Source organism: Rhinoraja longicauda, chromosome 7 (genome assembly GCF_053455715.1).
Source record: "Rhinoraja longicauda isolate Sanriku21f chromosome 7, sRhiLon1.1, whole genome shotgun sequence".
Classification (NCBI taxonomy): Eukaryota; Metazoa; Chordata; class Chondrichthyes; order Rajiformes; family Arhynchobatidae; genus Rhinoraja; species Rhinoraja longicauda.
Window position 1 is genome coordinate 36122318 of NC_135959.1, and position 72089 is coordinate 36194406.

Here is a 72089-nt window from a genome sequence, read left to right on the forward strand (position 1 = left end):
CCATTCAGGTAATACTCTGCTTTCCTGTTCTTGCCGCCAAAGTGGATAACCTCACATTTATCCACATTGTATTGCATCTGCCATGCATTTGCCCACTCGCCTAATCTATCCAAGTCACTCTGCAGCCTCCTAGCATTCTCCTCGCAGCTAACACTGCCACCCAGCTTCGTGTCATCTGCAAACTTAGAGATGTTGCATTCAATTCCCTTGTCCAAATCATTAATATACACTGTAAATAACTGGGGTCCCATATTTGAGCCATGCGGTACCCCACTAGTCACTGCCTGCCTGCCATTCCGAAAAGGACCCGTTTATTCCTAATCTTTGCTTCCTGTCCGCCAACCAATTTTCTATCCACCTCAACACTGAATCCTCAATACCGTGTGCTTTAAGTTTGTACACCAATCTCCTATGTGGGACCTTGTCGAAGGCCTTCTGAAAGTGCAGATATAACACATCGACTGGTTCTCCCTTATCCACTCTACTAGTTACATCCTCGAAAAATTCTATAAGATTCGTCAGACATGATTTGCCTTTTGTAAATCCATGCTGACTTTGTCCGATGATTTCACCACTTTCCAAATGTGATGCTATCACATCTTTAATAACTGACTCTAGTATTTTCCCCACTACCGATGTTAGGCTAACTGGTCTATAATTCCCCGTTTTCTCTCTCCCTCCCGAAAGATGAGAAGGAGTGAAATGTAAAGCTGGCGGGAGAGATATCAGTGGAAGAGTATAGGATGGAGAGGAATGAAGGGGAAAGGAAAGGAAATGTGGTGCTCGGGGATGGGAGATGAGTGAACGAAGCAGGAAAAAGGAGCAGGGTGACTGGGGAAGTGGAATTATGGCGGAAGAAATGTGTGTGCAATGGGTGTGGGAGTGAGACAGTAGAAAAGGAAATATTTTAATAGAACCTCATTCTGCTTGGTCAGATTTGAATAGCAATGAACCTCGGGGAAGGGCATGATCTGTTTCAAAGGCTTTCTGAAAGTCTAGATACACCACATCCACTGGCTCTCCTTCATCTATTTTACTTGTCATATCCTCAAAAAATTCCAGAAGATTAGTCAAGCAGGATTCCCCCTTCATAAATCCTTGCTGACTTGGACCAATCCTTTTACTGCTATCCAGATGCGCCATTATTCCCTCTTTAATAATTGACTCCAGCATCTTCCCCACCACTGATGTCAGGCTAACTGGTCTGTAATTCACCGTTTTCTCTCTCGTTACTTTCTTAAAAAGTGAGATAACATTAGCTATCCTCCAATCCACAGAACTGATCCTGAATCTAGTGAACATTGGAAAATGATCACCAATGTGTCCACGATTTCTAGAGCCACCTCCTTGAATACCCTGGGATGCAGACCATCAGGCCCTGGGGATTTATCAGCCTTCAGTCCCATCAGTCTACCCAATACTATTTCACAGCTGTGGTTTTTGTCTCCCGGATCTACTCCCGTTAATTTTTATTGTTAGATCCTTTTTTTTTTTTTTTTTTAACCCTCTTACTCTCTCTTCCCAAGTTTATAGTTTTATATTTTTATTTTTACTTTCTCTCTTCAAAAATTTAAAAATTGAAGCTATGTAAGAACTTTGTAACAAATGTGTTTTTTTTAAATTTCGATTTGTACATATGCTTTTTAAAAAATAAAAAAAAATTAAAATTTCTTTCAGTTCCTCTGTCTCCCTTGATCCTCTGTCCTCTAGTACATCTGGGAGATTGTTTGTGTCTTCCTTAGTGAAGACTGATCCGAAGTACATGTTCAACTCTTCCGCCATTTCCTTGTTACCCATAATAATTTCACCCTTTTCTGCCCACATTTGTCTTTACTAATCTTTTTCTCTTAACATACCTAAAGAAGCTTTTACTTTCCTTCTTTAAATTAGCTTAAAACCGCTTCGCACCTCATCTTTTCAGCCCGTATTGCCCTTTTTGCTATCTTGTTCGTTGAAAATTTCGCAAACCTCTGGCTTCCTGCTACTCTTTGCTATGTTATACATTTTTTCTTTTAGTTTTATTCCATCTTTAAGATTTTTTTTAGATTTAGATTTTTTTAGATTTAGAGATACAGCGCGGAAACAGGCCCTTCGGCCCACCGTGTCCGCGCCGCCCAGCGATCCCCGCACATTAACACTATCCTACACACACTAGGGACAATTTTTACATTTACCCAGTCAATTAACCTACAAACCTGTACGTCTTTGGAGTGTGGGAGGAAACCGAAGATCTCGGAGAAAACCTACGCAGGTCACGGGGAGAACATACAAACTCCGTACAGACGGCGCCCGTAGTCAGGATCGAACCTGAGTCTCTGGCTCTGCATTCGCTGTAAGGCAGCAACTCTACCGCTGCGCCACCATGCCGCCCGTTAACTTCCCTTGGCAGCCACGGTTGCCTCTTACTCATCTTAGAATCTTTCTTCCTCTTTGGAATGAAATGATCCTGCATCTTCTGGATTATGCCCAGGAATTCCTGCCATTGCTGTTCCACCGTCATTCCTGCTAGGATCCTTTTCTATTCGACTTTGGCTAGCTCCTCTTCCATGCCTTCATAGTCCCCTTTGTTCAACTGCAACACTGACATTCGTGGTTTAACCTTCACCCTCTCAATTTGCAGATTAAAACTAATCATATTATGGTCACTACCTCCAAGCGGTTCCTTTACCTTGAGTTCCCTTATTAAATCTGGTTCATTGGACAACACTAAATCCAGAATTGCCTTCTCTCTGGTAGGCTCCATTGCAAGCTGCGCAAAGAATCCATCTCAGAGGCACTCTACAAACTCCCTTTCTTGGGGTCCAGAACCAACCTGATTTTCCCAGTCTACATGCACTCCTGCATTGGTCCCTTCAGCCACAAGCGACGCTGCTCTAGCCGAGGTGTGGAGCAAGCAGCCAACTAGGATGCATCTCCCATGGTCAGCCATGACCGAGGGGGCCAAAGAAGACATGCATATTGAAATCCCCCATAACCACAGTGTCATTACCTTTGTTACATGCTAATTTTAACTCCTGCTGCAACTTTCACGCTATATCCAGGCTACTGTTTGGAGGTCTGTAGATCACTCCCATTAGTGTCTTCTTACTTTTACAATTCCTCAACTCTATTCAGTGACTCTACATCGTCAGTCCCTATGTCACCCCTCGCAAGGGACTGTATTCCATCCCTCACCAACAGAGCTACCCCACCTCCTCTGCCCAACTGCCTGTCCTTTCTATAGGACATATAACTCTGAAAATTCAGTTCCCAGTCCTGATCCTTCTGCAGCCACATCTGTAATCCCCACAATGTCATACCTACAAATCTCTAACTGAGCATCAAGCTCATCCACTTTACTTCTTATACTTTGCGCATTCATGTATAGTACTTTTAATCCTTTGCTCATCTCAGCTTTCACATCGATTCCTATTAGATGGCCTTTCTTCCATATTCCTTTGTGAGCTTTCTGTCCCATTAATTCTGGGTTGTTTCTTACTTCCTTCCAGAGATGCTGCTCGATCCTCCAGCAGTTTGTTTTTCTTTGGAACAAACACTGTGGCACGTTGACAAAGTGGCCAGTGACCATCAGGCAATTGAAGATCTGCCCTTTATGTCTGATCCCATACTTATGTAAGCCAAAGTAGACAGTATAAAATCCAACAGATCTCTAAGCAAAATGTGCAAATTTTTCCTTTGTAGTTTAAATATGATCTTATGTACACTATTTGTTTTAGATTCGGAATAAAAATACTCAGGGTCTGCAGAACTGGATGTCTCCCAATGCACAGTAATACTGACAACATAATGGCATTACTGGTGGCTGTGATCCTGACTGAGATTTGAAGTAATTGACTAAAGACCAGGATACCTTATTATTTGCCAAAATCCACTTACATGTCTTTAAGAGATTATGGTAATATTAATGTAACAGCTGACACGGGGATACACTTCCCTTTCTCTCTAAGAATATATTCTACAAGCATGTATACCCATAACAATCCAGGACTCTATCATTGACAATCTATTGACATCTTTCCTCTCGATTGCCGAACCATCAGAGCTGAGAGGTCATATCATCCAGGTAAACCATGCCTATGACAAACAATTCTAATTGGAATTTATTCATGGGTTTAACATTATGTTTCACAATACTCTCTCTCCTGCCTAGTATCAGTGTCAGTTTAATACATTTTTAAAAGTGTTACAAAGCCAGAATTCTCAATTATATGACGTGGTCAAGTGCAAATTCCATTGTTACAATGGGATTACACTTTCCACTTTAATAGAATTTCAAGAGGGAAAACAATTTAAGTAGAATTACACATGTTCAATGGGGCTGCATATCAGGTGGGAAAAATAACAATATTATAAACTTCGAATAGTCGAAGAATTGGAGCGTTTGACACCCTCTCCAACATCAATTTACAGTTCCAAGAAAATAAGATTAAGGACAAGGAAAGGCTGCATTGCCAATGGGATATGAGAGAATGCTGTGTACTTTATTTCACAGAGACATGGCTCACTTTCTGCTCCCCAGACTCAGCCCTCCAGCCCAAAGGTTTCTCGATCTATCGCATGGCATTCGAAAAGAAAGTGGTGATGGCATCTGCTTCATCTTAAACTCTTTGTGGTGCTCAGCTGTAAAGGTCTTGTCCAACCCCTGCTCCCTGCACCTTGAGCATCTAGCAGTGAAGTGTTTTCCTTCTATCTCCCAAGGAAACTCACCTCCATTATCATGACTGTGATCTACATCCCACCCGAGGCAGACGTTTGGTTAGCATTGAAGAAGCTTCCTACCGTGGTCAGCAAACACCAGACCACATATCCTGATGCCTTCCTCATCATATCCAGGTACAATACAATGGTGGAGAAAGTCAAAAGCTTCAAGTTGAAGATCTGATCTGGAGGAAGCACAATGATTCCTTAACAAAGGAAGCTCATCAACGCCTCTACTTCTAAAGAAATAGAGGAGTTGATGAGCTTCCTTTGTTATTACATTTTGAGGAGATTTGGCATGTTACCAAATACTCTATTGAACTTCTATAGATGCATAGTAGAGAGCATATTGACTGGTTACATCATGGCCTGGTTTGGTAACTTGAGCATCCAGAAATAACTGGAGAAAGTGATAGACATTGCCTGATCTACCATGGGTACTCATCTCCCCATCATTGGATTTACAAGAGGCACTGCTTCATAAAGGCAGCTAATATCATCAAAGACCCACACTAGCCTGACAATGGTCTCATTATATTACCATCGAAAAGAAGGGACATGAGCCTAAAAACTGTGACCTTCAGGTTCAATAACAGTTTCTTCCCAGGAACCTTTCGGGCTCTTGAATACTGCACAATGCTAACCACTACCTCGGCAAATATGATCTCCTATGGTCAGGGGTCTCTCCATCTCCCTACAAATAAAGGTGATAATCTGTAAACTGAAAAGGAACAATGTTTGAATGCCACCGAAAGAATTCATCAGACAAGAGATGATACCATTTCCACTTAATATTTAACACTGACTGATAGTCTACTAATATATGAGGTAAATTTAATATGAGGATATTATCAAGCCATATAGGAAAACTTGAAATTGAAAGAAGGTTTGGAATATGGTGAAAACCAAACAAAAAATGCTGCCATTTTATAAATTTTAAAAGGCTGAATAATTTGTAGTGCACCGTGAGGAAAATAGAAAGGTAATTGATGTTTAACTGCATTGTGGTAGAATGTGCTTCAATTCCCTTACTCTCCACACAATGAGTTTGGTTAATTGACAATTTGTTCAGTCTAACAATGATCAAATTAATTGTAATGTGCAGTGACTCAGAGAAAAAGTTAATGGAGATGCTACTTGGCATTAAGATAACTCTTAATATTGCACAATTTGATCAAAACATAGGGATTTTTTGAGCTCTGGGCTAATGAAAGGCAAATCATTAAATTTTGCATGAGTGATGAAAACAGAAAATGCTGACAATATTCAACAAGTCAGGCAGCATCTTTAAAGAGACAATCAGAATGAATATTTCACATAAATGACCTGCCATTATTCTACTGGTGATAATGCAATGGAATATTTCAAATTGATCCCAATAAAATAATATGTTGGTTAAAATCAAAGTATTGCAGTTATCACACATATCTTAATTATTGAAATGTAAAATATCAATGTTAAAATGAACTCTACTTAAATAAGTCTTTTTTAAACCATTGCTGTGTGGTTGGAACTCTTCTGCACATTTGTTGCCAACTTTCTATTTTTAGATAAAAACCAATAAGCTAAAAGTTATTTTTGCTGGCTGTTATTAGGATTCTGTAAAATGAGTTTGTCTTCCATTACAATGAGTTCCTAATCTTGGTTTGATTTGAAAAAGAGATATCTGTTCGAAGCAGGAATAAACATAGTTACATCGTGGCAGATGAGTGTTTTGTAGACATTCAGTAGGAAAGCAATGGCATTAAAACGTTATCCAATTCTTCATAATACATAACACCTTATCCATTTGTTCAAAGTAAGACTTGAGGTTGGCCTAATTATGGAGTGCCACACAGTTAATGAACTCCTTTCATGGAGTATTTTGATCAGCCTATTATTCATTTGTATCAGAAGGAAGTACTGTCTATAAATAGAACCTCTTATGCAAAATAAAGAAGAACTGGTAATAAGATCAACTTTGATAACTGAACACAGACACAGTGAAGTATATTCATTTCAGTTTACAGTTAGTTGCAGGTACATTTCCATCATTTCATTGTTGAGCAGAGATTAATTTGTGCAACTAGACAGGGAGCAGTTTATTGTAGAAAACTGTTTTTTAATTGATTGTCCTTTAATGGATTTTTATAAATCTATTACAAATTTAACAGATGGTACATTTTATTTCTCATTACATGATCAAAAATAAACAGAAGTTTGTTAAAAATGCAAAAGATATTTGGTTTTATTGATGAACAAAACTGTCAGTAATAAATCATTGTAAGTTACACAGGGTTTCACACCATTCAGTCATTGGCAAATAGTATAATCATGTCAGGTTCATGAAATACATTGGTTTGCTCTCTCATCGCCACCAACTACTCCCACACCTTTGGCACCTTCTCAAGTAATGCAGGAGATGCAGCACTCATTCTGACGTAAGTTAATCCACCTCTCTCCACATATGCATCTTGATCCTCAGGGGATTTCCTGGATTTTTGCACCAAATTTCATAAGATCATGCGATGGGAGCAGAATTAGGCCATTCAGCCCATCAAGTCTACTCCAATCATGGCTGATCTATCTCTCCCTCCTAACCCCATTCTCCTGCCTTCTCCCCATAACCTCTGACTCCTCTGAATTTCTGCATCTGACAGTTCCAGCATCTTTATATTTCTTTCTATATGTCTCTAAGTGATCTCATTCATCAATTAATTACAGTAAATGGGTCTAAAAGCATTGTAACACCTGAACAACCTTAGTCCTCACCTTATCACAGACATGCCCTGTGCTCTCTCCATCTCTCCTCTCTGCAACTCAGAATACACTTGCTTTCTCATCCAGTTCTGATGAAGAGTCATTGATCTATAATGGTAAATCTGTTTCTCTCCCCATCAAATGTTGCCTGATCTGCTGCATTTTCCAGCACTTTCTGTTTTTTATTTCAAGAAATGCGCTGGTGGTTCTGTCATTCACATTATGCCATTTAGTAACTATTGGCTCACATGTCCAGTAGTTCACAGGAGCAAATATTTTAAACCTGAAGGATGCAGAAAGTATTTTAATAATTGGACAAACCTTAAAATAACCTGCACCTGAAAGCCTGAACCTGAATATAATTCCAGTAACAGACTTGATTTGCAGTCTGAATATTGCACCACAGAAGAGAGGCCAAAAAACATGGAAAGGGTAATCAAACAGTTTACATAGAATTAAGCCAAATGTCAGCTTAGAAAATTGTATTCCTAACATCTACTATTTGATAACCTATCTCCATTATAATACATGAAAGAAAGTGTTTTCCTCATTGGAGGAATTTGAGGATTTTGCTTTTTGCTGACTTTCTATCTTCTGATAAATAGTACACTAATCTGTAAAATAAATCTAAGAGTATGATCCAGGGTTCAAAGATTCCAGATCATTTTGTAGTAATCCTTAACATGTAGTGATCTTTAATGTTTAAAATGATTACTTAGACATTATACCAATGGAGATAATTAATTTAAATTCTACGATAGACACAAAATGCCAGAGTAACGCAGCAAGACAGGCAACATCTCTGGAGAGAAGGAATGGGTGACATTTCAGGTCGAGACCCTTTTTCAGTCTGAAGAAGGGTCTCAACCCAAAATGTCACCCATTCCTTCTCTCCAGAGATGCAGCCTGTCCCGCTGAGCTCCTCCAGCATTTTGTGTCTATCTTCGATTTAAACCAGCATCTGCAGTTCTTTCCGACATAATTTAAATTCTAAGTGCTTGTAAGGCTACATTTGAATACTTATTGACAATTGGCAAAGTGACAGCAAATGATTAAGGTTGCATCGGACCTTTGACTGCAATCACAGAGGCTCTTATCTAAAAAGTAAATGTGGAAGGAATGCACATGCGGAAGATTCATCAGTTTGGCTTTTTTTGGATGGTGGAAGTGCTGTCTGGAAAGAGATTGAGTAGACAAGATTTGTATTGTCTAGAGCTAAGAAGAATGAGAGATTACCTCGTTACGATGTACCTTATTCTGAAAACAGATACCTTTGGATATTTCTCATGTTAGAGGAGTCCTAAACTCAGTTAGACGATTTTGATGATTTTTCAGCAAACCTGAAGGGCCTGATGGTGACTGCTACCATTTTGTTTTGATGCAAATATTAAAAGCCAATAGAACACTCTGCATTGATTTCCTTTCCTTTCAAGTTATTGGAAAGAAAAAATGTTCAGTGTGTTTGCTTGCCTGCCAATTCCACCACTAGCACCACCACCACCACCATCATTAATCATTTTGAGCAGTTCCTCAGAGTTAAGAACAACCAGCCTCTAATGAGTCAACAGACTCTGTGGCATGAATTTTCTTTATTCCATTGTGAATTACCATCCTTCTGTTGGTAGTTTGTGGCAATTAGTGACAAGAGATATTATCTTGCTGACAATGCTCCCTATCAGGCTGAAAGCCAGTAATTAAAAGGTTCTACTTTTTTACTGCTTTGTAAGCATTAATGAAGACTGAGAAAAAACGATTGGGGCCTATTTGCAGATTTGGTAGAAGCAGAAAAATCACAGATCATCTTAAAAACAGAAATGAAACAATTATTTTTAATATCTGTGGAATCTTACAGCAATTATTCCAAGTGAATTGGATTAGACAGTCATAAAATTACTTTTTCAGTGCTAGAGAGATTAGTCAGAAGTAACTATGGATCAGTGTATTATTCAAAACTCAGTTACACCACATTCAACATGGCACAATATCAATAGCTTTATAACAATAATAATTCATAAAATTGAAGTTCATCAAATCACTGATTCAGTGGCGTATTGCCTGAAATGACAAACCCAAAGAAGGAGCAGGATGTCAATGCATTAAGTTTCTGATTTTCTGTATTCAACTATGTTTGCTGCTGTCGTTTTCACAGAATAATGCAGTCAAATATCATCGATTACAAAAGCAACTTCCAAGCTACAGTGATTGAAATCAACATATGCATACTTAATGCACTTTTAGTTGTTGAAATATTGGCACTTGTTCCGCCATCATGGCAGCAGACACCATTCGTGTGACACAAGTTATTCCATTCCTAAAAATGTTGACTGAGGAACAACTTCAACAAGAATTTTAGCAAAATCCCTCGCAGCCTTGAATTATGCAAAGAGATTTGGACTTTTAATACATAAACCATGAAGCTGGAGCCAAGATGATGGGAATTTGATGTATGGCAGCTACTACAGCACCTCCAGAAAAGGCATAATTCTTGGAGTTGTCAAACAATGCCTCTCCTTGCAAATTGCTTTCAGCACTTCACTGTCAAAGGTATTCCAGTGCTTGGCATTGGGATCATTGGAAGTAACAAACAAGAGAATATAATGTTAACTCCAAACATAACACAAAGTGCTGGAGTAACTCAAGGGGTCAGGCAGTACCTATGGAGGGAATGGATAGGCAATGTTTCGGGTTGGAACCTTTCACTAGACTGATTGTAGTAGGAGGGAGATATCTGGAGCAAGGGAGGTGGGCATACGACAATGCTTGTCAAGTGATAGATAGATGGATTCAAGTGAGGGGTGATGAAAGTTGCAGAATGGTAAAGTAAATGACAGAGGCTAGAGGTGAAAAAGAGACAAAAGGGTGTCAGATAAGGAAAGAAGATATGTGAAATATAAAGCCAAGGACAGGATATAGGTGGAAGGGAACAAGGAGAGGGTGGGGAAAGACAGGTGGGATAGTGGAGGAAATGGGTGTGCACTGGGGTGGAGAGCAAAGGAAGGGGAGACAGTGTAGGAAGGGTGTTACTTAGGGTGTGGATAATTCAATGTTCATACTGTTGGATTGTAAGCTGCCCGTGTAGAATATGTGATGCAGCTCCTCTAGTTTGTGTGTGGTTTCACTCTGGCAATGGAGTAGGTCGAGGATGGAAGGGACGGTATGAGAATTGGAAGGAGAGTTAAAATGGTTGGCAACCAGGAGATCCATTGGGCTTTGGGGGACCCAACACGTGTTCAGCGCAATGGTCGCCTAGGTTACGTTTAATCGCACTAATGTAAAGGAGTCCAAATCAAGAGCACGGAATGCAGTAGTTGAGTTTGGAAGGTGCGTGTGAACCTTTGTCACAATTATTAAACAGCTACGTATGCGGATGTAAAGTTGAGTACAAATACCCTAATTAAGGTTGAAATCCAATGTCAGGGTGATAGACCTAAATCTTCTTAGTGAGCAAGAAATGGGAAGAGAACAAGGTTTTAGAATATATGGTTGTTGAAGCATTTTGTAGCGGCTAGCTTCTCGTCTATCTCAATTAGCTCCCAAGCTGCCACTTGCATAGACCGGGTCAGCGATAAGCGTAATAACTCGAACAACTAATAACAGAGATCCTCCCAGACGTTTAATAGTTAGTCTTCTTTATTTGAAGGTGCAATAAACATATTGGCATATCTCTTGTCATCGACTGGTTATTAATTGCTAGGTAAAATTCTATATCTTACCACAGTGTATGCGATCATTACGAATTGCCAGATATAACTTCGACACAGTTTGTATTAATCTTCTAGTTAATAAAACTTACAGGCGATTACATCATGGCTGATAAATCTTTTGGCAGAGCTTCTAGCTGACCCTCTGTCAGTACCTCCCAGCTCACCCACTGTTACATATGCTACATATTCATTGTAGCAGTCCCAACCTCCTGCACTACTTTGTATCAGGCACACTCACCACACACACACACACACTGTGATTAGGTATGTAAGCACTTTTCAGTATCACTACGCCACACAGGCAAGGAGCTGAATAAAGGAGTAAATTAAGGCAACTGAAACAACCTGAATTGTGTCGTTATTATCAGGACATCAAACCCGAAGACACAACATGGTGGCAGCGGTGACTTTCGAGTAAAAACCCGCGCTATTGTGAATCGCTATTGTGAATTAGGAACAGCGGCTGCAGAGAAATTGATTTTTTTTGTGCACCCGCCTAACAACACAAGATGGCGGCCTCCACAGCAGCAATGAGCCTCCACCCTACGATGAACTGGGACGCCGATGATGTGGTGGAGGCGTTCAAGAAATTCAAACAAAAGAGCCAGCTGGCATTTAAAAGCTTCCTGAAAGGAACTGCAGATGAAGAGAAGGTCAGTTATATTTTACTATGGCTCGGGGAGAAGGGTCTAGACATTTTTAACAGTTGGAGCTTAACAGAGCCTGACTGCAATAATCCGGGAATAGTCCTTGAAAGGTTTGCGAACCATATGGAGCCCAAATCAAACCACAGAATCCATCGGTATGAGTTCCAAGGGCTAAGACAAGACCCACAAGAAACAACCGACACTTTCCTTTCGAGACTAAGGAACGTGGCCAAGAAATGCAGATTTGGTGATGAAGATGACAGAATTGTCGACCAGCTAATATGGGGGTGCGCCCACCAAGAGGTCCAAAAGTCCCTAATAGGGAAAGACACCCTCAACCTAAAAGACGCCGTAGATGCTGCCAGAGCTTTCGAAGCCACAAGGAAACAAATGTCCTCCCTCTGCCTTCAAGTTGGCTCATCTCAGAGCAGCACCAGAGTGAATATAGACGCTCTCTCAAAACGTGACCCTGGCTCCACCTTAAAGGCTCCAAAGCAGACATTTTCTAGGCATGCAAACAAACAAGCAAGCCAAAGAAGCTGCTGGAACTGCGGTACAGAGCATGCATTTGATGATCGCAGGGCGTGCCCAGCATACGGGACTACCTGCAACTCATGTGGGAGGCCTAACCACTGGAAGAAAATGTGTAGGTCAACAAAATCATACAGCACCAAGCCAAAGCAGCAATGGTCAAAGAACGATAGAAATACGAGAAGGAAACAAATACACGCACACGTCCAACAGGAAGAGGAGATAACCTCAGATACCTCTGAGGAAGAATTCCTTTCCGTTGGGACCATTGACGTCCACGAAATGGGAAACAGCAAAACACATAGCAACAGAGAGGAAGCATATACTATAATACAACTACAGAAAAAAGTGGGAAAGAAAAGAACAACGATTAATCTAAGGCTCAAAATTGATACTGGAGCCCAGAGCAATATCTTACCAGTCAATCTTTACGGAAAGATATTCCCTGAACACATGACAAAAGATGGCAGCGTCAGGAAAGGAATCCTTGGAAGTAGCGATGTAGTCCTAGCTGCATACGGAGGTTCCATAATCCCACAGCTAGGCAAAATAATCATAGCAGGAACATACAAAGGGAAAGAAGTGAAATGCCCCTTCTTCATCACTAAATCGAAAGGACCTGCTATTCTCGGCCTGAACACGTGCCAAAGACTGAAGATTGTGTCAATCAACTATGAAATCAAGACAAACTCCTGCAGAATTGACAGAAACATACCCATCAAAAACCGGCCGCCCATCAGGAACAAAGAAGAATTGATGGACATGTACCCAGAGTGTTTTGACGATACCGTTGGTTGTTTTGAGGAATACGAATACCATATCACAGTAGACCCCAGTGTGAAGCCAGTGATCCACCCACCCCGCCGTGTTCCCCTTGAACTGAAAGAGAGGCTAAGGGAACAACTAAACGAAATGGAAGAAAAGGGCATCATCACAGCAATAACTAAACCAACTGATTGGGTAAATTCAATTGTTATCAAAGAAAAGCCAAACGGAAAACTAAGGATATGCCTTGATCCCAGGGATCTGAACAATGCATTGAAGCGCGACCATTATCCAACTCCAACCCTTGAAGAGATCACACCCGCACTAGCCGGTTCCAAGGTGTTCAGCAAGCTGGATGCTAGCAATGGATATTGGAACGTCAAAATAGACCGGAAGTCATCAATGCTCACCACTTTCAACACGCCATTTGGCAGATTCAGATTCAACAGGCTCCCATTCGGGCTGAAGGTGAGTCAAGATGTCTTCCAGCGGAAAATAGATGAAACATACAAAGGCTGTAAAGGGGCAATCGGGATAGCAGATGATATCCAAGTATACGGCAGAGATGAAAACACGCATGATTACAACCTCCATGAGGCTATGGAAAAAACTCGAAGAGCCGGCATAAAGCTCAATGCAGACAAATGCATAATCAAAGAAAGGGAGTGCAAATTCTTTGGACTGATTTACTCTGCAGAAGGAGTGAAACCGGACCCTACAAAAGTGGATGCTATCAACCACATGGAGGAACCCAAAGACAAGAAACAGTTAAGAAGTTTCCTAGGGCTCATACAATACATGGGAGTCTTCATACCTAAGCTTGCTAATCATACAGCAAATCTCCGTGAATTGATGAAAGACGACGCTGAATTTGATTGGTGTGCTTCACATAGCCAAGATTTTGGGAAATTAAAACAACTCATCAGCAAAGAAACGATCCTGCAGTACTATGACAGACAGAAACCTGTAACACTCCAAGTTGATGCCTCCATGAGAGGAGTTGGAGCAGTACTGATACAAAATGGCCGACCTATTGCGTATGCATCCAAAGCACTCACTCCTACAGAATCAAGGTACGCAAACATAGAGAGAGAACTCTTAGCAGTAGTCTATGGCTGCGAGAAATTTCACACTTACCTATATGGAAGGTATTTCGACATCGAAACAGACCACCGCCCTCTAGAACAAATCGGAAAAAAAAACCTCACCAAAGCACCAGCCAGACTACAGAGACTATTACTGAGGCTACAGAGCTACGACTACAACATCAGATACAAGCCAGGAAAAGACCTGCTGCTAGCTGACGCCCTATCCAGACTATCAACACATGACAAACAAGAGATGGAAGGGCTGAGCATAAAGATCCACCACATTGTGAGTGTGACAAGCGTGAAGCTGGAACAGATTAAAGAGGAAACAGCCAGAGATGAAGAACTCCAGCTCCTCACCCAAATGGTAATACAGGGGTGGCCAGAAAAGAGACAACAAGTTCAGCCTATCCTCCGCGAATACTGGACCATCCGTGATGATATTTCGGTAGAGAATGGAGTCCTGCTGGCCGGATCACGAATCATCATACCCAAGTCCATGAAAAAAGAAATCCTCGAAAAGATCCACCAAGGACACTTAGGAATGGAAAAGTGCAGACTCCGTGCTAAATCCGCTGTGTACTGGATAGGCATGTACAAGGACATAGAAAAGCTGGTATCTACATGCCACATATGCCAAAAATACAGGAATTCACAACAGAAGGAGGAAATGACACCCAGTGATATCCCAAGCCGGCCATGGCAAACCATCGGAGCAGACCTGTTCACAGAGAACCAGCAATGGTATTTGATTATGGCCTGCTACTACTCCAAATTCCCATTTGTGAGAAACATAAAGGACTTGAAAGCTAAAACAATTGTGTCAATTGTTAGAGGGTTGTTTGCAGAGCAAGGAATACCTGAGCAGATCGTATGTGACAATGGAACCCAATTCACATCTCGGGAATTCAGAGAGCTGGCCACCGAATACGGGTTCAAAATCACAACATCTTCACCACATTACCCAAAGGGCCATGGGTTTATTGAAAGGCAAGTACAGACAGCCAAGAAAATACTAATAAAATGCCGAGAGGCAAAGGAGGATCCAAACCTGGCACTATTATCCTTACGGGCAACTCCACTAAAGGCTGACATGAAGTCTCCTGCAGAAATGCTAAATGGCAGGAAATACAAAACCACCCTGCCAAGCAAAATCCAACCCCCTATCGACCAAGAAGAAACAAGGGCAAAATTGGCAGCTGCCCAGGAGGAGGGGCTGAAACAATACAACAAAAATGCACAGTACTTGCCTGAACTATTTCAAGGCCAAAACGTACATGCTCAGGATCCAATAACAAAGAAATGGACCCCAGCACAAATCACCAGTAGGGCTGGAACCCCAAAATCATATATCATAGAGACAGAACCGGGCAGGCAGTTGAGACGAAACAGAATTCACATCCGCCCGACACCTGAAATGTCAACACCTGCAACTTCAAAGACAACACCAGCAACTCCTAGGACACCACCCACAGCAACAGCAACACCTGCCATTGATGACAACACATTCTCACAAACTGCTACCAGTGAGTTATATAGTCAACCAGCACCAACCAATGGCCAGGAAACGACTCAACAAGTCACCAATACATCGAGTGCAACACTGCAGGCAACAACCAGATCTACTAGATCCAGGAGCAACATCTTACCCCCAGCGCGTTATCGCTAGCACTGGAAGGGACAAGTCACAAGTCACGCCAAGACATGACTCTTGACTGGCTACGCACTACCTGAAAGAAAACAAGCTGCCATTATATATTTTGTTGTGTAGTATAGTAGAAAGCAGAATGCCATGAATGTGGGCAGAATAATCCCACGGTATCTGCTACAGGATTGCCACCCTCGCTCTGGAAATCCTCTAGTGTCACTAACTTTTATTCTTTTCTTTTGAGAAGGGGGGATGTTACATATGCTACATATTCATTGTAGCAGTCCCAACCTCCTGCACTACTTTGTATCAGGCACACTCACCACACACACACACACACTGTGATTAGGTATGTAAGCACTTTTCAGTATCACTACGCCACACAGGCAAGGAGCTGAATAAAGGAGTAAATTAAGGCAACTGAAACAACCTGAATTGTGTCGTTATTATCAGGACATCAAACCCGAAGACACAACACCCACTATGCCCGCACATACCCAACTGCCCGTACTCTGGCTCCGCCCAGCCCCTACGTAAGCATTGCATTAACTCTACAGTGTCCAAACTACAGCAGAATACAAGGTAGTGATATTAATAAGCAAAAATAACTAATAACTGCAAAATGGCTCCTACACATTTGTTGATAAGAAAAAAATGGAATTTGATGGCAGCACATTTTTACTGCTGTCTTTCCCAGATTTATCCAGATTGGCGGGATATGTGGATATTAGTTCAGAAACCCAGCAGTGACATGTTTAACATAGGTGGGGGTTTGGGAAGAGTATATGCAGAGGAAATCAGCTAACACAAAATACACAGTTGTAAGAACATGAAATAGGTAGGCTGGAAGAAAGCATGCTTGCTCCCCATCTTTCCTAAAAACAGAATGAGATTATGCAATCTACTCGCAAAGCATCATCAGTGTAATTTTGACCACAAAGTTCAGTGAGTAAAGTCTGCAGATTACAGTTTTGAATTATTCTTAATATACTGCATTTTCCATGGTAATATTTAATTCTTGCCATTTCTTCATGAGAATGATGAGATTTTACATTTTAACAACCTCTATTAATGCTCTTTAGCTGAGATGTTATATGCTACTAATTAATTATGAATAATCTGAAAATTACCTTCTTCAGCCAGTCATGCAACAAAGGAGAGATACTTTACAATAGCTGTCTGTAGAAAATTGGAAATGACAAAACTTTCATTTGACAGCATTTTTCTCCCACCTTACAGTTGATATTAATCCTTTGTTTATGGCAGTGTGAAACTACGGGTATTTTTAAATCCATTAAGCAACATTGTCTCTATAATAAATCAATCTTTATTTTATCACAAGAATCTTTAAAATCTCTCTCCTTATCCATGCTGGAATAAATCAGAAAACTCCGTTTATGTCTGTGCTGAAGATTTAGGATTTGTCATTCTTAGAAGACATGAAACTTTGATTTGCTTCAGTCCATACAGTGAGAGTTCTCATTCTATGCTAGAAATCCTCCTGCCATATCACTTATAATGAGGTGAAAATTTTAAAACAACAATCAAATTAGATTAGACATAATAGTTCCATTGGTTCAGAGAGAATGCTGAGTGAGACCAGTCGTTCACATTTGTTCTATGTTATCCCACATTTGTATCTACTTCCTACACATTGGAGGCAATTCACAGAGGCCAATTAACCTACAAACCTGCATGCCTTTGGGTTGTTGAACGAAACCAGAGCACCTGGAGGAAATCTATGTTGTCACAGGGAAAAAGTTCAATGTCCACACAGACAACACCCAAGGTCAGGATCAAACCCGAGTCTTTGTGATATGAGAAAACTGGAATAAGTTTTATAACTTTTTTAAAAATCTGTTGATTTCATATTAGTCTCTCACATGACTTACAGGAGTGGGTGAGTGGGGGGGGAGAGAGGAGGGGGGTTAAGGGGAATTGAGTGGGGGGGTGCGCAGTTGGAGGAGGGTTTAAAATGTATCTGCAACTGTAACAATAGAGGACAAATAACTTGCTCTGGTTGACATCAATAGAAACCTACCAAAAGAAGTAAGAACCTAGCTGGTGATAAACCAAGTTGAATTCATCTTCAACATTCTACTGGTGGAAACGAAACCATTCTTGATAATAATCAATCTTTATTTTGTTTTTTTCTGACAAGAAAGAAACCAAAGGTGTTGTTGTTAATCTCAGATGTGGTAAGTGTTGGATTTGTCGGAAATAAACCTTTCAGAATACAACATGAAGTTTGCTTTGTGACATGTGATTTTTGTTTTCCCAAGTAAGAAAGAGATGGGTATCAAGTAATGGCAACAGCCACATGCAAGAGTCAGTGCAGTGGTCATCTCAGTTTCCAGGTCACCCCTCTAACAATCTTTGTGCTACATTGGTTCATTAAATGTTAAACATGTTCTTGCTGCAGGTTTAATTATTTTGTCAGAGTGAGGCCAAGCCCAAATTAGAGGAACAGCACCTCATATTTTGCTTGGGTAGTTTACACCCCAGCGGTATGAACATTGACTTCTCTAACTTCAGATAGTCCCTGCTTTCCCTCTCTATCTCCTTTCCCCTTCCCAGTTCTCCCACTAGTCTTCCTGTCTCCAACTACATCCTATCTTTGTCCTGCCTTCTCCCCTGACATCAGTCTGAAGAAGAGTCTCGACCTGAAATGTCACCCATTCCTTCTCTCCAGAGATGCTGCCTGACCCGCTGAGTTACTCCAGCATTTTGTGTCTACCTTCGATTTAAACCAGCATCTGCAGGGTTTTTTCCCCTATTAATATTTAGGATGCTTATATAATGGAAATTGAATATTAGGCAGTCTCTCATGGGAAGATTGCAATTGGGCTCTCGAGACCTGCTAACATTTAATCCTGTGGTGAACCCCATGCAATAGAATTTATAAACAACTGTATAAATTTTAGTTCTTCATCCTCTTTTTTATGTATGATCTAGGTGCGGTGCATGGATAAGTTCTGTGGCTGGGGGTGACAAATAAAATGAGGCTATTTCTACAAGCTAAGGTCTGTTTGAGATCTATGTGAACAGAAAGGTTTCTATAGTAACTGCAATATTAATAGAATTGAACATGAGTTTTTACCTTTGGTGTTTACTTTTGGCTGAGAGATATGTCAGACACGACTGTAAGTGCAGGAGGGTACCGAATATTAAAGTAGTATTCTCTTCAGTATTCTACTATTGAAGATACTTCCTGCAGGCAGCGCAGCGGTGGCTCACTTTTTCCAACCTTGTTGGAATCTGTCATCCAAAATGTGTTTCTCATTATTTTAAAATTCTTCATCCATGGGTTCCATATTTTGTTTCCATTACTGAGTAAAGCTATCCAACGTACAACAACATGCTTTCATCTGGAAAATCATTGGTGGGATGTTTTTGCTGGAAGCTATGAGGTCAGTTTTATCAATTGAATCCATACAAATCAACACTTTCAATAATGTAGTAACATAGGCAAGCTCTGATAATGGCCTCCAATTCTGTCCACTTGAAATTCAGAGTTTTGATCATTCAACATTAATGTTCATGATATTAACTGCCAAGACACCAAATTCTGTAATTATATCCCTAGACTTGTTTATGGCTCTATCCCTTTTTCCTCCTTAAAGCTTACCTCTTGGATGGCGCTATTCTGAATCTCTGCCAGCATCTCTTTATGTGACGTTGCACCAAATTTGATTTGATAACTTCCCATAGATAGTTTATTTAGCCCATTGTAAACATTGTTCAATACAATTTTCACCACAGTGCTGTCTGATGTCTAACTTAACAAAGAATATGGAATCAACCTTAGATACATGACTGATGGTGCTGTTTTTAACCAAAGGAAACTCTCAGCCAAAACCAAAGTATCAGAAACCATCTTATGCTAATTATGGTGCACTCAATACAAGCTCAGTGCTGATATGCAGGAACACTTCGACTCATTTCCCAATGCCTGTGGCCGCGCAATTTAGGACAGAGAAAACAAACAAAAAATGTACCAACATGCACTAAATACCACATACACAGAACCACACATCCTTGTGAATGACCAGAGGCTTTCAGGAATGAAGTTCACATATCTTGGTAACACTTCCTCAAAATCAGTCAATATTGAATAACAAAGTCACAAATGTGATATCAAAAGCCAGCTCTGCTTTGGAAGACTGAGAAGTGTAATGTGGGGATGAAGAGGTATCAGTCTAAAGACCAAATTGGAAGTGCATTATGCTATTCACATACCTACCTTACTCTTATAAGACAGGGGCAGTGTACAGCAGGCATGCCACACATTGCTTAGCCACTTCCACATGACCTGTCTGTACAGAATACTTCACATCCGGGAGACCAGGAGGAGGGAGCAGGTAACAACAACGACAGGCGAGGAGCAAGCCTGGTAGGAGAGGAGAGGGAACTGGGGTCTGGCCTAGCGTGCCCTCATGGGCAGCAGCGAGAGGATCCTCCAGGGAAGAAAGCTGGACGGGTGAGGAGAGGGACATGGCATCCAAGGAAGGGGATGGCCGGAGACCGGCAACAGCCTGGAACAGGCACCACTCATAAGAACTGGAGCGTAGACTTTGAAAGTGGTGCCAAAACATGGTGCCTGTTGCAGGCAGGCTCAGTAGACTATTTCTGTACAATTGCTCATTGAGGATGGGGGTGTAACAATAATCTACTGGAGTGTTTGTAAGAAAAATAATTTCACCATGTTAGCAGTTCGCACACGTGACAATAAAAGCACCATTGAACCACTGAACCATCAAGTGGCAAGACAAGATTCCAGACACACACATTTTGTCCCAGACAAACGTCTCCAGCGTCGACACATTTCTGAAAGAATCACAGATCAGGCGGGCAGAACCTATCAGAAGAATGTCTGATGACAGAATACCAAAGCAACTACTTTATGGAGAGCTGACAGATCACATGAAAGGCAGAGAAGTGTTTAAAAGACTCTTTTAGGCATCTCTTTTCACATTGTAACACCGTAGCATAGAAGTCATAGTCTAAATTGTGAACAAGCGACAAACAACAACATGTATGCTGTTGGGCAACTGACTTGTCTGTAGAGCTCTGCCCCATAGCAAGCTGCAATCATCAGCACATTTCAGTCATCCATGCCTGTGGATTGCAGAACAAAATAAGAAACACGTTGTAGGTTCATCCAAGATCAACACTGATTATGCACTCACTGTTGAATACAGAGGTCATACTATAATGAACTGAGCTGAGGCTCTGGATACACCTTTTACCTGGAACTAGGCCCAAAACCCAGTTGAGTCAGCAGCCCCGGCCTGCTGGTAGCTGGTTGAGAGATGAGGATTGGCGGAGTCAGTGGCCCCAGCTTGTGGGAGGTCGGAGTGCAGGTGTGAGTTGGTGGTGGCATCGGTAGGCCCAGCCTGAGGGTGACTGAAGAAGTCGTCCAGACCAGCAGTGGTGTCGGCGTCAATGGTCCAAGCCTGGCAGCAGCCAGCAGGATGGTGAAGTTCGGAGTGGTGGCCAGGGAGGTCTTCCACATCTGGGTCTTCTGGTGGCGATGGGTCTCAGCCTCGTTACAGTCGGATGCGCAGCGCAATCCAGCGGTGAAGCCTCCAGCCAGTGGGCAGTCGGTAGCATAGCTGGGCCGAGTTGAGTCGGTAGAGGGGCTGATCTGAAGGCAGTCAAGCTTGTGATGCTTAGTGGAGGTTAGGTAAGTGAGGAAGCATCTATTGAAGGTGTGGATTCGGCAGAGAATAAAGTAAAGTTGAGGTCCATTGCTGGTCTGGGGATGTGAGGCCGGGAGCTGTGAGAGAGAGGTTCTGGCGCATGGTAGAGAGTGTAAATTGCAGAACAAAGAAGGAGAACTGTTGTGAGAAGCAGTGGATGGAGTGTAGGTACCTGAAATCCTGATTGGGTCCAAACTGGGAGGCCTGGAACCGGAGGTGGAATTTATGTGGCACAATATGGTGGCACAGGCAAATCTTGAGGAAAGGTATGTGGCTGGTGGCAGCAAGTCCTGGTCAGAACATGGTCATAGAGCAGGAGAGCAGCAGGAATCACAGAATCGTGTCATTTCAGACATTTGGTTAGTCTAATCGTAGACCACAGACTGACTGTTTAGAACGGAGATGAGGAAGAACTTTTTCAGTCAGAGAGTGGTGAAGGTGTGGAATTCTCTGCCTCAGAAGGCAGTGGAGGCCAGTTCGTTGGATGCTTTCAAGAGAGAGCTGGATAGAGCTCTTAAGGATAGCGGAGTGAGCGGGTATGGGGAGAAGGCAGGAACGGGGTACTGATTGAGAGTGATCAGCCATGATCGCATTGAATGGCGGTGCTGGCTCGAAGGGCTGAATGGCCTACTCCTGCACCTATTGTCTATTGTCTATTGTCTATTGACTGATATTGTTAGGATTCCCTGTGTGAGTCTGGAATTAAGTTACCATATTTTAGGACTAAAAAACTTTAGCTGCGACAAACGGTGCTGCATTTCGTAAGGCGATACAGCTCTTTAATGAGGACAAGGTACATGACTGTTATATTCTGCTTTTGAAAATAGAGCACTTTAAGTAATTCCCCTGGAGAACTGAAAATGTATTGGTCTAGATTGAGCCTGATCTGACCAGGCGCTGATGTTTGGTCCGGTGAAGTCTCCGAAGACACACTGAACTTTTGCAGCCTTGGATGAGAAATTGATAACTTAGCTTCGGTGTTATTATTATCACAATGATCCAAGTGGACCGTAAGTGTGATAAATCCTCCAGCACTGCAGCCTGTTGTGTTTGTTGTGTTGTTGCGTTTAATGTGCCCGTAAAGCTGCGGCAAGTAAGAATTTCATTGTTCCAGTCCTGGTGCATTTGACAGTTAAATACTTTTGAACTCTTGAACTCTTGAATTCTCCAACCTTAGATTGCCCTAAATATCATTGCAGCTATTTTTTTTTTAAATGTGCAATGAATTTACATACTATTTAAAAAATATTTAAACATATAAAGAATTGGAAATTAATAAGTCAAAAAATACATTGAACTGAAATATTAATTAATAAGCATTGAAATGAAAATAAACAAATGCTTCTGTGAACTAGATTAAGGATTCCTTTTAAATAATGGGTTCTTACCACACATTATGGTGTGGTCAAAAGAGCTACTTGGAGTCCAGAGTTGTGGATGAAACAGGTCGTTTAATGCATTCAAGACATGCAAGGAAGATAGTGGTAGAATCTCTTGAAACTCTAAATGCTTCGAGCTTTTATACATTTTAAGTACAAAGGCAGTAAAGGCAAAATACAGTTTCAATAGTAATAAGGCATACCCTACCACAATAGTTTGGTAAATGTATCCCTAAAATTATCATATCATATCATATATATACAGCCGGAAACAGGCCTTTTTCGGCCCACCAAGTCCGTGCCGCCCAGTGATCCCCGCACATTAACACTATCCTACACCCACTAGGGACAATTTTTACATTTACCCAGCCAATTAACCTACATACCTGTACGTCTTTGGAGTGTGGGAGGAAACCGAAGATCTCGGAGAAAACCCACGCAGGTCACGGGGAGAACGTACAAACTCCTTACAGTGCAGCACCCGTAGTCAGGATCGAACCTGAGTCTCCAGCGCTGCATTCGCTACAACAGGAGCACATTTTTCAAACATCGGGTAGTTCATATATCTATTTGCCAACCAGGAGTTGCCTGACCTGCTCAGTTGCTCCAGCACATTTTTTTTACTCAAGATGCGAGTATCTTCAGTCTCTTGTGGAACCAAGTAATTTGTGTCAAATTTCTTAAAGCTTCTGAGCCAAAAGAAAACATAGATATCTAAATGTTTTGATTTTTCAGCAATGTGAAGGATAGTTCTCGAGAATCACACACACACACACACACACACACACACACACACACACACACACACACCAACACACGCACACACACACACACACACACACACACACACACACACACAGGTATTGGTTAATAGAACAAATATGATTAAAACCATGTCTGATGTGCTAAGTGGCTAATAGCCAGACTGGTACCTTCCATAATTTCATCCTGGGCTTGGAGACGCAGGCACTTCTTTATCTATTGTCTGAGAAATAATTATGCAAAGTAAGACCATAAGACCATAAGACATAGAAGCAAGATTAGGCCATATGGCCCAGTGTGTCTGCTCCACCATAAGATCATTGCTGATCTTTTTTATTCCCTCTCAACTCTATTCTCCTGTCTTCTTCCTGTAACCTTTGATGCTCTTACAAATCAAGAACCTATCAATCTACCATTTAAAAATACTCAATGACGAGGCAATGAATTCCATACATTCACCACTCTCTGGCAAAATAAATTGGACAATAGACAATAGGCAATAGAAAATAGGTGCAGGAGTAGGCCATTCAGCCCTTCGAGCCAGCTCTACCATTCACTGTGATCGTGGCTGATCATCCACAATCAGTACCCCATTCCCGCCTTCTCCCCATATCCCTTGACTCCGCTTTCTTTAAGAGCTCTATCTAACTCTCTCTTGAAAGTATCCAGAGAACTGGCCTCCATTGCCTTCTGAGGCAGAGAATTCCACAGATTCACAACTCTCTGAGTGAAAAAGTTTTTCCTCATCTCCGTTCTAAATAGCTTACCCCTTATTCTTAAACTGTAGCCCCTGGTTCTGGACTTCCCCAGCATCGGGAACATGTTTCCTGCCTCTAGTGTGTCCAATTCCTTAATAATCTTATATGTTTCAAAAATATCCCCTATCAACCTTCTAAATTACAGTGTATACAAGCCCGGTCGCTCCAGTCTTTCAACATACGACAGTCCCACCATCCCAGGAATTAACCTCGTGAACCTACTCTGCACTCCCTCAATAGCAACAATGTCCCTCAAATTTGGAGACCACAATTGCACACAATACTCCAGGTGTGGTCTCACTAGGGCCCTGTGCAACTGCAGAAGGACCTCTTTGCTCCTATACTCATCTCCTCTTGTTATGACAGCCAACATGCCATTAGCTTTCTTTACTGCCTCCTGTACCTGCATGCTTACTTTCAGTGGCTGATGAACAAGGCCACACAGATCTCATTGTACTTCCCCTTTTCCTAACTTGACACCATTCAGAAGAAGGGTCTCGACCCGAAACGTCACCCATTCCTTCTCTCCCGAGATGCTGCCTGACCTGCTGAGTTACTCCAGCATTTTGTGAATAAATCGATTTGTACCAGCATCTGCAGTTATTTTTCTTATACCATTCAGATAATAATATGCCTTCCTGTTCTTGTCACCAAAGTGGATAACCTCACATTTATCTACATTAAACTGCATCTGCCATGCATCTGCCCACTCACAAAACATGTCCAAGTCACCCTGCATCCTCATAGCATCCTCCTCACAGTTCACACTGCTTGGTGTCATCTGCAAATTTGCTAATGTTACTTTTAATCCCTTCATCTAAGTCATTAATGTATATTGCAAATAGCTGCGGTCCCAGCACAGAGCCTTGCGGTACTCCACACGTCACTGCCTGCCATTCTGAAAGGGACCCGTTAATCCCTACTCTTTTGTTTCCTGTCTGCCAACCAATTTTCTATCCATGTCAGTACCTTACCCCACAATACCATGTGCTCTAATTTTGCCCACTAATCTCCTATGTGGAACCTTATCAAAGGGTTTCTGAAAGTCCAGGTACACTACATCCACTGGCTCTCCCTTGTCCATTTTCCTCGTTACAAAAAATTCCACAAGATTACTCAAGCATGATTTCCCCTTCATAAATTCCTGCTGACACGGAACGATCCTGTTACTGCTATCCAAATGTTCTGCTATTTCTTCTTTTATAATTGACTCCACATCTTCCCCACCACCGATGTCAGGCTAACTGGTCTATTATTTCCTGTTTTCTCTCTCCCTCCTTTCTTAAAAAGCGGGACAACATTAGCTACCCTCCAATCCACAGGAACTGATCCTGAATTTATAGAACATTGGAAAATGATCACCAATGCTTCCACAATTTCAAGAGCTACTTCCTTAAGTACCCTGGGATGCAGACCATCAGGCCCTAGGATTTATCGGCCTTCAGTCCCATCAGTCTACCAAACACCATTTCCTGCCTAATGTGAATTTTCTTCAGTTCCTCCGTCACCCTAGGACCTCTGGTTCTTGCTCCATCACCACAGGACTCTAATTCTTCCTCATCTCCATTCTAAAGGTACGTCCTTTTATTCTGAGACTGTGCCGTCTGGTCCTACTGGAAACATTCTCTCCACATTCCCTCTATCTAGTCCTTTCATTATTCAGTACATTTCAGTGAGATCCCCCCTCATCCTTCTAAACTCACAGCGATTATAGGTCCAGAACCATCAAAAGCTCCTTGTATGTTCACCAAATCATCCCCGGGTTTTTCTTATAAACCTCTTCTGCACCTTCTGATGATTCTTGAAAGATCACTATTAATGCCTTCACAATCTCTTTCAGAGCCCCTGGGTGTGGTCCATTTGGTATAGGTGACATCCACCTTCAGACCTTTCAACTGCCCAAGCACTTCTGCTCAGAAATAGCAACTGCACTCACTTCTGCTCTCTGACTCTCTTGAATTTCTGGAATGTTGCTGTTGTCTTTCAATGTGAAGACTGACACAACAAATGGGTTGTTTGTTCGCCATTTCCCTGTTCTCTGTTACTACTTCTCGAGTGTCATTTTCCAGTGGTCCAATGTCCACTCTTGCCTCTTTTTTTATTCTTTGTGTATCTGAAAAAAACACTTTTGGTATCCTCCTTTATATTATTGGCTAGCTTACTTTCATATTTCATTGTTCTTCTCCTTATTGCTCTTTTAGTTGCCTTCTGTTGTTTTTTAAAAGCTTCCTGATCCTTTAGCTTTCTACATTGACATATTAAATGTCTTCTCTTTTGCTTTTATGCTGTCTTTGACTTCCTTTGTCAGCCATGGTTGTTTCATTCTCTCCATTTGTTTGTTAGTTTCTCTTTGGGTTACAAAGATCCTGTGTCTTCCAAATTACATCAGAAATCCCTGACATTGCTTCTCCACTGTCAGTCCTGTTAGGGTCCCCTTCAATTCAACTTTAGCTAGCTCCTCACTTATGCCTTTGTAGTTGCCTTCACTCAACAATAAGACATCCAATTGTGCTTCTCACTCTCAAACTGCAGGTTAAATTCTATCATATTTTTATCACTGACTCCTAAGGTTCCTTCACCTTAAGCTCCCTACGCAAGTTTGGTTAATTGTACACCAACAAATGCAGAATCGTCTTTACTCTCGTGGCCTTGACTGCTCTAAGAAGCCATCTCAAAGACATTCTACAAATTCTGTTTAATTTAGTCTAGTTTAGTTTCGAGCTACAATGCGGAAACAGGCCCTTTGGCCCACCGAGTCTGTACCGACCAGCTGAAGTGATTTAAGGCCTGTATTCGCAAGGCCTGAAGTCCTTTCAGGTTAGGCAGAGTCATAGTCATAGAATCATAGATTGATACAATGTGGAAACAGGCCCTTTGGCCCAACTCACCCACAATGTCCCAGCTACCATAATCCCATTTGCCTGCATTTGCCCATAACCCTCCAAACCGGCATCATTCATGTACCTGTCCAACTGTTTCCTAAACGATGGGATAGTCCCAGACTCAACTACATCCTCTGGCAGCTTGTTCCGTACACCCACCACCCTCTGTGTAAAAAAGTTACCCCTTGGATTCCTATTAAATCTTTTCCCCTTCACCTTGAACCTATGTCCTCTGGTCCTCGATTCCCCTACTCTGGGTAAAATACTCTGTGCATCTACCCGATCTATTCCTCTCATGATTTTGTATACCTCTGTAAGAACTCCCCTCATCCTCCTACGCTCCATGGAATAGAGATCCAGCCTACTTAACCTCTCCCTATAGCTCACACTCTCGAATCCTGGCAACATCCTCGTAAATCTTTTCTCAACCTTTTCAAGCTTGACAATATCTTTCCTATAACATGGTGCCCAGAACTGAACACAATATTCTACATGCGGTCTCACCAACGTCTGAACCAACTACAACATGACTTCCTAACTTCTATACTCAATACTCTGACTGATAAAGGCCAAAGTGCCAAAAACCTTTTGACCACCTTATCTACCTGCGACTCGACCTTCACTTGTACTCCTCGATCCTTCTGCTCTACAACACTGCCAACCATTTACTGTGTAGGTCCTACCCTTGTTTGACGTCCCAAAATGCATTAACCATTAACCTTTCCCACATCACCCTCCATACCAACTTCTAGCCTCTCCTATCCCTCTGTCCTGCACAAGATCCCACCCCCCTGCCAATCTAGTTTAAACTGTCCCGTGTAACATTAGCAAACCTTCCTGCTGGAATGTTGGTCTCCCTCCAGTTTAGGTGCCCGTCCCTTTTATACAGGTCACCCCTGTCCTGAGAGAGATCCCAATGATCCAGAAATCTGAATCCCTGCCCCCTGCACCAACTCCTCAGCCACACATCCATATCCTCTCTCTTCCTATTATTACCTTCACAAGCACGAGGTAGTGGAAGCAATCCTGAGATCACTACCCTGCAGGTTCTGCTTTTCAGGCTTCTGTCCAATTCCATAAAATCTTGTTGCAGAACCTCCTTCCTCTTCTGGCCTATATCATGCCAACATGCGCAACAACCTCCGGCTGCTCCCCCTCACTCTTGAGGATGCCGTGCAGCTGCTCCGAGATGTCCTGGATCCTGGCACCAGGGAGGCAACACCTATCCTGGAGTCTTGCCTGTTGCCAAAAAATCTCCTGTCTGCACCTCTAACAATGGAGTGTCCCACCACTATGGCTCTGTCGGACATTATTCTTCCTCATTGAGCCTCAGCACCAGAGTTGGAATCACAGCCCTGGCTACCACTAAATCTTGTCGTGTCTTCCACTTCCAAGAGGGTGTATCTGTTTTCAGTAGTTACAGCCACCGGAGTCTCCTGCACTCCACGTTTACTCCTCTTTCTCACAGTCACCCACCTTCACTCTTTCTGTATCATTGGTGTGACAACCTCACTGTAGGTCCTGTCCAGGAATTCTTGTTTGCCCGGATGGCCCTGAGGTCATCCAGCTGCTGCTCCTGTTCCCTAACACGTTCATGCAGGAGCTGCACCTGGACACAATTTTCGCAGGTTTCCAGAAGCACCAGCAGTGTCTCTGACTTCCCACATCCTGCAGGAAACACACTGCACCAACTTACCTGCCATTTCTTCAACAGACAAAAAATCACAGCTTTCGAATTAAGTGTAGCCTCCTTGCCTCAGTCTTCTCGCCGAAGACTCTTGAGCCAAAGACTCACACTTTATTCACCAAGGCACTTCACCTCAGCAAGGCCGCTCCCAACAAGGCCGCTCTGCTATAGCTGCCCTTGTTTTTAATCTCTTACCTAATAACTACTTTGGTAAATTACCTAAACCTGGGTCTTAACACTCTTTTTAAAATGTATTTTCTTGCGACTCACCATCTTTTTCATGGACTTTCAAGCCAATAGTCTCTTCACTCTGCTTCTGCTTGCTGCTTCACCGAGTTCCATGTAAGATCTTTGGTTTCCTCCCACGCTTCAAAGACGTACAGGCATGTAGAGAAATTGGCTTGGTAAATGTAAAAATTGTCCTTGGTGTGTGTAGGATAGTGTTAACGTGCAGGGATCACTGGTCAGCACAGCCCCGGTGGGCCGAAGGGCCTGTTTCTGTGCTGTATCTGTAAAACTAAAAAAAAAGATGTTCTATCAATTGGTGGTAGCCAGTACCATCTTCTTCGCTGCTGTGTGCTGGGGCAGCAGGGCAAAGGCTGCAGATGCCAATAGGATGAACAAACTCATCAGGAAGGGTCGCTTCATTCTGGGGGCAGAGTTGGATTCTTGGGAGGTGGTCTTGGAGGGGAGGATGCTCGGAGCATCCTGGGCAATACAGCACACCTCCTCCATGACACACTGGTCAACCTGAGAAGTACCTTCAGCCACAGACTGGTTCCATCAAGATGTAGGACAGAACGCCACATGAGATCCTTCTTCCATGTGGCTATCAAACTGGACAACTCCTCTCCCTTCTGTCGTGAGGAAGATTGAGACTGACTCCCATCCCCCCCCCCCCACCCCCCCCCCCCCACCCCACCCCCAATCATTGCATATCCCCAATCCTTTCCACTCATCACTTTAATTTGATGGTTCATGTATTTTGTGTTTTTTGATGACTGTTTGCAGATGAATTTCCCTCCTGGGATAAATAAAGTTCTATCGTACCGTATTGTATCTTATCATATCGTAAGGAGAAAGATTCCGTTGTTGTGGCGCATGTTGTTATCAACAATGGATGTAGAACAAGGAATGAGGTTTTGCTCAAAGAATTTGAACAGTTAGGGACTAAATTAAAAATCAGAATCAAAACGGTAATAATCTCTGGATTGCTACCCGAGCCACAACAAATTGGCATTGGGTCGATGAGATTAAAGAGTTAAACATGTGGCTCCAAGATTGGTGAGAGGCGTGAGTTTCAATTTGTGGGACATGAGTATCAGTATTGGGGAAGATCGAGATAGAGTAAAAAACTCTACATGCCATCTAGTCAAATCATACTATAATATATGTAGCAGTCTATACAATATCAGAGTGCAGTATTGTTGGAAATCCTCTTAGATTTACATTTGGAATAGAGATTTAAAAGAGTGGAATAATTGTAATGGATAATCGTAGATTCCATGTTGAAAATATTTGCCCATATTGAAGGGTGTTGACAGGGTTGATGTGGAACGGATATTTTCTCTTGTGGGAGAATGTGAAACGATGGTCACTTATTAAAATTAAACCATCACCCATTTAAGATAGAGATGAAGTAAAACATTATTTTTTCACAGAGAGTTATGAGGTTTTGGAACTCCTGCTTAAATGATGGCGTAGAGTTTTTTGAATATTTTCAAGGCACGATAAATAAATTCCTGCTTAGTAAGGGGGTTGGTCTAACTATCAGATCAGCTGTAATCTTATTAAATAGTGGGGAAGTCTGAAGGGGCTGAGTTGTTTATTGCTGTTTCTAATTCATATCTTTGTGTATTTGTATGCTTGAACCTCCATTGTGTTCAAGGCTGAGGATGCAAATGGGAGGAAAATGTAACTGTTCCTAATGTACTATAATGTGAATTAATCACCAGGCCATCTTTGCTTTTCTCTAGTCCTGGGAAACATAAATATCTGCGATGCTTCAAGGAATACTGCCCCAACACTTCGTAAAATCATTCCAATTCTTTATTTTTACACATTATGCTGCTACAGTGTCCTGTTCTATTATTTAGTTCTTATGTACAAATGTATCCATAAATACGTCTGACACTGGTGAGGCTTTGCGCTCTGAATTTGAAGTTCCACAGAGGGATAATTATTTTAGCCAGAGCATGCATGCTGAGCACACATAAGACACACAGGTTTGATTTTTCGAGGAACTGCATTTTATGGCTCCAGTACAGGAAAAAAGTCCAAACTATTATCTTCCATTTACATTTATAGTAGCTGAGTGTTTTATCATTATCGTGTTCAAATTGTAGTTTAATATCTATAATGTTAGTCATCCGGTCTTGAAAATAAACCAACAGTGCATTCAGAAAGTATTCAGACCCCTTCACTTTTTCCACATTTTGTTACATTACAGCCATATTTTGAAAATGGATTAAATTCATTTTTACTATCATCAATCTACATATAATATCTCAGAATGAAGAAGCAAAAAAAAGCGTTTAGAAATCTTTGCAAAGTAATTAAAAAGAAATAACTGAAATATCACATTTACATAAGTACAAAAAGGACGGGTTGCATCTGAACCTGAGAGGAACCAATATCCTGGTGGGGAGATTTGCTAAGGTAATTGCGGAGACTTTAAACTAGTACGGTTGGGGGGAGGGACTCAAACACAGATAGCTAAAAGGCAGTGTGTGAGGCAGGAGGCAGAAAAGGGAAACACTCAGACCCAATATGTAGGAGAGAAAGAAGTGAAAAGAAATAAACTGAGAATAAGAAATGATGGGTCCCTTAAATGTGTATATTTTAATGCTAGGAGCATTGTAAGAAAGGTGGATGAGCTTAGAGCCTGAATTGACATCTGGAAGTATGATGTTGTGGCGATCAGTGAAACATGGTTGCAGGAGGGTTGCGATTGGCAATTAAATATTCCAGGATTTCATTGTTTCAGATGTGATAGAATCGGAGGGGCAAGAGGTGGGGGTGTTGCATTGCTTGTCAGGGAGGATATCACAGCAGTGCTTTGGCAGGACAGACTAGAAGGCTCGATTAGGGAGGCTGTTTGGGTGGAACTCAGAAATGAGAAAGGTTTAGCAACACTTATAGGGGTGTATTATAGACCGCCAAATAGGGAACGAGAATTGGAAGAGCAAATATGTAAGGAGATAGCAGATATTAGTAGTAAGCCCAGAGTAGTGATTGTGGGTGATTTCAATTTTCCGTATATAGACTGGGAATCACATTCTGTTAAAGGGCTGGATGGTTTGGAGTTTGTAAAATGTGTGCAGGATAGTTTTTTGCAGCAATACGTAGAGGTACCTACCAGAGAAGGGGCAGTGTTGGACCTCCTGTTAGGAAATGAGATGGGTCAGGTGACGGAGGTATGTGTTGAGGAGCACTTTGGGTCTAGTGATCACAATGCCATTAGTTTCAAAATAATTATGGAGAAGGTCAAAGCTGGGCCAAGGGTTGAGATTTTGGATTGGAGAAAGGTTAATTTTGAGGAGATGAGAAAGGATTTAAAAGGAGTGAAATGGAACTTTTTGTTGTATGAAAAGGATATAATAGAGAAATGGAGGATATTTAAAGGTGAAATTTTGAGAGTACAGAGTCTTTATGTCCCTGTTCGGTGGAAAGGAAAGAATAATAAATTGAAAGAGCCGTGCTTTTCCAGGGAATTTAGACACGGTTCGGAAAAAGAGGGAGATATACAATAAATATAAGCGGCAGGGAGTAAATGAGGTTCTTGAGGAATATAAAGAATGTAAAAGGAATCTTAAGAAGGAAATTAGAAAAGCAAAAAAAAGATATGAGGCTGCTTTGGCAAGTAATGTAAAAGTAAACCCCAAGGGGTTCTACAGATATGTCAATAGCAAAAGGATAGCGAGGGATAAAATTGGTCCATTAGAGAGTCAGAGTGGACAGCTATGTGCTGAGCCAGAAGAAATGGGGGAGATATTAAACAATTTCTTTTCTTCGGTATTCACCGAGGAGAAGGATATTGAATTATGTGAGGTAAGCGAAACAAGTAGAGAAGTGATGGGAATTATGAGGATTAAAGAAGAGGAGATACGGACACTTTTGAAAAATATAAAAGTGGATAAGTCTCCAGGTCCTAATAGGATATTCCCTAGGACATTGAGGGAAGTTAGTGCAGAAATAGCAGGGGCTATGACGGAAATATTTCAAACGTCATTAGAAACGGGGATGGTGCCGGAAGATTGGCGCATTGCGCATGTTGTGCCTTTGTTTAAAAAAGGTTCTAAAAGTAAACCTAGCAATTATAGACCTGTTAGTTTGACGTCTGTGGTGGGAAAATTAATGGAAAAGATACTTAGGGACAATATATATAATTATTTGGATAAACAAGGCCTGATTAGGAGCAGTCAACATGGATTTGTGCCTGGAAGGTCATGTTTGACTAATCTTCTTGAATTTTTTGAAGAGGTTACCAGGGAAATTGATAAGGGCAAGGCTGTGGATGTTGTCTATATGGACTTCAGTAAGGCATTTGACAAGGTTCCACATGGAAGGTTGATTAAGAAGGTTAAATCGTTGGGTATTAATAGTGAGGTTGCAAGATGGATTCAACAATGGCTGAATGGGAGATACCAGAGGGTAATGGTTGACAATTGTATGTCAGGTTGGAGGCCAGTGTCTAGTGGAGTACCCCAAGGATCTGTGTTGGGTCCACTGTTGTTTGTCATTTACATTAATGATCTGGATGATGGTGTGGCAAATTGGATTAGTAAATATGCAGATGATACTAAGATAGGTGGTGTAGTTAATAATGAAGTAGAGTTTCAAAGTCTACAGAGAGACTTGGGCCTTTTGGAAGGGTGGGCTGAAAGATGGCAGATGGAGTTTAATGCTGATAAGTGTGAGGTGCTGCATTTTGGTAGGACAAATCAAAATAGGACGTACAGGGTAAATGGTAGGGAATTGAGGAATGCAGTGGAACAGAGGGATCTGGGAATAACTGTGCATTGTTCCCTGAAGGTGGAATCTCATGTGGATAGGGTGGTGAAGAACGCGTTTGGTATGCTTGCCTTTATAAATCAGAGCATCGAGTATAGAAGTTGGGATGTAATGTTAAAATTGTACAGGGCATTGGTGAGGCCGAATCTGGAGTATGGTGTGCAGTTCTGGTCGCCAAATTATAGGAAGGATGTCGACAAAATGGAGAGGGTACAGAGGAGATTTACTAGAATGTTGCCTGGGTTTCAGCACTTAAGCTACAGAGAGAGGTTGAACAGGTTGGGTCTTTATTCTTTGGAGTGTAGAAGGTTGAGGGGGGACTTGATAGAGGTTTTTAAATTTTTGAGAGGGACGGACAGAGTTGACGTTGGTAGGCTTTTCCCTTTGAGAGTGGGGAAGATTCCAACAAGGGGACATGGCTTCAGAATTGAGGGACAAAGGTTTAGGGGTAACATGAGGGGTAACTTCTTTACTCAGAGGGTGGTGGCTGTATGGAATGGGCTTCCGGTGCAAGTGGTGGAGGCAGGCTCGATTTTATTATTTAAGAGTAAATTGGATAGGTATATGGATAAGAGGGGATTAGAGGGTTATGGTCTTAGTGCAGGTCGATGAGACTAGGTCAGGGAGAGTGGTCGGCGTGGACTGGTAGGGCCGAACGGGCCTGTTTCCGTGCTGTAGTTGTTATATGTTATATGTTATATGTATGTATATGTACATCAATATATAGGAAGTAAGTTGACTGTTGATTTATAATAGAACAAACTAAAAGGTACATCTTGTCAGTCTGATACTGAACCCCAGCAATGCTTTACATACAGATTATAAACTGCCTTCACCTCATTACTTCAATGAAAACAAAATTCACCTTCTTTAACATAGAGTTTATTTCTCCATTTTTCCAAGAATGAATATGCAAAATAAACTGTTCAGCATAAATGTCAAAAATCACTCGAGGCATATTCTCTGAAATTCAAATTGATAAAGGTTATGTTGCAAGTTTCTTCATGCTATTATAATTTTAATGCATTGTGCATTAGATACTGCACAGAAAATCACAATGTTAAAGGGAAAAATAAAATATTTCTGTACATTAGCTTGAGCATTATATTAACATTTCAACAGAGACCTCAATTCAATATATTTCATTGACCATAATCCATATTAGGTTGACATATGAAATGTTAATCATTAACACAAATCCTCCTTTCCTTTCATGCTTACTCAATTCAAATAAAACTCTGCTACATTTTATGCATTTCTTAATTATTACTAATTGACTATTAAATCACCCAAAGCCAAGAATAAAGTTATCTAATTTGAATATGATTTGTTACTAGAAAACTAATGTTTAATTAATTTAATTATATATTGTATATCAGAGAAGCACACTCAGAGCACTTACATATCATCAAGTAAACTGAATATATCCATGTTGTTTAACTTATTGTTAATAGTGACATTTATAATGATGAATAAACATCCAAAAGACAGTACATATTCGATATCATGTTATTCTACAACTTATTTTGATGGAACAAGCCTGTTTTATTTACTAAGAGTGATTACTATGTAAATATTGGTGGAACAATTTTTAAACTTTAAAGCCAAGTGTATAAGATGGCACCAAAATATCAAACCGACTGGAAATATTGCAGCTATTAAAAGAAAGAAAAGTAATTTTCTTACACTTTTAGTGCACTTTCTGTGCGTAATCAGTGTTGGAAATTCTTTGAATAGGATGTATAAATTAAGCACGTTTGATCATTTTCCCAAATTTGTTCAAAGATGATCTGACTGCACCCTCCCACCCCCATGAATCTGACCCATGCATTTGACCAAATCATCTCAAGCACTATTTTTATTCCCTGAGACTATTCGAATCAATGCCAGTGAAAAAGGAGCAGCAAATGAATGAGATACCAAATAAGATAATAAAGACATAAATTTAAAAGATAAAGTATTTTATAAACATATAAACAATGAAAATCCTATTTCTGTAGGGATCGGTTGGGACCTTGCTTCAGACTGATAGGAGTAGGGGGGAGAATGCTGGAAAAGAGAGGTGGGGGCACAATAAGGCCTGCCAAGTGATAGGTGGATACATGTGAGGGGGATTGATTGGCAGATGGGTGGAGTAAGTAACAGAGTTGAGGTGAATAGGAGAGAAAATGGCATCTCGCAAGAAGAGAAGAAACAAAATAAAATATAAACCCACAGGGAAGCATATCCACCCATCGGCCAATCACCCCCCCCCCCCCCCCCCCCCACCTATATACCTATGTTAATCTTTGTTCCACTGTCACATCTTTTTTCCAGCTATCTCCCTCTACCCCTATGACTGATGAAGGGTCCAGATGTACAGAGTCATTCCTAGGTAGTTGCTGCCTGACCTATTGAGTTATCCCAAGATTCCAGCATCTGCAGTTTCTTGCATTCAAAATGGAAATTAAGTTGGTATGCGGTGATGCTGTTTTCTAAGGTTGAACAGAAAGCCATATACTCCTCACAAATTGTAAAGAGGAAGCAAAGGATCTGGGCGCCACAGTGCACAGACTGCATCTTGACAGATGGACAGACAAAATTATGATTCCGAACTCCATTGCCAAAAATAAATATTTAATTCAATGCCATTGACACTACCAACTGGATAACTTTTTCTTTGAGCGATTGTTAAAATTTGAAAGGATGTCAGGAATTATTTTGGACACATTAATAGCAATAACTACAAATAATTATGAATGATTCACTGCTTCAGTGTCATAGAATATAATCCCATAATACAAATCATAATATATCTCTCATTTACACTCTAAGATACTAAGATAGGCTAACGTAATCAAGGAATATGGGGAAAAAGCAGGAACAGGGTACTGATTTTGGGTGATCAGCCATGATCATATTGAATGGTCGAATAGCCTACTCCTGCACCTATTTTCTATGTTTCTATCCTGGAAAATAGTGTATAATTCAATAACTAGGAAAATATTTAATTGATAGAGCAGCTTACAGCACTAACTGACATTTATTATTTATGATCTCCAGAACTGTCCACCTAAATATTGTTGAATCCAGAGAATAGTTAGTCAAATGAAGTAATTCTTAAAGAGATGACGACATTAAAGCAACAGTTATTGTTCACAATCAATATTATAAAGGCCACACATTGTATATTACATTCACTGCCCTGGTCCTGTACCCAAAGTGTTAAGTTTATTTCTCCTTCCACAGATGTTGTCTGATCTAATGAGTAGTTCCAGTATTTTCAGATTTTTTGTCCCAGATTTCCAATTTGTAACATCTTTTTTTCAAATTTTCATACAAAATAACTGCCCCATTTTCATGGTTAATACAAAATCCAAAAACTAGCCCGAACTAATCATAATTTTCCCAGTGCCTGTTGCTGAACTGTGGTGCTCTAACTCTACAGAATTAATGATATAGTCTCCAGTACATAGTGTCCCCAAATGTCAAATATTTTGCATCCATGATCTTTCTGTGCTATCTGATGAGAGATGCCCTTCTCTCTAATTTCTCATATGATCTGAGAAGTGGAATATACCAAATCACTGCTAATGTTTGCCAAGTCTTGCATTGGTCATCTTTCCTGCGTTACCAACTTGTAAAAGTAGCAGGTCTCTGACAGGTCGGTTGAAATAATGTTCCTGTTTTCTTTTAGCCACCTTCAGCTGTCTTCTTACACTTTTTGAAACCTTCTGGGCCTTTTCTCTCCTTTGACTGCTTTCTGTGGTGAGAAATTGAGTTCGAATTGTTCCATACATAAAGTTGCACAGATACTTTTCACCGTCATTAAACTGAGTAATTGAGGAAGGCTAGAAAGCTGAAGTAGAAGTCTGATGATGATAATATTGCCTTCTTCAGCAGTTCCTTGGCTGCATTTCACAGTATTATCTGCCTTTCTATTATCCTTTGTGATGTTGTCCAATGATCAAACTGTCAGCACTTTGATGATCACACAGAGTTTTTGACTGAGAAGTGTGCACCATTAATTGTAAGTAATCAATAATTCAGGTTGACCACATTTGGAAAACTGTCCTTTAAGATTGTGATTAATTATCAATAATTGAGATTTTACAAAAAATAGTCTGCCTTCTAGGAATTTGAGTAAAGCAGCAAACAAAAAGAAGGAATAGGTCAGTCGACTATAAGAGCCTGTCCCATTGTTAAATAAGATCACAGCTAATCTCAAATTTACATTGGTTGGAAATTGTTAATCAGAAACAATCTGTTCTCTGTTTTAATCATATTTAATGACTTTAATTTACAGCATTTGAGGAAGAGAGTTTCAAAGAGTCACGGCCCTTCGAGAACAAAACAATTGCTTAATTTCTTAATCGGGTTTTTTAAAAAAAGTGTTTTAGTATCTGCCTCAACTTTGTTCTCTGGCAGCATGTTCCACATATTCACTACTCTCTGTCTGAAAAAGTTGCCCCTCAGGTTCCTATTGGATCTTTCCCCTCTCAATTCTCAATTTTGATAAACAGCTTTGCCATCTACGACATGACCCACTTTAGTGTTATCTACGATCTTACTAATCATGCTTTCCACATTCCCATCCAAATTGTTGATGTAGACCACAAATAGTACTGGGCTAAGCACCAATTACTGAGGCACACCACTAGTCACAGGCCTCCAATCTGAAAAAACAACCTTCCACCATTCGCCTCTGCTTCCTTTCATGAATCCAAATCTTTATCTAGTCATCTAGCTCTCCTTGGATCCCAAGCAATCTAACCTTCCAGATCAGCCAACCATGCAGAATTTTATCAAATGTCTACGGCTTTGCCCTCATCAATATTTTTGGTTACTTTTCCAAAAAGCTCAATCTGATTTGTAAGATATGATCTCCCACATACAAAACCATGCTGAACATCTCTAATCAGCTCCTGTCTATCTAAATGCATTTATATGTTATCACTCAGAATCCTCTCTATTTTCTTGCATTCCATAGGTGTTAGGCTCACTGGTCAATAGTTCCCAGACTATTCATTGCAGCCCTTCATAAATTGAGGCACAACATCAGCCACCTTACAGACTTCCAGCACCTCACCTGTGTTCAATGATGATTTATATATCTCAGCCAAGGCACCTGCAATTTCTTCCCTAGCTTCCTACAGTGTTCTTGGATGTGTATGATCAGGCCAGGGTGCATAATCTACATGTCATCAAGACATCTCCATTAACTATCCCAAGTTCCCCAGTCTTCATCTCTTTCTCCATGGTGAAAACAGAGGAGAAATACTCATTTAGGTCCTTGCCCATCTCCTGCACCTCTGCACAGAGATGACCGCTTTGGTTTCTAAGAGGCCCTATTTTCTCTCTAGTTACCCTCTTTCCCTTAAGTACATAAAATGTCTTTGGATTTTCCTCAATATTATCTGGCAGATAATATCATTCAATGTTAATTCCTCTTGCAATAAGATCTGACACTATTATCTCATATGTTTTATACCTGATTCCAATAGTCTGAAAAAGGGTCTTGACCTGAAACTTCACCTATCCATGTTCTCCAGTGATGCTGCCTGACCCACTGAGGTACTCCAGCAGTATGTGCCTTTTTTTTGTAAACCAGCATCTGCAGTTTCTTGTTTCTAACAGATCCCACTTGCTTTTACAATATGATACGATACGATAGAACTTTATTTATCCCAGGAGGGAAATTGATCTGCCAACAGTCATAAAAAGCACAAAATACATGAGACATGAAATTAAAGTGAGGTGGAAAGGCTTGGGGGATGTACAAAGATTGAGGAGGGGGGGGGGGAGGGGAGTCAGTCTCAGTCTCAGTCTACCCCATGACAGAAGGGGAAATTGTACAGTTTGATAGCCACACGGAAGAAGGATCTCCTGTGGTGTTCTGTCCTGCATCTTGGTGGAACCAATCTATTGCTGAAGGTTGACCTCAGGTTGACCAGTTTTGCCTCGGATGTGTCTGGCACTTGATGAGAGTGACAAGTTTCCTTTTCTTGGATTTTTTTTCTAACAATCTCCAGGTTTTGCATTTCTGGATTAGATTCCACATCTACCTGTTCGTTCTGCGTAACAAAGACCCTCTCATTCTGTGGAGGCAATCATTTATTTCCAGATGTGAGGAGCAAATGTGTTTTGTTAAGTAATTCCTTCAAATGCCACCTCAACTGAAGCAGTCTGCTGTTTCGCATCATAGATTGTTCTCAGTTGGGACAGATCACAATGGTGTTAGCAGTTCCGATTTAGTTTCAGCAACCACCCCACATCTGACGTCATGTCTCATTCCCTAAAATCCTGGCAACCTCCTCATAAATCTCTGCACCCATTCTAGTTTTCCAACATCCTTCCTATGGCAGGGTGATCAAAACTGATCACAATACTCCAAATGTTGCCTCGCCAATGTCTGGTACTATTATAATATAACCTCCCAACTTCCATAATCAATACCCTGACTGATAAAGGCCAATGTGTTGAATGCCTTCTTGAACACCCAATCTAATTCTGACCCATCTTTCGCAGAACGATATACCTGCACTGCTAGATCCCTCTATTCTACAACATTTCCCAGAGGTCTGCCATTCACTGCCCTTGTTTGACTTCTGAAAATACAACACCTCACACTTATCTTCATTAAACCCCATTAACTATTCCTCGGCCCCCTTAATCCTGCAGTAATCCTTGATAACCATCTTCGCCATCTATGATACACCCACTTTAGTTAATCTGAAGAAGGGTCTTGACCCGAAACGCACACATTCCTTCTCTCCAGAGATGCTGCCTGACCTGCTGAGTTACTCCAGCATTTTGTGATACCTTAGTTAATCTGTAAATTTATTAAACATGCCTTCTATATTTTCATCCAAATCGTTCATATAAACCACAAACAGCAATGAGCTCAGCACTAATCCCAGAGGCACACCACTAGTCATGGGCCTCCAGTCTGAAAAACAACCTTCCACCATCGCTCTCTGCTTCCTTTTATTTTATTTTCCATTAAGCAAATTGTCTATCAATTTGACTAGTTCTCCCTGGATCTCATGTGATCTAACCTTTTGGAGGAGCCTTCCATGTTGAACCTTATCAAATGCCTTGCTGATACAGTCCATATACACAACATTCATGGATTTGATCTCATCAACATTTTTTGGTTACTTCTTCAATAAGCTCAATCAGATTTGTAAGACATAATCTCCCATGTACTAAACCATGCTGACCATCTCCTAATCAGCCCCTGTCGATCCAAAGGCCTATATATCTTATCCCTCGGAATACTCTTCAGTAACTTGCCTAACGCAGGTGTTAGATACACTGGTCTATAGTTTCTAGGATTTTCCTTGTGGGCCTTCTTAAATAGAGCCATTCCATTAGTCTCCTGGCACCTCACCCATGTCTAATGATGATTCATATATCTCAGCCAGGACACCTGCAATTTCTTCTCTAGCTTCCCACATTATCCTTGGATATATCTTATCAGACCCAAGAGATTTACCTAACACCATATGCCTTAGGATATTCAGCATCTCCTCTGTATAGACTCTCCTGAAGACATCTCCTTTAACTGCCGTGAGTTCCCCAATCTTCATGCCTTTCTCAATGGGAAAAACAAAGGAGAAATATTGAGGACCTTGATTATCTCCAGCGACTCCACACCGCTTTGGTTTCTGAGGGACCCTATTCTCTATCTATCTACCCTGTTGGAGGGTATTTTTGTGTTTGACCTGTACACTGTATCTGGCTTCAAGTGGGGTCCAGTTGCCCGTAAGTATGACTCAGATACACCTAACAAATCCATTCCTCGCCCTGCTCAACATCCCCACTGCTCCCTCACCAGGCTGGTATTTGCCCCCATCATGCCTTTCTGGCACCAACACTCCTGGGTTAAACATATTACAAACTACTCATCTTCCTTTTAATTTAAAGAATTTCCTACATCATACCCTCTTTCCTTTGGACTTTAGAATTTAGAGATACCGCAGGGAAACAGGTCCTTTAGCCCACCAAGCCTGCGCTGACCAGCATTCTCTTCCTATACATCAACTGGCCAAACAGTTCTTTTACCATTTCTGGGTGCTCCGAACAAAGGGTCTGGAAGTTCTCACTGTCATCCTAAATGTTCCTTCAATGATATGGATAAGAGGAAAAGTGTAATCTATCCAAGTTGTTCCTTGTTCGAAACTAGATGGAGTGTGAGCTGTGATGAGATGGCAGAGAGGTTTCAAAAGGAAGTTAAATGAACTTTGTTAGGAAAAAATATTTTGATTCTTTACAGTGTCACAATATTAGTAGATAACAGTATTTCATGCACACGGGATAACTTCCTCCATTAATGATTTATGTCCTTTGCAAGAGCATTTACCAGTTAACCTTGTGTACAATGTACAAACTCAAAAGCTTTGACTCTATGTCTCCAAAATTAACAATTCTATGAAAAGCAGGATAATATTACCAATATTTATTTGAGATGTTGTTGAGCTGAATCCATTTTGTGTGTTCTGTAAGTTAGATCTAAAATTAGTTTAACTCTGGATGTAACCAACCCACATTGTCATCTCATCGTGACCTCCAGTCACACCTGAGTCAAATAGAATAAAGAATTATTCATTGAGATTTCATCTTTGTCTAGCGTTCATACTTTGAATGAGTGAATGACAGGCATGGTTAGCAGTGAAAATTCTTCACCATCCAAAATAAATCTCTGCCTTTTTGAAATTTTCAAAGGTTGTCTTCTCTATTGTGAAATATTATAATGCCTTTAGGAAACTAACTGAATAGATAAAATTTGCATTTACCTTCAGAAAGCTCACAATATTTGATTCTTCAATGTATATTGACAGTAGAGCTCCACAAAATGAACATCAAACATAATTACTGAAGAGGCTTTATGGAACCACAGAATGAAAGCTGTAAACCATTTCCTAAGAACTGAGGGAAAAGAGCCAAACAGCACGTGTAATTGGTGATCATATTTGCTGTTAAATCATCTTTTAATAAATCCCTTAGCCTCAATATCCCCTACAGTTATTTCATTCACAACTTACCCAAGTGTAATCCTCGCTCTATCAATGTTCACTGAAATTCATAGGATTGTATTTTTTTTTTCCTTAAGCAGGCCCTTGTGATCAAGGATGACTTCCTTCACTCGAACTTGATGATTAGGTGAAATTGGAGGATGTGCAAGTAAACCTTTGCTTCAATTGTTGGGATTCCTAAATGGAAGCTGAGTACCATCCTCATCTACCCATTCTACCCTTCCGCCCCCCCCCCACCCCCGCCCCTCCACCCCCCTTGCCCAGTTCCTTTCCCCTTTTCTAACTCTTCCATCTGTTCATCTCACACCATCCCTTCTCCGGGTCCCTCATCTTCCTTTTCTCCTTCCCATTCCCTTCCACCAACCATTCTTCCCTCCGGTTCTATATCTCACTCATCATCTTCCTTCTTCATCAGATTCCACCATCTACAACCTTCTATCTTCTCCACATTTCCCAGCTTCATTACCATCTCCACCCATCTCTGCCCCACCTGACTCATCCGGCCCTCCTCATCTGATTCCATCTATGTTCCGCTAGTACATGCGCCACCCTATTCCCCTCACCTCTCTCTACAGTTGTATCCCTTACATTCCATCACTGAATAAGGTCAAGATCCAAAATATATTCTGTCAATTCCCCTCCACAGATGTTGCCTGATCTGCTGAGCTCATCCAACAATTAGGTTTTGTTTTAATTTTACATGTTATTGGCTTATAAAGAGTAATAATAAATGTTTGGCACCCTAACACCCTGTTTGTGAGAATCTCGAGCAGTTAGATGTTGCTAATGAAAGTGATTGGAGGGGTTGAAAAATAACAAGCAAATGTTGAAATGAAAATTGCACCACACTGTTCTTCCTTGAATGATCTTGAACGTTTTCTTCAAAAAATATGCACTGACCACTTACGTACAAAGGTTAATAGCAAACTTTATAACAATTGGTTACATTTGCAAACTTTGCAGCTCAGGTTTCAAACTCTATTAGATTCAGCACCTCATATGTTGGAGCAAAGGGCCTTGTTCCGTGTTGTATATCTCTATGACTTGCTTGTCACTTCTTTGTGGATGTTGAATTATTTTGGTATTCATCCCATTATGTCCACGCTGAATATCTCCAAGAGCAATTTTCTCATTCTACCTGCAGCAGTGACTAGAGGATCTCAGTGGGTCATCATTAAAGGGAAATGGGCAGTTAACATTTCATTTCCCTCCTTCTGATCCTTTGCTGGAGATATTTGCAGCACCTCACAATAAGAAAAGTCACTATTGCCTGGCTTGCCTGGGTATGAAATTTATCAACTTCTCTTGAGATGACACAGGTTAGATTCTGTTAGGGTTCCACGGGTGCAGTGAATTATTGATCATCGACCATCATGTCACTATCAAGGCATATCAGATTACCCAAGGATATTAATCAACCCAAAAGGCATTCCTTCCATCAATATGGGGGTGGTGTGCAACCACAAAAGGATCTTCAATCACATGTCCAGAAGATTTCTTAATGGTATAGCTCAACCACACTAATTTGTTAATAAGAAATTAGGGTCACCATAACCAAAGTCTTCTTCACAAGATGTTTCATGTGGTGTTGTTTCTATGGTAAAGATATATTTCTGGTGCCTTGACGAAAATCTGGTCTTTTCAATTTGTACAAGCTAGGATCTTTAGAAAGGTAATGGGATGTCGGGACCTGCACAATATTGAACAACAAAGACTGTTGATGTGCATAGAAGACAGCAGAACCTCTTCAACAATGAGGAAGACTGATGCAGAAAATGTATGAGAGTTGATACAAATGGATCTAAACCCAAATACTACCCCTCAACCCCCCCCCCCCCCCCCACACACACAAACCAGACATGTGGAGGAGTCTGGCATGTCTTGCACAACCTCTTAATACTCAGATTTGCTATGTTGTATGTTAAAAGGCTAGTTGCCGATCACTAGATTGTTGTGTGCCAATGTAACAGAAACCAACACTTCAACATTTTATTTTAAGTTGTCTAAGTAACTATCCTTGCCCAATTGCAAATATCTTCACTTTTGAACTCCAACATGGTGGAAACGCTGTGCCTTAAGCAGAAGTAGGTACAGGTCTTGCAGATCCATGTCTTCAGTTACTAATATTATTTTCATGGACCTCCAATAACATCCTGCCAACAACGAGCAAACACGCAAGCATCAAAAGAAAGAATGTCAGCGATGCTGGCTCGATGGGCCGAATGGCCTCCTCCTGCACCAATTTTCTACGTTTCAATGTTTCTATGTCAGCTGCGTGGAGCAAGAAATAGAAACCATTGGAATACATCACACCATTCACTGAGGGATTAACACATCGCATTGGATCCTTTAAAGGATAATATACAAGGTGCCATAACCATGGTTGTTTTAGGACCATACAAATCATGTTTGAGACAGCCAATCTCTTTCCAATATGCACAATGTAGCTAGGATTTCTGTCACTACTTTCACCATATTTTACTGCTGTTGAACAATGGCCCTTACTATATTGTATCAGTGGCCAGCTGAACACAGAATGGATAAGTCTCCACCTCCAAAATTGACTTTGCCCTTCCATCCACATGTCCACCATTGCTTACCATACACTCGTGATGTACAATTCTCTACCTGAAACCAAAACTATAGCCTTTTTCACAATGTTTACAAAGGTGTGAGGATCAAAACTGGTTCAGTGCAACTACAAATTTTGTGATGAATCATCCTTCAGCGTGAGAGCTTCTCTGAGAGGAAGATATCATTGTCATCCCCATACACCTCCTGTCGGGTAGCAGCAAGGCTTATAGGACAATCAAAAAATGCATCAGTCTATCAACATAAGAATGTTTGAAGTTATTATTCTGTGCATTATCATTTCTTATTTACTGCTAGCTTTATCCTCAAGTAAATGTTGAAAACTGAGTTGCTGCAAATGGCAGGATTCTGTTATCAGAAACTCATCTCCTTGGATACCATCTCCCTCTCTCCAATGGCCATGCAATCCCATCTGCTGGTCAGCAAGAGGAAAAAAAGTACCCACAAGTGTAGAGATTGATATGTTGGAGTGGTAGCTCAGGCTGCCCGTGTATTCCTGTTTATTCTTTGTTGAGTTGAAGGATAGAGAGCATTTGTCAATCTGACTATGAATTAGAATCTTGATGCTGTGCTGAGGTGAAGTTGAATGTGGTAGTGTCTGAATACATGATAATAAAAGGGAACGCATTGATGGAAATGAATGGATCCACTTGTTAAGTGACTTGGTCGAATAATGACATGCTGGAGTGGTTTTAGAAGTATAGGCAGATTATCACATACATCAGAGTCAAGGTGAATGTACTGGTGTAGTCAGCTTTCCTACAGTGATGGGGTCATAAAATTACTTGTCGCCAAGAATCCTTGTGTGGGAGTGGACCACAATCATACTAATCACTTCTAAGACTACTTCCAACATTGCTTTGTTAATTCCCTGGCAATTTATTCATCCTATTCACACAAATTGTCTGTGTCAGCTCCTGCAGCACACAATATGATTTCATGGGAAGATTATATAAATCAAATAGCACCATTCACAATTTCTGTTCCATTCTTCCACACAGTTACTGTCCAGTCACCTCCAGTATGTCTCATGTGTGCCCGGGATGTCAAAGAGTGGGGCTGCTGCATCATTGTTGGCCTTTAGTCAACCTGCTCAAAATATTGCAGAAAGAATAAATAATAATAATAATAATGATGAATTATTAAAAATTCAAAACAGAAATTGTCATATTTCCTATGCTTTAGTGCGAAAACCTCCCATCCCTGCTCCCAAGGGCACTGAAATATGAAATTTCTGTCTGTGAGATTTGCAGTAATAAAGTAAGCCCAAGGGTAGATTTTGTGGTTGTGCAAGATCAATTTAGGGTTATGTCCATCTATTGGGCTCAGACGAAGTTAAGTCTGAGAACCTTAGACGATTTTCCACGCATTAAGATTTATGCATTGAATGAGCTTTATATCTTCCATAAACACAATGCACACTAACTTCCATTATGATGGCATAAATTCAAGATTCAAAATTCAAGCAGAATCAAACTTTGTCAATAACGTGGTTCAATGTATATTGAACAAATGCAATTAGTATGTCATCAACCTTGAACATTAATTGTGCATAAGCAACTGTGTTCTTTAAGTAATGTACTCTTTCCATCCAGTAATGGATTATATTAGAGAAGTCATAGCATGATTAATCCATTGTACTGGTGAATTACTAAATTATTTAAAATCCACCTTTGTCAGATTAGCTGGCCTCTTATGGGTTATTGTGGAGAAACAAGAGTTCAACGGTTATCTATTGCATAGAGTTGTGTGCAATAGAGAGAGTACTACAATGGTTCTTATTTCTAACAACCCTCAGCCAGCGAGTGATGCCGTAAAGTGCTAGAGTAACTCAGCAGGTCAGGCAGCATCTCTGAAGAACACGGATAGGCAGCGTTTTGGATCGGGACCCTGCTACAGGCTGGAACCAAAGGAAAAAATAAAGTGGATGAGCTTGAGGCTCAGTTAGATATTGGCAAGTATGATGTTGTGGGAATTACAGAGACATGGCTGCAAGAGGACCAGGACTGGGAGCTGAATATTCAGGGATATACGACCTATCGAAAAGACAGACAGGTGAGCAGAGGGGGTGGGGTCGCTCTGTTGGTAAGGAATGATATTCAGTCCCTTGCAAGCGGTGACATAGAATCAGGAGATGTAGAATCAGTATGGACAGAACTGAGGAATTGTAAGGGTAAAAAAACCCTATTGGGAGTTATCTACAGGCCCCCAAACAGTAGCCTGGATATTGGGTGCAAGTTGAATCAAGAGTTAAAATTGGCATGTCGCAAAGGTAATGCTACAGTGGTTATGGGAGACTTCAACATGCAGGTAGACTGGGAAAATCAGCTTGGTAATGGACCCCAAGAAAGGGAGTTTGTGGAGGGCCTCCAAGATGGATTCTTAGAGCAGTTTTTACTGGAGCCTACCAGGGAGAAGGCAATTCTGGATTTAGTGTTGTGTAATGAACCGGATTTGATAAAGGGAACTCAAGGTAAAAGAACCATTAGGAGGTAGTGATCATTATATGATGTTTTAATCTACAAATTAAGAGGGATAAGGGAAAATCGCAAGTGTCAGTATTGCAGTTGAGCAAGGGGGACTATGGAGGCATGAGAGAGGAGCTGGCCAGAGTTGACTGGAAAGAGACCCTAGCAGGGAGGACGATGGAACAACAATGTCAGGTATTTCTGGGAATAATACAGAAGGTGCAGGATCAGTTCATTCCAAAGAGGAAGAAAGATTCTAAGGGGTGTAAGAGGTGACCGTGGCTGACAAGGGAAGTCAAGGACAGCATAAAAATAAAAGAGAAGAGGTATAACATAGCAAAGATGAGCGGGAAGCCAGAGGATTGGGACTCTTTTAAAGAGCAACAGAAGATAACTAAAAAGGCAATACAGGGAGAAAAGATGAGGTATGAAGGTAAGCTAGCCAAAAATCTAAAGGAGGATAGTAAAAGCTTCTTTAGGTATGTGAAGAGGAAGAAAATAGTTAAGACAAATGTGGGTCCTTTGAAGACAGAAGCAGGTGAATTTATTATGGGGAACAAGGAAATGGCTGACGAGTTGAACAGGTACTTTGGATCTGACTTCACTAAGGAAGACACAAACAATCTCCCAGATGTACTAGTGGACAGAGGTCCTAGGGTAACGGAGGAACTGAAGGAAATTCACATTAGGCAGGAAATGGTGATGGGTAGACTGATGGGCTGAAGGCTGATAAATACCCAGGGCCTGATGGTCTGCATCCCAGAGTACTTAAGGAAGTGGCTCTAGAAATCGTGAACGCATTGGTGATCATTTTCCAAAGTTCTATAGATTCAGGTTCAGTTCCTGTGGATTGGAGGGTAGCTAATGTTATCCCACTTTTTAAGAAAGGTGGGAGAGAGAAAACAGGAAATTATAGACCAGTTAGCCTGACATCAGTGGTAGGGAAGATGCTGGAGTCAATTATAAAAGAGGAAATTGCGGAACATTTGGATAGCAGTAACAGGATCGTTCCGAGCCAGCATGGATTTACGAAGGGGAAATCATGCTTGACTAATCTTCAGGAATTTTTTGAGGATGTAACTAGGAAAATGGACAAGGGAGAGCCACTGGATGTAGTGTACCTGAACTTTCAGAAAGCCTTTGATAAGGTCCCACATAGGAGATTAGTAGGCAAGATTAGAGCACATGGTATTGGGGGTAGGGTGCTGACATGGATAGAAAATTGATTGGCAGACGGGAAACAAAGAGTAGCGATTAACGGGTCCCTTTCAGAATGGCAGGCAGTGACGTGCGGGGTACCGCAAGGCTCGGTGCTGGGACCACAGCTATTTGCAATATACATTACTGACTTAGATGAAGGGATTAAAAGTAACATGAACAAATTTGCAGATGACACAAAGCTGGGTGGCATTGGGAACTGTGACGAAAATGCTATGAGGATGCAGGGTGACTTGGACAGGTTGTTTGAGTGGGCAGATGAATAGCAGATGCAGTTTAATGTAGATAAATGTGAGGTTATCCACTTTGGTGGTAAGAACAGGAAGGCAGATTATTGTCTGAATGGTGTCAAGGTAGGAAATGGAGAAGTACAAAGACATCTAGTTGTCCATGTTCATCAGTCACTTAAAGTTAGCATGCATGTAAAGCAGGCAGTGAAGAAAGCTAATGGCATGTTGGCCTTTATGACAGGAGGAGTTGAGTATAGGAGCAAAGAGGTCCTTCTGCAGTTGTACAGGGCCCCAGTGAGACCGCACCTGCAGTACTGTGTGCAGTTTTGGTCTCCAAATTTGAGGAAGGACATTCTTGCCATTGAGGAAGTGCAGCGTAGGTTCACTAGGTTAATTCCCGGAATGGCGGGACTGTCATATGTTGAAAGACTGGAGCGACTAGGCTTGTATACACTGGAATTTAGAAGGATGAGAGGGGATCTGATTGAAACATATAAGATTATTAAGGGATTGCACACGTTAGAGGCAGGAAACATGTTCCCAAAGTTGGGGGAGTCCAGAACCAGGGGCCACAGTTTAAGAATAAGGGGTAGGCCATTTAGAACGGAGATGAGGAAAATCTTTTTCACTCAGACAGTTGTAAATCTGTGGAATTATCTGCCTCAGAAGGCAGTGGAGGCCAATTCTCTGGATGCTTTCAAGAGAGAGCTAGATAGAGCTCTTTACGATAGTGGTCAGGGGGTATGGGGAGAAGACAGGAATGGGGTACTGATTGTGAATGATCACATTGAATGGCAGTGCTGGCTCGAAGTGCTGAATGGCCTCCTCCTGCACCTATTGTCTATTGTCTATGGTCAATGAAATATAAATGGTATTCGTGGGAACAAAGTATCAATAATAAAATCATGATTTATATCTCAGTGCCAAATCACAGCATAAGGCACAATATGGCCAGAGGAGGTCAATGTATGCTTGAAGAAACTTGATGGGTCTGTAGGAGATGCCCATGTAACAGAAACAAAAAATCCATCTCTGGCATAACGTGAACCTTCCAGCATAGTGTTTCTCATATTTTCCTTTTTACACTTTAAATCTCTAGCACTCCTTCACCCTAACCGTGTGCCTATCCCCAAGTGAGAAGTTTTCAGTCCAGGGGTAACATTAGGGTGACCCGAAGTTCTCGGGTGACCATAAGATGACATTGTGAATCCACAGATTTGGACTCCCTGTGATCACTGTGAAACAATTCTGATCCCAACTCATGCCTCAAACCATCCATTTTCTCCAAACACTTGCCACCCCCACTCCACGGAACACTTGTAAAAATTTTACTGTTCTGTTGTTAGTACATATCTATATATATATATATATATATATATATATATATATATATATATATATATATATATATATATATATATATATATATATATATAATTAAAACTCACATCTTGATAAACTTTAATAAACTCACATTTAATTAAAACTCACATCTTTAAAAACTTTAATAAACTTTATACTGTGAATGGGACAAGTTTCAATCTGGCAGTCGCGCCTGTGCAGTGCACTCCCACTTCCCTATAGCAGCCGCGCCTGCACAGTTGGGGGAGGGTTGCCGGGCCCGGTATCCGCGAGTGTGCAGTTGGAGGAGTGTTGCCGGGCCCAGCGGCGGCGTGCCCAGAAAGAATGAAGAGACGGAATTTGAAATAACTGAACGTCTCGAGGATCTCCGAGAAAGAATGTTTCCAAAATACAGCCAAAACGATAAAGGTGAGATTTATTTTTAATCAGAAAATAAACATCGTCATTTTGATCTAATACTTCATTGTTCATTAATAAATAAAATTGTGTTTAGAAGTTTATAAATATCTGCATCCTGATAAATATCAATCTCTTTTAGACATATTGCCAAGAAGAGGGACCAAACGAGTTGCAGGATGGTCAAGGAATGACGCAAAGAGACGTCAAGAAGCAGTAAGGAGCAGAAGGGAAAAAGAGACGCAACAAGAAAGAACTGTGCGTCTCGAGGATCTCCGAGAAAGAACGCTAAACAGAAGGAATGAAGAGACGCAACAAGAAAGAACTGAATGTCTCAAGGATCTCCGAGAAACAGCGCAAAACAGAAGGAATGAAGAGATGGGAGATGAAAGAACTGAAAGACTGGCTGAACAGCGGGCCAGAGATACAACAAGATGAAATACACGATTCACAAGGAGAAATCTTTCTGCTGATGTTGGTGAAATGACCAAGGTTTGCCCTCAGTGTCGAGCATATCGTTTCTCTGGAGAAACCGCCAACTTTTGCTGCATGAAGGGTAAGGTGAACATTGCTCCTCTGCGGGCACTCCCTGATGAACTCATGAATCTGTATACAAGTGACACACCACAAGCAATCGATTTCCGAAAGTATATTAGACAATACAACTTAGACAATGCAACTGTCTCTTTCAACTGACATCATTCGGTGCCAAGGAAGTGGAGCCACCAAGGAATGGATGGAATCCTTCAGTGATCATTCAAGGCCAGATTCATCATTACCTTGGTTCGTTGATGCCTGACCTAGACCAGCAAAGTCAATTCTTGCAGATCTATTTTATGAACCCCCAAGATAGCATTGAATTGCGAATGGGTATACTGCAAATTGCTGGTATTCAAAGGGAAATTGTTGAAATGCTTGAAAACTTGATAAGACAAAACAACCCTTACATTACTTCACTTGAAATGGCAAAGGAAAGAATTAGAGATTTACCAGAGGCATCAATCGTCATTGATCCAGATCGTCGGCCAGCTTTTGAACATGAAAGGTGATTTAACGCACAAATTGCCAATAAAGTTGGCGTCATAATACCAAACAATAATGAACCTGAGGCGAGATCACGGCACATTTTCTTGAAAGAAAGAGGAGGAGGCCTGCAAATCATTTCAGTGTCTCATAGGTCGTATGATAGTTTTCAATATGTCCTTTTCTTTCCTCTTGGAGATGATGGATAGCATCACCAACTCCAAATGAGTTACAGTAAGAAATTGACAGCAATGCGATATTATGCCTATAGGATCATGAATCGTGATAATGAATTAAACCACCTTTTGAGAGGTGGACGACTCTTTCAACAATATGCGGTTGATATGGCAGCTAAGGACATGCTCAAATTTTCTTCAAGTTAAAGTTTGCCCACTCAATAATATCTATCTATATACTACTAAAACTCAGATCTTGTAGCGTTGTATATATATTCCACTGATGTCGGCTGAATACGGCAAAACGGTGAACCGTAGCGCCACGATTTTTGTACCGCCTTAATCACCACGCGGGCCAATGCTGGAAAATGATTTTTTTATTTAATTCTGTCGCATATTTTTTAAGTTACACAGGTTTTAATGCAATGCCCCCCCCCTTATTGAGGTTTCGATAGAGGGCGCTGCGGTGAGGCAGTGCTCAGTACGCATGCGCGGAATCTCCTCACTCTGTGCTCAGCACGCATGCGCGGAATCTCCTCACTCGCAACAAAAAAATGGAAGCCGTTAGCGGCGCCAGCCCGCGATCACCGGCTCACCTCTCCTCTCCCCCCCTGCTTCTCTCCTCTCTCCCACACCCGGGAGAACATCTCCCCGCTATTCCCCCCCCCCCCCGGGTCCATCCTCAACACCTCCCTCCCTCCACCACTACCTCACCGCCCAAGGGGAGGGTGTGGGGAGAGTAAGAGTGGGGCTGGGGGAGGAGAAAATGGGAGGTGTGGGGACGGGCCCAAAGGGCCCGCTTTGAACGGGCACACTTGTTCTAGTATATTACTAAAAATCTCATCTTGCTGCACAAAGGGAACCCAACGGGTCCACGGGTTGTCTAGTAACAATTAACACTCTTGACTTTTAACTTGCCCTCAATCATCTCAAGACCCTTCCCCACTGACTTAATACTGGCAAGGTTTCTCCGAGTGCAGAAGCTGATGTTAAATCCTTGCTGCTGCTTGTCAATTATTAATTGAATATGCCCAATATTTTGAACTCTCCAGTGTGGGCCCACAATTGGACTTTAGATGTAAAACTATTAAATCTACACAACCTGTCCGTGATTTACAAAGAAAGGATATGATCTTGAAAAAGAAAAGGTTAAGCAAAAGTTTCCAACTTTAAAAAAACTGGCCACAATTTGACCATGGTAAAAATAGTGGTACAATTTGTTCCTCTGCATGGAGCATGACAGCAGTAATAGCAACAAATCAGAATCAGTTAATGAATGAAAGTGAATATTCATATATCAAATGCTCACACATCAAGGAATAGCTGCAATATCAAAAGATCTGAAGTTAAAGAGAACAATATATTTATAAAGGTGCAGTTAAAGAAAGGGCAATACAGAAAAGATTCAGAAAAGGGGAAAGATTTAATCGGAACCTGAGAGGTAACATTTTCATGCAAAGGGTGGTATGGAATGAGCTGCTGGAGGAGGAAGTTGAGACAGATACTATTGCAACATTTAAGAGACATTTAGTACATGAATAGGACAGGTTTAGAGGGATACTAGACCAAGTGGACCCGTTGGGCCCCAACCTCTCCTGCAATGATGCAGCACCCTCAGCTCCCCCACTCTCTCCTCCCCTCTCCCACCCCCACTCCAACCCCCCCTTTCCACCCTCCCTCCCTCCCTCCCTCCCTCCCCCATCCCCTCCTCCTTCCCCTCCCCTCCCCTCCACCTTCCCCCTCCCTTCCTCTCTCCCATTCCCACCCCTCCCCCTCCCTCCAACCACTCCCTCCTCCCCCTCCCCTCCCCCTTTCCCCTCCCCTCCCCCCTCCCCCCTCCCCCTCCCATCCCCCTCCCCATCCACCCTTCCCCCCCATTCCATCCCCCTCAACCCCCTTTATCTCCCCCCCTCCTCCCCTTCCCCTCCTCCATTCCCCTCCCCCTCTCCCCCTTCCCCAACCCCCACTCCATCCTCCTCAACCTCCCCTTATCCCCCCTATTTCCCCTCCCTCCCCCTCCCCACCCCCTCCACCCCTCCCCCTTCCCCTCCCCTCCCCCTCCCCTCCCCTTCCCCTCCCCCCACTCCATCCCACTCAACCCCCCCTTATCGCCCCTCCCTCCTCCCCCCTCCCCCCCCCTCCTTCCTCTTCCTCCCTAGGAGATAGATTTAAACTTTTAAATATGAATAACTTAAAAAATATAACAGCAATTTCAATGAAACTTCTTCCATTAGCACCAAAGGGATGACGGTGAGTAAGGTGGGCCTAAATTTGTTGCTTTATCGTGTACTGTTTTGGCTGTCGTTCAGGAACAAACAAACAAACAAACGAGAATTTTAGTATATAGATGGGTTAAACGCAGGCAGTTGGGACTAGTGTTGATGGGTCATGTTGGCCGGTCTGGGCAATTTGGGCCAGAGGGCCTGTTTCCACGCTGTATGAACCTATGACTCCATGACTATAAAAGGGGGAGGGAGCTTAACCTACGTTAAAGGTGTAATCGAACCACTGTTTTTCATTAACATTATTTACCTTCTTATCAAGTTTATTGATGATTTTCTGAAATATTTTCAAAAGATGCAAATAATAAAGTTGTGCTATCTAATTGTTCTGAAATCTCAATAGTTCAGCATTTGTTCATTGGATGATGTTTCCCATTCTCTTTTTAAAGTCATCTAGGTCCTGTTTTTCTAAAACACATCATGGCCTTTTATCCTGTGGTTCCTTAAAACTTAATAGACTTTATTTTCCGCTCTCTCTTTACATTCACCTAGATAACTGAAAAATGCGATGTACTACTTGTGTAATATCTAAAGAAAGTGATTGAAAAGTAGGTTGTGGTATTAATAGGAGTAACATCTAGAGATTCTGGCAAACCTGCACCACCAAATTCACGAGGGTGCCTGGCTATTGGAATTTTACTGTATTCCAGTTAAATAGTGTTCAAGAAGTTGGCATTAGATAGTGTTCATTAAGGGAAGAAGGAGAAAGCTGAGATTTTATGAATAAAATAGTAAAACAAAATAAATGGACAAGTGGTATGTTGGCCTTTGTTGCAAGGGCATTAGCATCTCTGTTTGAGGAAGCTCATTTGAGACTTGCAGGCTTTTGTTGAAATCAAATTTGTAGCACTGAGCATACTTTTGGTGTCTACACTTTAAGAAAGGTACATAGATTCATAGATACATAGACAATAAGTGCAGGAGTAGGCCATTCGTCCCTTCGAGCCAGCACTGCCATTCAATGTGTTCGTGGCTGATCATCCCCGTCCTTCCTGCTCCCCATACCCCTTGATTCCGCTAGACCTAAGAGCTCTATCTAACTCTCTTTTGAATGCATCCATTGAATCGGCCTCCACTGCCTTCTGAGGCAGAGAATTCCACAAATTCACAATTGTGTGAAAAAGTTTTTCCTCATCTCAGTTCTAAATGGCCTACCCCTTATTCTTAAACTGTGGCCCCTGTTTCTGGACTCCCCCAACATCGGGAATATGATTCCTGCATCTAGCATGTCCAATCCCTTAATAATGTTATATTTCTATAAGATCCCATCTAATCCTTCTAAATTCCATATCATATCATATCATATCATATATATACAGCCGGAAACAGGCTTTTTCGGCCCACCAAGTCCATGCCGCCCAGCGATCCCCGTACATTAACACTATCCTACACCCACTAGGGACAATTTTTACATTTACCCAGCCAATTAACCTACATACCTGTACGTCTTTGGAGTGTGGGAGGAAACCGAAGATCTCGGAGAAAACCCACGCAGGTCACGGGGAGAACGTACAAACTCCTTACAGTGCAGCACCCGTAGTCAGGATCAAACCTGAGTCTCCAGCGCTGCATTCGCTGTAAAGCAGCAACTCTACCGCTGCGCCACCGTGCCGCCCAATACAAGCCCAGTCGCTCCATTCTTTCATCATATGACTGTCCCGCCATCCTGGGAACTAACCTTGTGAACCTACGCTGCACTCCCTCAATAGCAACAATGTCCTTCCTCAAATTCGGAGACCAAAACTGCACACAATACTCCGCATGTGGTCTCACCAGGGCCCTGTACAACTGCGGAAGGACCTTTTTGCTCCTACACTCAACTCCTCTCGTTATGAAGGCCAACATGCCATTAGCTTTCTTCACTCCTGCTGTACCTGTATGCTTACTTTCAGTAACTGATGTACTAGGACACCTAGTTCTCGTTGTACTTCCCCTTTTCCTAACCTGACACTATTCAGATAATAATCTGCCTTCCTGTTTTTGCCACCAAAGTGGATAACCTCACATTTATCTACATTATACTGCATCTGCCTTACATCTGCCCACTCACCCAACCTGTCCAAGTCACTCTGCATCCTCATAGCATCTTTTTCACAGTTCACACTGCAAATCTGCAAATTTGCTAATGTTACTTTTAATTCCTTCATCTAAATCATTAATGTATATTGTAAATAGCTGTGGCCCCAGCACCGAGCCTTGCAGCACAACATTAGTCACAGCCTGCCATTCTGAAAGTGACCCGTTAATCCAACTCTTTGTTTCCTGTCTGCCAACCAATATTCTATCCATGTCAATACCCTACCCCCATTACCATGTGCTCTAATTTTGCCCACTAGTCTCCTTCGTGGGACCTTATCAAAGGCTTTCTGAAAGTTCAGTTACACCACATCCACTGGCTCCACATCCCTTGTCCATTTTACTTGTTACATCCTCAAAAAATTCCAGAAGATTTGTCAAGCATGATTTCCCCTTCGTAAATCCATGCTGACTTGGACCGATCCTGTTACTGCTATCCAAATGCGCCGCTATTACTTGTTTGATAATCAACTCCAGCATCTTCCCCACCACCAATGACAGGCTACCTGGTCTATAATTCCCTGCTTTCTCCCTCCCTCCTTTCTTGAAAAGTGGGATCACATTAGCAATGCTCCAATCCACAGGAACTGATCCAGAATCTATAGAACATTGGAAAATGATCACCAATGCGTCCACGATTTCTAGAGCCACCTCCTTGAGTACCCTGGGATGCAGACCGTCAGGCCCTGAGGATTTATCAGCCTTCAGTCCCATCAGTCTACATCAACACCATTTCCTTACTAATGTGAATTTTCTTCAGTTCCTCCATCACCCCAGGTCCTCTGTCCCCGAGTACATCTGGGAGATTGTTTGTGTTTTCCTTAGTGAAGACTGAACTAAAGTACTTGTTCAACTCATCTGCCATCTCCTTGTTCCCCATAATAAATTCACCCATTTCTGTCATCGAGGGACCCGACCCACATTTGTCTTAACTATTTTTTCCTCTTCACATACTTAATACCTTACTATCCTCCTTTATATTCTTGGCTAGCTTGCCTTCATACTTAATCTTTTCTCCCCGTATTGCCTTTTTAGTTACCTTCTGTTGATCTTTAAAAGTTGCCCAATCCTCTGGCTTCTCGCTCATCTTTGCTATGTTATACGTCTTCTCTTATATTTATACTGTCCTCGACTTCTCTTGTCAGCCACGGTTGCCTCTTATTCGCCTCAGAATCTTTCTTCCTCTTTGGAATGAAATGATCCTGCATCTTCTGGATTATTCACAGAAACACCTGCCATTGTCTTCCACCATCATCCCTGCTGGGGTCTCTTACCAGTCAACTTTGGCCAGCTCCTTCCTCATGCCAACATAGTCCCCTTTGTTCAACTGCAATACTGACACTTCCGATTTTACCTTCTCAAATTGTACTTGATTCCTGGAACGAGGGGCTTGTTTTATGAGATGGGACTGAGGAGGACTGGCCTATTTTCACTGGATGTCTCAAGAATATGCTGTTTGAGATCAAGAAGATACTCAGATGGATTGGCAGTATGGATGCCACAAGGTTCCCTGCCAAGCTGCAGAAAACATAGCAACATACAAGTTAAATAAATATTTAACAAGATTTCTGGGTTGTGTGCTCTGAGAGCCTCACTGGACCATTTCAGGGTGAACTCAGAGAATAGCTGTGGGAGGAACTGCTTACAATTATGAGTTCAAGTTAGCCAGCAATGCAAAAAAGAAAAATTAATAATGGGAAACAAGCGATTCAGCTCAATAAAACGTTATTATTGCTATAGAGGATGCAAATATTATTCAAGAAGTAACTGTAAATGAGCAATTAGAAGGAAGAGGAAATCTTAGGGAAATAACAAACACAAGGACAGTGATACTGAACAAATTCTTGAATTTTGAGAAGACTTATCTTCAGGTCCTGATGGATTGCATCCTTATAGTGTAAAATAAATGATGAATGTGATGCATTTATTTAATTTTCAAGGTTACATAAAATTAGAAAATCATACGTGATTTATTTATTTAAAAATGGAAATTAAAGCAGTAAATTATAGGTCAGCTATCTTTACATCTGTCTAGAGAAAAATGTTAATTAACTAGAGTAGGATATTTAGAAAAAGTAAAGGAAATGTGGCAAGAGTGGTGAAAGTGATTTCATGTTTAAAATAATGCAATAACATGCGATATGGATCGAGGAACATTAGTGGTTTCACTGTGCATGAATTTCCAAAAGACATTTGATAAGTTGTCCCATCAAAGAAAATTTGTAAACATAAAAGGTGCAGAGGATAACACTTTGGTGTGGATGGAGGATGCCTGGCTAATAGGAACATAGAGAAGATGGGTCCATTTTGGTTGGTGAGATGTAATGAGTGGTATGCAAAAATAATTGCTTTTTAAGGCCCTAATATTTTACAACTTATATATTTACATTTAACTCTGACAACCACAAGGTGTTACATTTGGAAATTCAAACTAGGGCAGGATTTGCAGAGAAAATGGTAGAGCCCTGGATAGTTGGTGTTGGGCAGAGAAAAAATGGTACAGGCACCCAGTTCTCTGAAAGTGGTGATGCAGGTTGGTGAAGAAGCTGCTCAGCATGCTTGCCTTCACTGTTAGGGGGGATAGAGTACAGATGTTGGGAGGATATTGGTGAGGCTACATTGTGAGTACTGTGTGCATCTCCGATCAACCTTCCATTGGAAGGATGTTGTGAACCTGAAGAGAGTGTGGAATAGATTCACCAGGGTTTTACTGGGACCACAGGACTTGAGTTATAAGAAGAGGCTGATTTGGCTGGGATCTTGTTTTCCCCTGGAACTGAGTGTCCTTATAAAGTGTACAAAATCATGAGGCTTAAATAAGGTGAACAGTCACAGCATTTTTCCCCAGGGGAGAGCAGTCGAGAACTAAAGGGCATAGGTTTAAAGTGAGAGCATAAAGTTTTAAAAGAGTTCTGAAGGGCTATTTCTCACGCAGAGGATTATGCATATATGGAGCAAGTTGCCAGAGGAAGCTATATCCATAGGTACAATGGTGACATTTAAACTATATTGAGACAGGCACCTGAGTATGTATCCATGCAGAGGGGTATTGACAAATGGCAGGAGAATAGGTTTGGCACAGTTATAAACCTTGGTTGCAATCTGTCTCCTTGATATCCCACAACTACGCTCGTGCTCCCCCTCCCTGCAGTCACAACAGGGACAGAGTCTCCCTAGTCCTCACCTTTCACCCCATCAGCCGTCGCATACAGCACATAATCCTCCAACATTTTTGCCTCCTCCAACAGGATCCCACAACTAGCCACATCTTCTCATCTCCACCCTTTTCCGCTTTCTACAGAGACCGTTCCCTCGCAACTCCCTGGTTAACTCATCCCTTCCCACCTAAACCAATTATTTGAGTCATAGGGTCATGCAGCATAGAAACAGACCCTTTCGGCTAACTTGTCCATGCTGACCAAGGTACCACATCTAAGCTAATCCCATTTGCTCGCATTTGGTCCATATCCCTCGAAACCTTTCTTATCCATGTACCTGTCCAAGTATCTTTTAAATGTTGTTATTGTACCTGCCTCAACAGTTGTTGCCTGAATCACTGGGTTCCTCCAGCTGATGCTGGTTGTCACATTGAGTTTAAGTTAATCACCACCCCTTTCTGCTTTGTAGAGACCGTTCCCTCTGTAAATCCCTGGATAAATCATCCTTTGCCAACCAACCCCCTCCCCAGGTACTTTCCGCTGCAACTGCAGGAGATGCAACACCAGTTCCTATACCACCTCCCTCAACTCTGTCCATGGTCCCCGACAGTCTTTTCAGGTAAGGCAGAGGTTCACTTGCACCTCCTCCAACCTCATCTACTGTATCCGCTGCTCCAGTGGCGGACTCCTATATATCAGTGATACCAAGCGCAGGCTCGGCAATCTTTTCGCTTAACACCTCCGCTCAGTCCACCTAAACCTACCAGATCTCCTGGTTGCTAAACACTTTAACCCCCTCCCATTCCCACACTGACCTTTCTGTCCTGGGCCTCCGCCGTTGTCAGAGTGAGGCCCAGTGCAAATTGGAGGAACAGCACCTCATATTTTGCTTGAGCAGCTTACACTTTAGCAGTATGAATATTGACTTCTAACTTCAAGTAAACCTTGCTTTCCCTCTCTTTCCATCCCTCCCCCTTCCCAGTTCTCCAACCAGTCTGATTACACTTTATCTCTGTTTGCTCTGTGGTTACCTTCTCCTAGCTAACAATGATCTATTCTCCATTTTCCTTTTTTAGCTTCACCTCCCTTGATGTCTTGTTTTCACACCTTACACTTCCTTATCTCTGTATCTCCCCCTTTCCTGACTCTCAGCCTGAAGAAGTGTCTCGATCCAAAATGTCACCCATTCCTTCGCTCTGGAGATGCTGCCTGTCCCGCTGAGTTACTCCAGCAGTTTGTGTCTAACTTCAGTTCCAATGTATGAATTGGGTTGAAGAGACTACTTCCGTGCTTTGTAACTCTATGACTTTATAAATTACTTAGGTGAAGATGTCAAAGGTATTATTACTAACTTTGATGAAGGCATAAAGATGTGTAGGAAAATAAATTGTGAAAATAACATAAGAAGCCTATAAAGGAAAATAGATAGGTTAAGGTTGTGGGTAAGGATCTGACAATTGAATATATTGTAGGAAAATGTGATATCATCCTTGTTCAGAGAAAAGATAAATAAAAAGGAACATGTTGCCTCAATGGTGAGATTGCACAGCCGTGATATCCCAAGGGATCTGGATATCTTATTGCATGATTCACAAAGGGCAAGTATACAGCACACTGATTAGGCATGAATGCTAACAAAATGTCATAGTTTATTGCTTGGGGAATTGAATACAAAAGTTGGAAGATCAGATATCATTATGTATGGTATTTGAGGCCACACATGTACAATATTGATCTTTTTTTAAAACCCCAATGCCATTGCATTGAAGGCAATTCAAATAATGTTTATTTGATGAATACTTGGAGTCAGTGAGTTGCCTTATGAGGAAAGGATGAACATGCTAGGCTTGTATCTGCTTATAAGAGTGAGAAGTAACTTGATAGAAATATTAAGATCTTGAGAGGTCTTGAAAGGAGGAAAATAGATTACCGATAAACTAAGGCTTGAGAGGCAATTACAGCTAGACTGTAGTGTGCAGGTTAAATTGCAATCAGCACAGCAAGAATCTTATTTAATGGCTGAGCAGATTTCAGTTCTGTATAGCCTACTCCTGTTTTCAATTATCATGTTAAAATTTCTGAGATGTACATGTAAGGTGAAGTATTATTGCATCATGGGTGGATCTTTTCAGTTGGATAGTCATATTAGGGAAAGTTACTGTACCAATGACACTTACTCTATATCAAAAATGTACACAAAGAGTTTTATTTTGGGGGAAGTTATTCACAGATTAATAAGAATAACCTTAATTTCTTCCCTGCTATGTTTCCCTGCAAAGTTACCTGCACTCATACAGCTAACAATAACCTTTTATTTGCTCATGGGAGGAGGGGTTTTGATGTTTTCTTACTGAGCAATCATTAGAACACATAGATGTGTTTATTGTTTTGAATATCTTGATAAGGGCCATATTCCATTTTGTACATGTTAGCTTTGTGTCATTATTATGCTTTGAAGATGACTTCTGTCACAATTTTCAAAGGAAATTCTATTCACTCTTTATAATGACACAGCATTATTCTTGTTAAAATAGTAAAAACAAAATAATCGAGATTGACTTTGCAACAAATAAAATTATTAGCTGTTTCTGTAACTTTTAATTCTGGCTTCAAAAGATTTATAGATGTTAATCAAAATTATACATTGTGTTTAATTGGACATAATATAAGAAAAAACATTTTTTTTCAGTTTGAAACACTGAAAACTATGGGAAGTTAACAAAGGAGAAAACAATATTTTTCCTGTGCAGGTATACCAATTCTGTTCACATGCTCGTAACTTGAAGCTCAACCAACATTTTTAGAGATTTCACTTCTCAAAGCAAACAGTTCTTGACCTCTATCAGGCATTGAAAGCTCATTTAGAAACAGATTCTGCTGTAGGTTGCTTGCTGATAACCAGTGAAGGTGACAGCTGCTTTCAACATTTGCTTCTCAAATCCTTTGGGCCTCTGAAAGTGACTCTGGAAGTATTGGACAGTCGACCATTTGTACTTGTATAAGCAAAGGAATTGCTGCTTTGCTTAGGGTGTCAAAACACCCTGCATTAGCAAAACATATAAAGCAGTGTTCTGTTCATGTTTGGTTTTAACAGAAATTGGATATAAAATATTGCATGGGTTAAATTTTTGCATCCTTCTAATTTGCACATCCCAGCTCTCTATCTTCTGTGAATTACCAGGCGTTAAATATTCATCATTCTTTTTTTTTTGCTTCAGGACCGGATTCATTTTATCTTAATAATATGCTCACTGGCTGCTCTACTGTGATTTCTTGTGATATTCACAGCTATTCTTTCAAACTTTCTTAATGCTAAAATTATTTTATTATTCTCCTGAAGTAACAAAGTGGCCAGATGGACTACATTTAAATAAGGTGTGGGAATAGAAAGACTTGTCTTCATAAATAGAGCCACAGGATATTACAGTTAGGGATCCTTGGTAAGTCTTCATAAATCACTGGTTAGGCCTCAGATTGATTATGATGTTCAATACTGGATATCATTTTTTTGCAAAGTATGTCAAGGACTTGGAGACTGAGCAGAGGAGATTTTCATAACAGCACTGGGAATGAGGGATTTAATTATATCATTTGAGATTGTTGTCCTCGTTTTGATTATACCGGTCCAATTATACCAACCCTATTACACTTTCCATACAAATCTTTCCACATTACACAGCTCCCAATATAGTACACCTACTACCCTGTTCTCATTATATCTTTCTCTCTTTTATATTTGCTTCTTTATTCTTTTGATATTATGCTGTCTCTATAATACTAACTTCAACCTACTTGTTTCCATTATACACTCTCCACAGATTAGATCTTTAAAAGTGTTGGTCAAAATTATGATTTGTGATGGTGAGAAGAAGGGTTAGTTTGATTTACAGGGTTACACAGTAGCTTGTAAATCAGAAGAGACTGTGGGCTGAGCTTAGAAGGATGGATATAAACATTTAATGTTCCAACACAAAACCTTTTTATCATTGCAGTAATACTTGCATTAATAATGTCCAGAAATCTTGTTTTTCAGGCCACTGGATATGGGCTTGTCCCATGCTGAATTGGTTTGGCTGGTGCCGATTTCCATCCTACGACCCACAAACGAGACGTAGGTGTGTTAGGTGAGAGCCTCGGAACAGGTCTGGGCGATATGTCTGATATGTCTGCATAGCTGAACGGCTTGTAGTGTGCGGAAGCTACAAGATAGCAGTGATGCTTAAAATAACAGATAGCATGTGGTGAGACAGAAGAATTGTAGGCAGGAATTATGAAAGCAATTGTTGTTTGAGTGATGGGTTTGTATCAGAAAAGGTAGAATGTGGGTCTAGAATGTAAAATATAGAAGCAGAAAAGACCAATGAGCCCATGATACCAACTCTGCTTTTCAACAGGATCATTGCTATCTTCTACCTCAGATTCACTTTCCAACACAATTGCCATAGATTTGATTCCATTGATATTTAAAAATCAATTGACTTTAATATACTGCGTGACTAAGCTAAATCCCCTTAGGCCTCTTGGATGGAGAATTCAAAATATTCATGGCCAACTCAGTGAAAAATATGTATCTCCATCCAGTCCTTTCCATTGAACATAGAAGAATAGATCAGGTTCCAGCCCAAAATGTTTGTGGTTGAGGGAAGTCATGTGAGTCTGAAAAAAGGTCTTGACCCAAAACGTCACCCATTCATTCTCTCCAGAGATGCTGCCTGTCCTGTTGAGTTACTCCAGCATTTTGTATCTATCTTCATGTGATAATATGTTCAGTGATCTTGGTCACATCCTTAATAAACATAATCATGTCCTTGCTGCTTTGAGTTTACAGACCACTAGAATCATTCTGTGCTGGGGAGGTGAATGCTAAAGAAATCTAAAGCAGCACATGGTTCTTCCTGGGATCAGCCACAATCCTAGTTCTACGACAATGCATTTGAAGCATTTTCTTTAAATGCAAACTTCTTCCTTATCCATTTAACAATCTGTCTTAATGTTGTCTTGGACCCCTCTATGTGGCAGGGATCATTTGTCCTCTGCACTTGACCACCAACATGTCTGAAATCACAGAGAGAAATGGTCATTTCCAAATGTTTACATATTTCATCATAGCTTCCACTAATTTTCCTGCAGGTGTAGAACGTTTTTTTAGATAGTGTGCCCTCTGCCTCAGAAAACAATAGGTCTGACTTTCGACTGTGAGCCACCTCAAATGATGTTAGACTCTCAATCGAATTGGCCTGTGGATTTACAGAAGTGCAATAAAGATTATGGTTAGCATTGGTATAGTGATGATGGGAATAGAGTCCATTTTTTTCTGTCTTCCACAACAGGATGAAGAGGTAGGGATTGACCCAGAGTCTGTTTCTCACCAACTGGCTGAATGTCTGTAATCAGAGAACACTGCTTTAAGACAGTTAAATAAAGAGCCACGTAAAAGATGTAGAATATGATTGTGGATTTGCGGAACCAAATGGAATTTCGAAAGGAAATAGTGAACATAAAATAAAATGCAGGACAATGGGGAAAAGCAAGGAAATTAGGTCATGTTTTTCGCAAGCATACTGCTTGATGCACAAAGTGTCTAAATGATCCTTTCTATTCTGCTTAATTCTTTAATTTTATAATGATTTTATAATGACTATCCAGGTTATTATTGAATATCTATATTATAATTATTAATAAAATCAGTTGCCATAAGAATTATCACAGAATGTATTTTCATCCAGTAAATATTTTCACATGCAAGACTCTCAAGCACATTGTAATAATGGGGCACATTGATGTTTGCACACTGACACAATGTGCTTCTTCCAACAAGTGTGAAGTGTAGTTTTAACAAAAGTCTTTTATCAAAGGCTTTATAATCAGATACAGTTCAGATTACCATTTGAATCAACATTATCATATATCAAAACAATAGCTATTCATAAATAGGTATAAAGGACATAACAATTTGATTATTGGCCCACTCTTGCTACAGATGAATCACCTTTGTGTATTAACATAGTGTGAGATGTCGAATAAATCTTAGGATCACTTGATTACACTATTTAGTACATTACTGAATAGATATTCTATAGCTCGTGCTTACATACGAATTAAGTTTATGGTCATGAATCTTTCAATCACCGAGAAGAGTCCTTGGTTGTTAGTAATCTGGTGAAGTATTGACCAGCACACCGAAAAGAGATCACTGTTGAAAAAGAATGCTTGCCTCTTGATGTTCACTCTCTCAGAAGACAGAAGCTCTTTTAATGTCTACCACTTAGAATTTCACCAAAGCCATGAAGCAAGCTTTGTCCATTTAAATCCTATCTTCGTAACATTTCTATCACCATGGTTACTATCAGGAATAGTTTTGCAATTTTCCCAAATGCAATTACTTTATTGGCTTTTGGAGCTTTAGTTTTGAGACAATAGAAGAAAGCAGGTGCAGTCTTCCATCAAGTAAACCCATTTTAGTCCATCTCTAAATTTCTCATTTCAAATGAATTAATGCTAAACATGTGTACTATCATGAGTCAGGATTATAGAATCAACCATTCTTTCAATAGTTACACCAATTCTCAGCAACTTGCATTTATGTAGTACTACTATCTTCATAAGAATAATACAGTATTGAATAAAGAGAGCATCGCACACAAAGAACATGTAACAGAAACCTGTTACCTTTTTGTTAACAGGTTGTAAAGAGTTATTAAAGAATGAAGAGAGGAAGTGAGGCAAAGATATTTGTGGAGAAAATTCTAAAGAGTGTGATCAAGGAACTTTAAGGTCTCCAATAATACAACCACATAAAAATAAGGAGATAAAATAAGCCATGATTAAAGAAGCACTGCTATCTTACAGAATGATATGGTTTTAGGAACTTACAGCAATATATAGTGGGGGAAGGGCCAAAGAATATTTTAAGTGGTGAGAATTTATTTTTAATAGGAGACATTATTTAACAGGGAACTATGTTGATGAGCACAGTGGTAAGGGGAACTGGAACCAAAACTAGTGAACAGGGACTAATATGATAGTTGACACCATTGCTGCAGATATTTGGGTGTCATTAAGTTCAAGAAGAATGGCTGGCAGGTCAGAAGTACATGGAAATAGTAAAATCCAACCAAAGCAAATATGTGAGAGAGAACCGTCAGTTGACGAGCTGATGTGCTGTGATGAGCTTTTGGTATATGGAATGAGTTACCAGAGGAAGCAGGTACTATAACAGTATTTACAAGACACATAAATGAGTACATAGATAGAAAATATTTAGAGGGTTTAAGAAAGATTTAAGAGCGTTTAACAAAGATTTAGAGATGGGCCAAACACAAGAAAACGGGACTAGCCAAATGAGGCGTCTTGGTTGGCATGGACAAGTTGGGCTGAAGGGCTTGTTTCCATGCTGTATGAAGCATAACCAAGAGGCTTTAGATAGGCACATGGGAATGCATGGAATTGAGCAATATTGATCATGAACAAGCAAAGGAGATCAGTTTAACTTCGCATCATGTTCGACATGAACATTGTGAGCTGATGGGCCTGTTCCTGTGCTGTACTGCTCTGTTCTATGTTAGTGTTAAAGTTTCAAGGCAGAGTCGGGTGATGTTATAATGATGGAAGTAGTTTGTCTTTTGTGAATCTATGGATAGGCATTCTGAAGTTCAACCTGAGATTAAGTATGGCACCAATGTGGAAGCAGACTACTTCAGATGCAGATGATTATTGAGAGGTAACCGTGATGAAAGTGAATTTAAATGTGTTTGCGCTTTTCAGTTTCTATCTGGAGGACATTTTTACTCATCCAGTTTGAGAATCAGATGGGTAATGTGAAAACTTAGAGACCATGGCTGAGCAAGATGGTGGTGAGTAGCAGCTGGATCTTGCTAATGTGCACATAAGACTGCTAAGTTACATTTTTGAACAATAAAATGTGACAGTATGTAGATGAAAAATAAGAAAAGCTCAAGGGAATATCTGAAGTAAAGGAATAAGAGTGGGATGAGAAGGTCTTCAAACAATCACAGAAAGGATACAGCATGGAAAGAGGCCATTTGATCTATCAATTCCATGCCTGCTATATGCAAAATAAATTGAACTTCCCTCCTCTCAGCTCACTGCCCTTTATGTTTCCAACTGCCTTTTGAATGCCACCATTAAATCTGCCAACATCGCTACCCTGGCAGGGTAGTTCAGAGTTTAACCACTCGTTGAGTGAAAACAAAGATCACTTTTGTTATTTTTATCAACCATCTTCAATCTATATCCTTCACCATTTCATTTGTTGGATTAGTTTAGCCGCTCTTGGAAATTCTGGACATCTCAGTATTTCTGAGTGCAATACCATGTATTTTGATAATGTGCCTGTCATGGTTGAATAGCTGGCTAGATGAAAGTTTTTTTTAATTAGATTTAGAGCATTAGTAATTATATGAGAATATGAGTAAAATATTTACATTTTAAGCGTGAATTTCTATTGTAAAGGTTGAACACAGGTATGTTTCTGATAATGAAACTAAAATATATTACAGACTGTGGATATTTTCATTTATAATTCAATTTTGTTGAAACTGGGCATGACGCACATTGGCAGCATTATGTGATATTGGCAGTAGAGGGAAGTAGAGGGAAAAATCGAAGGGAGGAAGCCGTTAATTAGATTTAGCCATTTAAGATGATGTTGAATGCCAACTTTTGCCTCAAAACGGGAGCTCAAATTTTCAGTGCACTAAATGGGGACAGCTTTGAATGCTGGTGTCTACTCGGATAACTTGCCAAAACAAAATGAAGTAGTTTGTTTCAAAACAAAGCATTCGGGTTACACTTGGCCTGAGTCATTGAAAAAACTTTAACTGTATCTTTCCCAGCAGTAGCTGCCTGTAGAACTCACTTGCTCACCATTGGGAGTGAGATGCACCTTAATGCACACTCCTCATAGATACACAGTACAATTGCGTAAAAAGTTGGCTGTGAAGTGAGGGAAAATAAGGTGGAACTATTGGATGGAGTGGACATGCTATTCTCTGACCACCTGTGTATACCCATGCAGTGAATTGCTTCCATGTCATTTGTGGCTCCAATCCACTGTGTGTTACAGGCTCAACATCAAGGGTCAGAGTTTGTAGTATGTTCCCCTTTGGGCCGTAGGTATTTATTTTGTATTTATTTTAGTCTGAAGAAGGTTCCCGACCCAAAACGTCACACATTATTTTTCTCCAGCGATGCTGCCTGACCCGTGAGTTACTCCAATACTTTGTGTCTATCTTTGGTGTATACCGGCATCTGCAGTTCTACACCTATTTACTTTATTGGGGTTGAACTTTTATTTAAATGTATTAAACACTCACCCTTCACAGCTGACAAATACAAATATTGTAAATACAGTATGTAATATCCAGGCTTGGATAGAGTGGATGCGGAGAGAATATTTTCACTAATGGGAGAATCTAGGACTAGAGGTCATAGCCACAGAATTTAAGGATGGTCTTTTAGGAAGTAGATGAGGATAAATTTATTTCGTCAGAGGGTGGGGAATCTGAGGAATTCCTTGCCACAGAAGGCTGTGGAGGCCAAGTCAATGGATATTTTTATGGCTGAAATAGATAGATTCTTGATTAGTACAGGTGTCAGAGGTTATGGGGAGAAGACTGAAGAATGGGGTTAGGAGGGAGAGATAGATCAGCCATGAATGAATGGTGGAGTAGACTTGATGGTCCAAATGGCCTAATTTTTTAGCTTGTTTTAGGTGGGGGTGGGGGTTGAGGGAAACTTTTTCTAATCTCTTACCTTGACGGAGATGCGATTTTTTGTCCATATCGTGTCTCCGTCCGCACTATGGCCTAACATCGAGGAGTTGGCGGCTTTTGTTGGAGATCGATATAGAGAATTCCACCGCGGGGAGCCTACGGGACTTTAACATCGCGAAGCCCACGATCCCTTTGCCAGGGATTGACCTCGGAGCTCCAACCGTGAGTGCTTGCGGACATAACATCACGGAGCTCACATTCTCTAGTCAGAGACCAACTTCTGGAACTCCAAGCTGCAGGAGCTTCGACTGCCCCAATGCAGAAGTTTTGACTGCCCCGACGCGGAGGATTCGACCGCCGGCTGCGGGAGCTTCGATCGCCCCGAAAGATGGTTCAACTGCCCCGACTGCGGGAGAATAAAGAGCAGATTGGACCTTTTTGCCTTCCATCACAGTGAGGAATGTGGGGGAATCCGTTGTGGTGGATGTTTATGTTAACGTTTATGTAGTTGTGTCTTGTTGCTTTTTTTTTCATATGGCTGTATGTTAATTCGCATATCACTGTACCTTAATTGCTATATGTGACAATAAAAGACCTTTGAAACATATGAAACTTTGAAATATTTTTCTAAATGTACTGGCCTATGTACAAAGATTTCTCAAAAATGTGCCATATTTTGTTCAATGTTTTTGTTGTTGTTGGTTTTAACACCAAACAGGTTAAAAACAAAGTACAGTGTTGTGAGAATTTCTGTTCAAATTTCAACACCAGAAAGAAAGCTTTACATTTGTGTTGCATATTTCATGATTTCAAGTTGGTCCAAAGTGCTTTAGAGCCAACAATGACATTTTGAGTTATAATAACTCAGGGAAATATGACAGTCAATTTTTTTTTACAGTAACATCCTACAAACGATCAGGAAGATAAATGATCAATTAAATTGTCTTGTGCTGACAAGATGAAAAGTATTGACAATGGCACCAAGAAAACTTTATTGGTCTCCTAAAGGAGAGGATCAATATATTTCAACATACTATCTCATGTAGCAATCTCTCATTCCACTGTGACAACAAAGCTGGGATTATGTGCTAAAATTCTGGAACTGGATTTAAATTTATAACCTTTTTATTCAAAGTATGACCAGATATACCAAGGCAAAAAAACAAAACAAATCAAGTGTACTTACTTTCAATCCATTTACTTGATTCTTTCTTACTCATCTCCTTTCAGAATTCCAATCACATGTCCAAACAGTTCTGAGGAGGAATTGTAGCAAAGCGATTTATTTTCCTGCCAATACATGACCATTGTAACTGACTTACTACCTATCACTCTACTAAAATAGTCACAAATAGTGCAGCACTTGCAATTAATTGGTATGCCTGGTATATCTCTTCCATGGCTCAGGTTTCCAGACGTTGCACAATGACAATTGTATGTGTATTCATATCACTGCTATTCTGGCAACAAATTCTGCAACATTGCCCTTTACTGCTTAGATTGCAGGAGCCTGTTCAGCAATACAGAAAGCTTCTGAAGGATCATTAATTGTTAGTTAATTGGACTTTCATGTCTCCAGACAATGTGTATCGGTGTCTCCTGTAATCTTTTATGGAGATAACAGAAAGCTTCCTATATCTTACTTTTCACTGATAATAATGGTGTTTGGATTATTCTTCCACTTAGATTTATGGATTGTTTTTTTAATTATTCCACTGTGGAAAAAAATTGCGTCAATTTGTGGCATTTAGTTTGTTCTTATCTTGTAATTGCCTGAATTAAAAGTCAAGTTTAAACTAATGTTGTTCACTCGTTCAAAAAATGCAATAGAGATAAGCCTGGAAATTACAGGCTGATGAACTTTACAGCAATGGTAGTAAAATTAGAGTAGTCATACAGAGTGGAAACAGGGCCAACTTGCCCCACACCGATCAACATGTCCCATCTACACTAGTCTCACATGCCTGTGTTTGGCCCATATCCTTCCAAATCGGTCCTACCCATGTGCCTGTCTAATTGTTTCTTAAATGTTGCAACAGTTCCTGCCGCAACTATCTCTGTTGGCAGGTTCCATACACCCACCACCCTTTTGTGAAAAAGTTACCCCTCAGGTTTCTATTAAATCTTTCCCCCTTCACCTTAATCCTATGTCCTCTGGTTCTCGATTTCCCTACTCTGGGCAAGAGATACTGTGCGTCTACCTGATCGTTTCCACTCATGATTTCATGCACCTCTATAAGATCACCACTCATCCTCCTGTGTTCCAAGGAGTAGCGTCCCATCCTGCTCAACCTCTCCCTATAGCACAGACCCTCGAGTCCTAGCAACATCCTGGTAAATCTTCTCTGTATCCT